At 36.1% G+C, this 72,089-nt stretch overlaps 6 protein-coding genes across 10 annotated transcripts; 2 read left to right on the plus strand and 4 right to left on the minus strand.

Moving 5' to 3' along the window:
• Positions 1–25,382: 25,382 nt before the first annotated feature.
• LOC125213352 (glycolate oxidase 1-like) lies at positions 25,383–28,779 on the plus strand. 5 transcript variants are annotated; one of them, XM_089068841.1, is made up of 12 exons: positions 25,383–25,505; positions 26,233–26,410; positions 26,484–26,608; positions 26,784–26,830; positions 26,914–26,991; positions 27,062–27,186; positions 27,248–27,314; positions 27,394–27,456; positions 27,549–27,618; positions 27,698–27,798; positions 27,903–28,007; positions 28,385–28,779. In XM_089068841.1, the coding sequence occupies exons 2-12, from the start codon at positions 26,271–26,273 to the stop codon at positions 28,574–28,576; spliced, it is 1,113 nt and encodes a 370-aa protein (XP_088924967.1). In that variant the 5' UTR covers positions 25,383–25,505; positions 26,233–26,270; the 3' UTR covers positions 28,577–28,779. The 5 variants fall into 5 exon arrangements, with proteins under 5 accessions (XP_088924967.1, XP_088924964.1, XP_088924963.1 ...); XM_089068838.1 differs by having other exon boundaries at positions 25,385–25,624; XM_089068837.1 differs by having other exon boundaries at positions 25,385–25,565.
• Positions 28,780–31,237: 2,458 nt separating this feature from the next.
• LOC125213351 (glycolate oxidase 1) lies at positions 31,238–34,650 on the minus strand. The gene is made up of 12 exons (XM_048113848.2): positions 34,510–34,650; positions 33,993–34,170; positions 33,795–33,919; positions 33,524–33,570; positions 33,122–33,199; positions 32,927–33,051; positions 32,796–32,862; positions 32,649–32,711; positions 32,487–32,556; positions 32,300–32,400; positions 32,092–32,196; positions 31,238–31,732 (listed from the first exon to the last, which is right to left on the minus strand). Exons 2-12 carry the CDS (start codon positions 34,130–34,132, stop codon positions 31,541–31,543), a joined length of 1,113 nt encoding a protein of 370 aa, XP_047969805.1. The 5' UTR covers positions 34,133–34,170; positions 34,510–34,650; the 3' UTR covers positions 31,238–31,540.
• Positions 34,651–35,347: 697 nt separating this feature from the next.
• Positions 35,348–38,562, minus strand: LOC125213353 (Nucleotide/sugar transporter family protein). Its single transcript, XM_048113849.2, has 7 exons — positions 38,339–38,562; positions 37,292–37,399; positions 37,173–37,207; positions 36,762–36,874; positions 36,382–36,643; positions 36,011–36,282; positions 35,348–35,766 (listed from the first exon to the last, which is right to left on the minus strand). Exons 1-7 carry the CDS (start codon positions 38,438–38,440, stop codon positions 35,648–35,650), a joined length of 1,011 nt encoding a protein of 336 aa, XP_047969806.1. The 5' UTR covers positions 38,441–38,562; the 3' UTR covers positions 35,348–35,647.
• Positions 38,563–42,582: 4,020 nt separating this feature from the next.
• LOC148930377 (uncharacterized) lies at positions 42,583–43,370 on the plus strand. Its single transcript, XM_089066954.1, has 2 exons — positions 42,583–43,145; positions 43,259–43,370. Exons 1-2 carry the CDS (start codon positions 42,692–42,694, stop codon positions 43,276–43,278), a joined length of 474 nt encoding a protein of 157 aa, XP_088923080.1. The 5' UTR covers positions 42,583–42,691; the 3' UTR covers positions 43,279–43,370.
• Positions 43,371–52,678: 9,308 nt separating this feature from the next.
• Positions 52,679–55,812, minus strand: LOC125213350 (G-type lectin S-receptor-like serine/threonine-protein kinase At4g27290). The gene is made up of 7 exons (XM_048113847.2): positions 54,444–55,812; positions 54,207–54,365; positions 54,002–54,138; positions 53,719–53,929; positions 53,408–53,645; positions 53,185–53,335; positions 52,679–53,110 (listed from the first exon to the last, which is right to left on the minus strand). The coding sequence occupies exons 1-7, from the start codon at positions 55,726–55,728 to the stop codon at positions 52,802–52,804; spliced, it is 2,490 nt and encodes an 829-aa protein (XP_047969804.1). The 5' UTR covers positions 55,729–55,812; the 3' UTR covers positions 52,679–52,801.
• Positions 55,813–63,274: 7,462 nt separating this feature from the next.
• WAG1 (WAG 1) lies at positions 63,275–64,895 on the minus strand. The gene has a single exon (XM_048108539.2). The coding sequence runs from the start codon at positions 64,869–64,871 to the stop codon at positions 63,474–63,476; it is 1,398 nt and encodes a 465-aa protein (XP_047964496.1). The 5' UTR covers positions 64,872–64,895; the 3' UTR covers positions 63,275–63,473.
• Positions 64,896–72,089: the final 7,194 nt, after the last annotated feature.

Raw genomic sequence — 72,089 nt, forward strand, 5'->3', positions numbered from 1 at the left:
GTAATAAAGTAGAGATAAAAGTTTTTACATTTTAAGTAATAGATCATTTTAGTTGGAACAAATTAAAAAGAAAAGTGAATCATTTTCAATAGGACGGATGCAGTACGATTTACATCAAGATGTGCACTGCCGGAGGCGAAAAGCAGACATCTTTGCCCCTTATGGTAGGGTGTTAATGTAGTCCATTGGTTTGTGCTAATAATGACGGCGCCAAATTATTTTAATTTTTTTTGGTCTTCTTGTTAGCATATTAGAATTCTGAGTTGTCGGATTTTAATGTTTCGAAATTGAGTACTTGCGTTATTCCGTCAGTACACGGACGACCAATTTCAAAGAAATACCACTTCGTCCGTGCCTCTCAAATGCTGATTAAATTAAAAGGATATTTGATACGTTGACTTTGTAGTTGTGATATTGGTATATTTATGAAAAGACTAAAATTTTAATTTGGTCCTTATATTTTTTTTAAAATATTTTCGGTTTTATGTATTACGTTTGTGACATTTTGGCCACAAACAATAATGTTTTGGTTAAAATTATTTTTTGTTAAATGTGTTTGACCAAAATAATAACTTGATTATAATCTAATTAACCTAAATGCATAATATCTCAAAATATTTGTGCTTCATTCAAAACATTAGATATAGTGTAAGCCAATTTCATTTTATTAGAATACATTTTAACACAATGTTGTTTCTATGATATATATATATTGAAAATCGAAGGACATATATATGTTTCATGGAAATATAATAGCGTTTGTTATTTAAAATTGGAACATTTTGATTTTCCTCTGATTAGGAATGGATCAATATGTCATTAATTAGATTAATAATCAAGAAGATATAACGTATTGACTCTTCAGTGAGTAACGAATATTTCAAAACTCCGAGACAGTGCACTGTGCATCAAAAGTCTATTGCATTTCATTACATTTTGAAAAAAATTTAGTTAAGAAAGAGCGTTCGGACTCGCTCCATGAATCAAGATGAATTCAATTCCAAGATATTACCCTCTCCCTCCAATAAAAATAGTCTTCATTTATCATTTTTTGATATCCCACAAAATCAGTCGCTTTCTAATTTTAGTAAGTTTTTTCTCTGGTAAGATTGGTTCCATTTTCCGCTAACAATACTTCAATTACTTTGTCTTTCTATCTCTCTTATACTTTACCAATCATTCATTAGAATCCATGTCATTCTCAAATCGTTATTTTTATGGGACGAAGAGAGTATAAAGTAGAGGGACGTGAATGATGGTACTCAAGACTTTTTTCTTCAAAAGAATAATCAGCACCTTGGATATCATATATGTAGGAGGTGTTCGGTTTGCAAAATTATATCTCATGATTAAATTTGTATTATGCTTGGTTCAGAAGATTGAATCTTATGACTTAATCCTAGATTGATAGTCATGTGATAATTAGTCATAGTCTACTCTCTCCTACTAAATAATCTCTCAACTTAATCCTATATTATATCGTAATTCTATTTTATCATGAAAACCGAACACTACCGTAAAATATTAAATGCCAATATGTGATTATCTTGGTTAACTACGTAGATGACATCCAATTACATGAAAATGACAAAAGATGCTAAAATGAGTTTCATATGCCTAAGGTAATTGGACGGTTTAACCAACCTATAATACAGACATGATATCAACGGTACCACAATGTTATAATGGTTATATATTAATTAATTTAGTCAAGACACTATAACTATGGTAAATGCATTCAATTATATTCAACAATGGTAAATGCATTCAATTATATTATTTTCCGACTTCCATTTTTAAATAAGCAGGATACCTGCATTACGTTCACCACTGAAGAAAAACAATAAAAAAAACTACGCATTTTCAACACGTGGACTGCTGTATTGCGACAAATAATGTTGGTAGCTAGCTTACCATATGAGGAAATTAAATTTAATTCCAAAGGTCGAGCATAAAAATAGAATATCCATCCTTCTATATATAGTAACACATGTATGTCTGCCAATTATTTACCAACATATATTTCTCTTGCCCTTTTGGTGAACATAAGGCCGAGATGATGCAATTCCCCATTAACAATCAAAGTATAATGTAGTATATTACTCCTAAAATATATTGCTGCATATGCAGAGTCTCAGCGAATCATATTATTATGCATCATATTAATTGATAGACACTCCAACGTCCAAACTCTGTTCTAGAATAATTTTTTATTTATTCTTTGAAGAGTTGTTAGCCTGAAACCTGGAAATGTCATGCATTACTGCTAATTGAAGAGGCGAGTCAAGGCTATGCGAATCTAATTATCGTCACATCACATGGACCACGAGAGATACCAAAAAAGTGGGAAGACGAAAATTAATAATCATTAGATATATAAAAATTTATATGGAACGGAATGTATTTAAGATAGTCATCGCCATTAATATTGATAAAATTATACATGTACAGATACACCTCTATAACACTACCAAAAAAAATTTGGCTATCAAGACATGGGGTGTGATTGCTAACTTTTCTAAAGTTACTAATTTGCTAACTTATCAACGCAATATATTAAGAATATCAACACAATGATACTGAAATGTCAACATAAACTTAAGTTGATAGTTTAATACATTATGTTGACATTGATATTTAAATGTCAATACAGTTTATTAAAATGTTAACAGAAATATGTGTTGATATTTTAATGTGATCGTGTTAACATTTTTAATACGTTACATTGATGAATTAGCAAATTAGCAATTTAAGAAAAGTTAGCATTTCAACGCACCCCTCAAGAGTATTTATATATTTAAACAATGAATATTCAGTCCTATGTAAAGAGAGAAATTCTAAAGAATCCATTTTAAATGATAAGATTGCAATTGTCGTGGAACTAAAGTATTATAGAATCTAAATTGAATTTAAAATTAAAAATATTCTAATTGAAATCGTAATCTTTTGCTAGATATAACTATTTAATTAAATAAAACTTCATTTTATATCTAAATTCATTGTTTGGTATGTCAAAAATTAACGAACAATTGTCATTAACTTTAAATTGAATATTTTTATAAATTAAATTTATATATATTATGTATTTATAGTATTTTTCAATATATTTTGAGTTCATTGTGTATGTGTTATGCGTGCAATGTTCGCAGACATAAATTATTTAATATGCATTATAGATATAAACGAATTGCATTTATAGACTGCTATTTTAGCATTATAGACAAAAGTGTGAACCTCTTCTATGATAAACCATGGGAATTATTTACAAACTTCGGTGTGAATTCTTTAGTATGGAGTAATAATTATGACTAAAAAAGGCAAGTCTAAGGGCGAATTAGGGCTAAATGCATCTGCTGCACGAACTTAATGGACCGCTTACATCGTCTTAGCGGGTCACTAAATCTAAGTTGGGCCTATTTTTTTTAGTTATGGACTTAAGATTTTGGGCCCTTTTAATTAATTTGTTTGGACGCGAAATTTTTAGTTCCATAATGAAATCTCCTAATGTACTTAGATCCTAAATAATGATCTCATGGTTCAATTAGTTCTAAAGTAAAAAATATTCTAAAAATTAAACGTGTCAAGTATTTATTTATTACATATTTATATCTTTCGTATATTTACACTAAGTAACCCTTGTACTTAGCCATATATGTATTTTTAAATGTGCCTGTGTATCCATGACGAGAGGGGGTGCTAAGCATAGTTTTTGGTGTTTTTCCTTGTTTAGATTAAGACTCTAATAGGTCCATGTCTTCAAACTTGTGTGTGGGTTCAAACTTATTATGTTGCGTACTAGTTATGTTATTCTAGGTGTGATTGTCATACTTAAAATCAAATTCATCTTTGAAAAAATAATATTTGATTTCCATTCGGAACCTTGTGACCAAGTATTATTATACCCTTAGTCCCTACTAGGATTACACACTTATGTTTTTAGTTTGTCCCAAATAAGATAAAACATTTCTAATTTTGGTAATTTTTTCACTCAAATTAATACACTCAAATATTTTTTCTCACTCCAATTAAATTATTCAACTCTCTTTCTCTGTCTATTTAATACTTACACCACTATTTTTTCTCTGTCCAATTAAACACATTAACCAACAACTCCTAAATTCTCGTGCCAACTAAGAAATGTGTCATCTTAACTAGATCGGAGGGAATATTATTTAGCATGAAAATAATTATCTTTTGTCTTGTCACATATTCATTTGTCATCTACGTTCCTTTTCAATCTCCGCTTTTGGAGTCTTGGTATATCATTCAATGGGCATGATTTCTGTGAGTTTGCTTTTCTTAGCCAAGTATAATCGTGATGTTAAATATATACGTGAAATTTCAAACTGAATCAAAGTTCATGCCTATAGACATACAAAACTAGGAACATATATGTAAAACATTCTTTTAGTTAGAGAGTTTCCATTAAATATATTGGCAATATTTGAAAATATAATTACAAGACAAATTACTGGCGTAGAAATATCGTCGATAATCTTTACGTATATAAAAGGCGAGCTTTGACTTTCTTTTAAAATATTTATAAGTTTTGTCCTTATTCTATAATATTTATAAGTTATGGGATTAATTTAAATATTTATGAAATAAATAATCACCATATTATATTTATGTATATTTATTTTACATTGTCAGAATCTTTGACAATTATTTTGATGATTATTAGTCTCACTCAATTTAGGAGTTACTTTGTTGACTCACAATATTCAAATATTAGTGATTGGACAAAATAAAATTGTTCCTTATTATTTTGTAACCGCCGTATTAATGATTCATTTTCAATACTTTATATCTATAAATATGTATCATTTGCAAGATTTTATTTCACTTCTTTATCGTCTCCAGTCACTCCATCAAAAATTTGCGGCAAAAGTAAAAATTTGTTCATATCATGGAATTCACATTCCTTAATTAACGATCTACAGCCTAACAATACTTCGTCAGTGATTCGAGTGTTGTGCATGCATGTTTATGTTCATTAAGCATGGACAAACCAATGTAATCTTCTTGGAATGTGTGTTCCACGATCGGATGGTATGTGTGTCGATGTTTAGCTTATTACTAATTTTGAGTTATTTATCTAAAACTAAAATCATTCATTGTTTATTTTTCCATGCTTGAAAGGATTCAAGGCACGATTCCAAGGAATTTACATAATACTTTCAACTTTTTGTCTATAAATATGTATCAATCATTTACTAGCATATAATCATTCCCCATCGTCATGTCCCGTTGCATCATGGATTCTTGCAAAAGGAAGATTTTTTCTCGATATGGTTATTACTCTTTACCTATAGTAGTACATTTATTTGAGATTAATATTTTTCAACGATGTTAGTTCATATTTTAGTTTATTTTATTTTTATTAGCTTTGTTTTAATTTTTCTGTCCAGCCTATAATAGTTCTATTTTTATAAATATAGAAATCACATAAGACATTTGTCACCAATTTCGTCACTCCATAGTTTTCTTGCAAAAAAACACTTAAAGCAATGAAATGATGAAAGGAAGCAAAGAAGACGAAGATCATAAACTATCACATTTGTTTTTGTGCATATGCATAAATCATTAATTTGGAGATTAAGGAGGAAAATAAGGGTGAGGAAGAGTCATCGGGATATTCGAGTATTGTTTTATTATTCTAATGTTTATGTTTTATTTGTTTTGTACATCATTTTATCTTTTAATGACGATGTTATTGTCCTCATTATACTTTTTAGTTGCATATTTAATATTTTATACTCCCTCCGTCCCATTTCAAGTGATTGACTGCTTTTCGGCACGTGTTTGGGAAGAATGATAGTAATAAATAGTTAAAGTGAAGAGAAACTAAAGTAAGTAAGAGAATAATGTAGATACGACTATCTTCTATATTATTCTTCTTCTTTCTTTACTTTCTCTCCACTTTAACTATGTATTCATCTTCGCAAAACAACAGCAAAAAAGAAATCAATTGCTTGAGCTGGGATGGAGGGAGTATTTAATATTGATAGTATTTTAGTATTGAAGTATGTATGTTGTAACTATAAGTGTCGTAATTAACAAATATTTTCATGTTTAATTTAAAATTTATTTAATTTTATATCTATAATTATTTAACATATTATTCTATATAGTACTATATTTTTTTTATTTTTTTAATCTTATGTAATGATTTTATTTTTTATTTATTTAACTTATTCAAAATATCTAATTAATAGAACAAAAATATTATGTGTCGCGCATAGTGCGTGGGCTAACGCTAGTTTAGGATAAAATGCACTTTTCACTGTCCAGTTTTTAAAACATAATAATATACTCCATTAGTTATCCTATAGTAATTATTTTTCTCCGTTTCAGTTCAATTTAAAAATTACTATATTTTAAAACTTTTCAACATACGATATATTAGTAATTCTGTAGGTTTCATTATCAATCAATATTATTTCAACAATTGTTTTTATTTTTCTCTTACACTTAAAGAACAGACAGAGTAATATTGTTGACAAAAGTAAAGATTTCAATGCACAATTTCTAGAAAAAAAAAAATAATAATTTCAACTGATATAATAATATTACTGTTTTCTATTACGAGACAAATATTGGCCTTTTAGTAAGATCTCAAAATCTTAAAAGAAAAAAAGATGAAGAGACGCCTGCAATTGGATTATATATGCCCATCGGTATCACTATTTAGAAGGCTATTTTCAAACCAAACAATTTGAGCTCTACACCCTAATTTCAATTCCGATGTTGCACAAGGAATTAACAAAAGAGACAATTCCATTATGTAGACATCAGTTGAGGTGTCTAATTTTAATATATACTTCCTCTATCCCACTTAATATAAAACATTTAGAAATTGGCACGAGAATTTACTTAGTGTTATTTTATTAGTTAATAAAGAGAGAATAAAATAAGAGAAATTAAAATATAGAGGAAAAGTTATTTACATTTTGAAAAACATTTCATCTGTAATGAGGCAGAAAAAAAAAAGAAAAACGTTTCACGTTAATTTTATTTTCCTAAAAAAATTGAATGGGAGCTTTTTAAGAACACTAATGCGTGTCGCACTCATATTGGTTATTGGTGGATAATTGTCGAAATCAATGTTTTCTGATATACTGCTAATATATTATCAAATGACGCATGACATCGTTGCATGTGTCACCCTATCATCATCACATTGTGATTTTATTGGGTTGGTTTAGTTCTCACAATGCAATGCAGGCTGACACCATAAACACCAGCTCAAAGTTCTATATATAGTTACTCTTCCAGTCTCACGGTGAGTGAGGCGTTCCTTTTATGCATATCCTTTTAGATACTGTTATATAGTAGTAGTAATTAAATAAACTGAGAATAAAGCAGATGGAAGGAATAGTTAAAAAGAAAAAATTAAGAGAAAAAACTGAAATAAATGAAATAAAAAAATATTTTTTTAATAAAAGAAATGAATCACTTTAGAATACGACTTACTTAGCATGAAATGAAATCATGTCAGATGTGGCATTACACAATCACCTGTCACCATATTTTTAGTTTAATCGGATGACAAGTAATAAAAGTGATTGTGCGTTAAGACTAATAGACTATTCATAATGCACGATCTCTTAGAATTCCCTTAGCTACGTCCCACACCTACCATTTTCACTAAGAGTATCTCCGATCGAATAACGATAAACAACCAAATTTTGTATAATCAAAATAAGGTTATATTAATAATTTGATGTATGAATTATATATTAAAATAACAAATATAGTAGGTAGATAAGTTAAAAAGACTTATTAGTCTTTAATTTCATTTTTTATTTTTATATTTGAATTTTTTTTATATTACTTTTAAAATTTGAATTAAAGTATGCACAAATTACATTTATGGTTTTAAAAAATAAAAAAATTATACACAAATCATAAATATATGACTCCAATATTATGCACTTTTCATGTACTATATATGCATCCATATATTTTAATTAAATGTATAATTAAAACCTTTTTTTTTCAAATAAACTAGTTTTGGGTTGTACAAAATTTGATCACATAGATTTATTTTCTCTGATAAGGAGAGGAATATTATCTATATACCTTCTCATAAAATGAAATATACATTTTCAAAAAATAACACATTCCAAAGAAAAAAATGAAATATACATTTTCAAAAAATAACACATTCCAAAGAAAAAAAGTGTATATAAAGGTAAATTAATAAAATAATAATACAAAATGCATTAAAAAATATAAAGTGTGATACTTTCTCAAATACCTTCCCTCTTGGAGAATGATTTTTCATAAAAAGAAGAAAAATATGGTAGTTATGAGATTTTACCTCTCCATTGATGGAGAGGTAAAGATACCTCTTCAAAATGATAATAGGTATAATACATTCTCAAATACCTCTCCCCTTGCAGAATGATTTTTCACAAAAAAAAGAAGTAAATATGGTAGTTATATGACTTTACCCTTCCATTTGCCTCTCTGGCCCCTTGGAGATTAATGCGCGTTACCTTTGATAATTATTCATTGGGCAAATTGCTTGTAAAATCATGAACTCATAGTTTGATTTTTCCCGTAAACTTTAAATGTTGCATGAAAGGTCATGAACTTAACCGAATTGCATGAAAAGTCGTGAACTTTACCAAGTCACGCCTCCGGCGTGCCACGTAGGATAAGTAATTGTGCGAAATCTATTGGGTCAGGTCAGATGTGAAATTTGCACAGTCCAGTATAATTCATGACTTTTCATACAACATTTAAAATTTACGGAAAAAACCAAATCATTTTAAAAGTTCATGACTTTACAGACAATTTATCCTTATTCATTCTTATATTTATTTATTTCATACTTATATTTAATTTAAATACAAAATTCATAAATTAAAAGTTATGAAATTAAAATAATAAAATAAACGCACTGTAGAATGTCAAAAGCTACGCCATTTATATTAAAAAATTACATATTTTTGAGAATTGAAAATTAAATAATAAATATTTAAACGGGACATTGGTGGCTAAAACCCTAAATTTTTGCCTAAAATTTGGTATTTCGCCGAACTTTAAAATTGATCTATAATATCGGAAACTTTATATTTGTTTGGTTTAATTTGGTATTGAAATTATATATGATTGTAAATTAGATATAGTGGAAGCGTATTGAATTTGGTTTAATTTGGTATTGAAATTTGTTAAATATTGAATTTTTGTTGAATTTGCTCTTTGTCAATCATTATTGCAACTACTCTTTTTTAATTACAACTTCTTCCGTTCCATCACATGTGAGTCATTTCTCGTTTAAGCAAAAATTCTTTTTTCTTACTTTATTTGTCCACCTATTTTATTATTTTTACTAATTGATTCTATTTAGTCAAGATGGAAGGAGAACTTCTTTATAATTGATTCTTTAGTCGTTATATAATATCTTAATTGTATTAAAATTTCTAAAAAAGTCATTAGCTGAATGTTATGGTAACATTCCAACTTTTTCTATTATGTTGTTATTGAAAGGACGATGATTTTCAAGCTAGAGTTTGTTTTTTCATTTAATCTTTATTTCTTTTCGAGACTTAAAGGGAGTTTTGGGCTTTCACGATCGATCAAGAAGAATTCTAATACTCCTTCCGTCCTTTAAAATTTGGCACCATTTGATCCAGCACGGGTTTTAAAAAATGCAATAGAAAATGGGTTGAAAATGTAAGTTGAATGAGGGTCCTACTTTTACATATTAATTTTAAAACAAAATGTAAGTAGGATTGGGTTAGTGGAATGTAGGAACTACTATAAAAAAATGATAAAAAATAAAATAAATAAGTGACAAATATTCGTGGCGGAAAGAGTACTTTGATTAAGCCAATTTATTTGAGAAGTATTTTATTCATCCAAATTAATTATTTTGAGTCCAAATCAAATAACAATCTTTTTGTCCTAACAATTATTTTATTTTCTCTAGCCCAATTCTTTTCTTGAGAGCCATTTATACGAGTCCAATTCATCATTTATACCCGTGAGCCCTAATATTCTCCTTCATGATCGGTGCCTTTTCTTCTCCTACGTGACTCTCCTGATCTCTTCTCTCTGCAATCAAAAGTCACCAATTAAAGTTCATTTATACCCATCTTTCTATCTCCCTACGCTACTAAATACATACACCAATCTGCTCCCACACAATTCTTTACTTTTACATCAAATCTCCTCATGTACCACACGGCCTAACCACTCTTGCATCTCATAATCTGTAAATAATTTTTTATACCAAAAGTCACGGAAAATCTCCATAGGATAACTCGCAGACAATGATGAATAAACAACGAAGCTCGCAACGACGGACTGCTGGTCACGACGGTAGCGGAGCTGAAGGCGACGGCGAGGCGGTTGGACAGCAGCGTCGCGTCTGGAAGTTTAGGACAACCGCGAACGAGGAGAGTGAGAGAAACGGGTGTTGCGACTCTGATTCTGGATACAACGGGCTGGTCTCAACGCAACAGCAATGGGATTGCTGCCGACGAAGCAACGACGGCGCGACACCGAGGTCCGCATGACAGCGGCGACACCACGCAAAGTGTAGGACGAGAGAATGGATGAATGATATTTTAGTTGTCTAAAATTGAGAAAGATTTAAAAAAAAAAAAAGAAATGAGACAATTCTTCAGCGATTTCAAGATATGATTACTCCATCCGTCCACCATTAGAAGTCTCATTTCTTGAAGGCACAAGTTTTAAAAAATATTAAGAAAAGTGGGAGAAAAAAAGTTAGTCCAATTGTATATATTTTTAAATGAAATGTGAGTGAAATGAGTTAGTGAAATGTGAGACCCTATTACTTTTACAGCAAAAAGAAACCGGGAGTCTAATTCGCGGACGGACTAAAATAAAAAACAAGACTCCTATTCGCGGACAAGGGGTATCATCTAGTGTGTCGTAAAAGTTATACAGACATAATATGTAAAATTAAATATTTTAATACAATATGTTTTAAAAAAATATCAGCACCGGCTTATTTAATTTTCTGGTTCCGTCACTGGGGATGATGGTGCAACGGCGGCGGCTCGTGAGAAGCCAAGAGAGAAGGAAAGACTTGATGGAGGGAGAATTATGAAGGGAGAGACGGAAACGGAGATGGCGACTGTGTGATAAACATCGTACAGCAGCGTATCGCATCGCCGGGCTTGGCCGGACCGTGGTGATGGTCTGGTGCTGGTCCGAAGTGAGACAGCAGCAACAACTCCTGCTGCATCGCCACATTGGCGGTGGTGGTGCTGTGTTTAGCCGGCGACATCGCCACATTGAAGGTGAAGGGAGATGTCGGCTAAGGGAGCAGCGGCGCCTGCATCGGTTGCGAATAGTAGCGACGAGCCCAGCCGAACAGCCGAGCAATGAGCAGCTGATAGTGACGGGCAAAGGGTGATGGGAACTCGTCACGAATCAGGCAGCGGCTCGGTGGATGATGAGGCAGCACCATGAACGGAAGTGACCACCGGGGCGCAAACACGAAATCGACGGTGCTTGATAATCGACGGAGAGGGAGCAGAGGGAGAAATAGACGAGAGAATTGATAGATGAGAAAAGATGAATGTCTTGTTGCTGTTTGGATTTTAAAATAAGTTGCACTCATTTTTTTTTACTCTTAAGATTACTTATTTGGAAAGAAATTCTATTGGGTTGCTGCATGTATTATTATTATGGGATTTTTTAGAATATGGAACAAGTTAGAAGAGAGAGTTGATGGATGAGAGTGTTTTGGGAGCTGGGGTTTGTCGAGAGAGTGAGAGATTGGAGATGAAGGATTAAGTGAGGAAGTTAAGAATGTGGGCTTTCTTAAGATTGCTGTTGGATCACTTGAGAGAATTAAAAGAGAATAGAAATGAGAAATATGCAGTACGTTAGTGCAATTGGGAATTTTGAAGGAAGACCGACACTTCTCTTTTGAAGTTGGGGATGAATTTCTTTTTGGGTTAGTGAATTAATCAAGGAAGTTTTGAGCTGAAATTTTTAGTTGGGCTGCTCGGATAATTGTTTGGACTAGACTTTGAACGCGAGAATGAATACGCGAATAGCCGGCCGACGTCGTCAGAGACGCCTCGGCGGCCACGAAAATCAAAAGAGAGATGAAGACGACATTCTAATGGCATGGGAGAAAATTCGGAATTTCCTAAATAAGATCAATGGGTAACATTGAACATCTCGTAGGATCATGCCTTCCAATATATTTATTTTCTCAAGATTGATGTGCACTTTAATTGTTTTTCATAAGGGTTTCTTTCGCACGAAATTTAAGGACTTGATCGAGACATAAAGTTAAGGAATTTTCTAAGCTATTGAGGCGGCCTTTTCTATCCTACATTATTTTGTGGGCTCTTTAACATAACTCTTTTTATCTTCAGAGATATGAATATGGTGATATAAGAGTGATTTAAATGTTATGTCATGTCATATTCTTCTGTTTTGAATTTCATATCTGATTGTGTACTAGGATGTACTAGACTTTGATGGTTAACGAATTCGGATCTAACTACGGTTTGAGCCCCTACTTAGGCAAGTGCACTGATAGGGATCGTGAGCCGCCTTCTAGGTCGTCCGGTCCAATGTCGAGTTTGTGGCCACATTCTCGTTTCACACGATGGTTCAGATATATGATGGATGATGATGATGATGATAGTGGTTGCGCAACCATGTTTTTACGACGGAAACGATTTTTCTGTTTCTCGGCATTATAAAGTAAAACCCGAGTTTCGCTCAGTGATGGTTTAACATAACTTTATTGATGAAAATATTTTTGGCATGAGTTCACATTGAGTGAATCAAGTACTCAGCCCTGCACATGTTTTCCCTATGTGCAAGTTGAGACGTGACAAAGACGGAGAATGTTGTGCATTGGGACAAAGACCGTATTCAATAAATGTTTCGGCTGCTATTTTGTCTTCATACATAGTAGTAGTAGTCAACTCTCAAATGCTTCCGCTACTCTAAGTTTTAAACTCTAAGAGCATCTCCAATGGCGGACGTCCCGGCGGGCGTCGGACCGGCGTGCCGGACGTCCGTCGGTGACGTCCGCCATAAGGCGTGAAGATGACGGACACGGACGTCCGATGCGGACACGGGATATCCGTGGCATACGCGGGACGTCCGTCGTGACGGCGGGCGGACTTCCGCCATTGTGGCATACCGACGGACGTCCCAATGCGATTTTTTTATTTAATTTTCTTATTTTTTACAAACTCTATATATACAACTCGTTGAACTTCATTTCATTCGCACCACTTGTTTTAACAAGTTTCTCTCTCTCTACGTTTCTTTTATTATTATGGAAAGTGGTAGTGGTAGTGGTAGTGGTGCGGGTGATAGTGGTGCTGGTGACTGGCGCCAGATCGTTAAGGATGAGCTACGGGCCGTTATGTCTAGGGAGATAAATCGGGTGTTACAAGCGGCCATGCAGCAGCAGCAGCCGGCGGTACCTCGACCCATCCATCGTCGAGCTATAGTACCTCGGGACAACATCACGGCACACCATCGGTTGTACGCGGACTACTTTGCTCCACAACTGCGGTTTGGGGGCAACTTATTCCGGTGACGTTTTAGGATGAATCGTCCACTTTTTCCGGCAAAGTCTCTCGGTATTGCCGAAGTGTACTAGTGCCCTCCAACAACTTGCTATTGGGCAAACGGCTGACCTCTTCGACGAGTATTAGCATGTGGATGAGTCAACTGGAATCCTATGTCTCAAAAATTTTATGTCAGCATTCGTTCTGCTTTCGGTGAAGAATTCCTTCGGGCACCCACCACCAAAGATTATCAATGGTTGCTTCATCTTCACGAAACAGTCCATGGATTTCCCGGTATGCTTGGCAGCATTGGCTGTATGCATTGGAAGTGGAAGAATTGCCCGAATGCTTGGAGGGGCCAACACTTAAGCAGACGCAAAGGCGGCGGCCCAATGCTTATCCTTGAAGCGGTCGCCGACTATTGCCTATGGATTTGACATGCATATTTCGGTGTTACCGGATCCAACAACGACTTGAACGTGTTCTATTCTTCACCACTCTTCAATGATGTCTTGAATGGTGTAGAACCCGTGATCGACTTCAACGTCAACGTAAATCCATACCACATGGGGTACTATCTCGCCGACTTTCGTGAAAATGCTCAACGATCCGCAAGACCCGTAACGGGTTCTTTATTCGCAGCGTCAATATGCTACTCGGAAAGATTTTGAAAGCGCTTTTGGGGTCTTTCAAGCCCGATTCAACATTGTGAAGATCCCGGCTCGGCTCTGGTACACAAAGAATAGTGTCGACATCATGTACATGTGTATTATCTTGCACAACATGATTATAGCTGACAAAGGACCGAGGGCGGCTAACTTTTACGACTAGGATGAAGCCAGAAGCTCAACCGCAAGATCTCCCCCACGCCGAGGTGTGCATACGATCTTGCGCGAGAGGAACGAAATAAGACACACAATGCGCGATACCAAAACCCACATTGAGCTATAAGAAGACCTAATCCAATACATTTGAGCTATAAGAATAACTTCTAATTTTTTAGTAATTTGTAATAGTATTTCGGGTATTTTAAATATATTTTTATATTGTCAAAATGTTTTTATTTAAATTGAATAATAGAATTTTAGGACCCTTGAGCATGCTCTTGCAGAAGAGCATAGATGTGGGTGTTGTGCTCTTGCCAAAGAGCATGGATGTTGATGCTCTCATCTAAATTTTCACTCTTAAATAAAATGTTCGGCTCTAGTGATCACCCCACCGACTCCTGCGGATGGAACCACGAATGGATCGACTCATCGATATTCCCAAATCCGGATACGAATTTCTCGCCCCTTCCTCGAACCCAATGTTCACATATTCCGGGTGGCTACTGGCCGTGCTCGGTGGACGAGCAAGATGCCGAGGGTCAATACGGATGGGCTCCCAAAACTGGCATATGAGGAAGTGGCCAGACGCCACCGGAGGGCAGTTTCGACTGAAGGGGTTGGCAGCGGAAGCGTATATAAATCGATTACATAATAATCCTGATCTATTTAGCATATTAGTTAGACAAATTCTATTCGCGCAATAATCACATGTATCATGCTCATAACTCAAATAAATCATGCTTTAAATTAATTAAAACCTAAAACATGCTTTTCTACGGTTTAGCTATTTTACCTTGATGATTCTCCAAAGAATCGAAGATAGCTAGCGCCTTCTCCACGTGAAGATCTTCAGTACTAAACCACGGATCTTCTGTCTGATTCCCGGACTGTAAACTGAAATCAGGGTGGGCTGATCTCACTAATATACTAGGACTTAAATAAAGAAGACGGAAAACCTATCTCACGGAGGAGAGAAAATCGTCATTCTTCTATGTAGAGAGGGGGACGAAAATTTGATGGAAAACAAGTGTATTTTCTGTTTCCTTTATTCTCATATTTATATTAAGTCACATATTGGGCACTCTCCATCCAAATCCGAAATTATAAGTACTCCGGGTTTCCATTGCTTGATATTTATTTCCCGCGCTTAAGATAGAAACATCCATCTAATATATGACTCGCACAAAGCAAGACATATCCCCAAAATGAAATAGACAGTCGTGCATAACTCATCATCGATTGGCCCATGTTTAACAAGGTCCTGTTCCTTCTCTCAGCTACGCCATTCTGCAGGGGTGTGCCTGGCGCAGTCAGTTGGGATTCAATTCCCTCTACCGATAAGTAGTCCAAAAACTCGGCACTTAGGTATTCGCCTCGCGATCAGATCGCAGGCTTTTGATACGTTTTCCATGATGCGTCTCCACATAAGCCTTAAACTCTTTGAACTTGTCAAAAGATTCAGACTTAAAGTGCATCAAATAAACATATCCAACTTTCGAGTAATCATCAATAAAAGTGATGGAATAGCGAAAGCCACCTCTTGCCTCAGTTGACATTGGTCCACACATATCAGTATGAACGAGTTCTAGTACTTCCTTGGCCCTATTTCCTTTCACCCTAAAAGGTCTCTTAGTCATCTCGCCTTCTAAGCAGGATTCACATGTGGAAAATGACTTAGTATCTAGACCTTTAACAAGGTCTTGGTCCACGAGAGTTTGAATCCTTCTTGGCATGACCAAGTCTAAGGTGTCATAAGTACGTTTCGTTCATTGAACTCGAAGGTTCCTTTCTGTTCTTTGAAATTTTCGATGCATTATTGAGTTCTAATTTGCGATTATTAAATTATGTAGATATGATTGTGTACAGATTGTTTTCCATGATACCAAGACAGATATAAGAACCATCTTTCTTAATAACACAACTGTCATTAAAAGAAATCGAATATCCATCAAAAACCAATTTAGAAACTGAAATTAAATTTCTTCTAAAAGAAGGTATCAACAAAACATTCTTCAAAACCAAAAATCTAACACTACTAAAACGCAAATAAACGTGTCCCACTGCTACGGCCGCCACTTTAGTAGCGTCGCCCAGCGGGACCTCGATCTCACCATCATATAGTCGTCTTGTCACCTACATTAAGTCAGGATCAAACAAATATGATCAGTTGCTCCAGTGTCTATAACCCAAGTATGAGATGAAGTCGAAGTCAAACATGACTCGACAACTAGAGTTTGGTGCATACCTGTAGCCTTACCCTTTTTGGGGCAGTCTGGCTTCCAATGCCCCTTCTCACCACACTTGAAACACTTTCATGTTTGCTTCTTGCCTAACCTCCTTTTCTTCTTTCCCTTAGCTTCCTTAGCTACGACCTGGTTTGTCACTTTCCTCTTTCCTCTGCCGACTGAAGTTCAGTCAACAACTCAGCCAAGGTGTAGTTTCTTTTGTTCATCTCAAAGTTGAGCTTGAACTACTGAAAGCTAGGGGGCAGACTCTGAAGGATGATAGTAACTTGGGACTCGGCATCAATGACGCCTCCCAAAACCTCAATTTGATTGAGGTGGCTCATCATCTCGAGGACATGGTCCCACACAGAAGAACCTTCCTTCATAGTCTTAGCCATGATACTCCGAAAGGCTTGAGACTTAACCGTTCGATTCTGAGTACCAAAGAGATTCGTGAGATTTTGCATAATCTCGGCGGCAGTCGTCATGGCAGCATGTTGATGTCTAAGCACTGTTGACATGGAGGCCAACATATAGCACTTAGCCATCTCATTTGCCTTATGCCACCGTTTATGCGTATCTCGCATTGCATGCGCGGCATTAGCTTCCGGCACTGGAGGCCGTGGAGTAGTGAGCACAAACTTGTACTCATCAGCCGTGAGAACGATGTCCAAATTTTGTTTCCATTCTTTGTAATTTTGGCCCTAGAGTTTGTTTTCTATAAGAATCGCAGAAAGAGGATGGAGTGACATTTTAACGATTTAGTTTGCATTGCAAAATAGAATATTTACTATTTGTCATAAACTTATGTAATGAAATTGAAGAGATTAACCATAAAACTCAAATTCTCACAACTGTAAAATTAAAATTTTGTACCCTCAAGAAGAGGTCAATACACATTAAAATTTTAACATTTTTACTAGTCACAACACCGACGAATAGTCCAGAGACCGCAACACGACATGGCCGCCAAATGTTGCCTAAGTACGACCATCAGATTTAGCATTACAGAATCTTGTTTCTACAACCCACTCCCATAACAATGTTCATGGATTGATAACTAGACCAAGCTATCTCGTAAATTCTGTTTGGACTTCTGAAACTTGTAATTTCTTAGGATTATTGTCCCCACAGCATGGGTGGCGATAATATTGGATACTACTTTCTAGTCCATACTATTTATATATGAGAAGAACAACCTATACGAACTTGCTATTTCTTAGGATTATTGTCCCCACAGCATGGGTGGCGATAAGATTCAGAAAGTAGCTTTATAAGTTGTGGACCAATCGATAATTGACTAGATAATTAAAACTTTTATAATCTTTTAAACATATTATTAAAGGATAATATATTAATTACTAAAGTTTAATCCATATTCATGTCTTCTATAAGATGTATCTAAAATAATTAAATTATTTATATCTTGGACGGACATGAATACATAAACTTAAATTAATTCCTTATTAAGATTGAGAAGAGAATAATATTATATTATTTAATAAAATCCTACATATCTATCCTTATTAGGATTCTAGATATATAATCATTAGGAAACTATTAAATTATTCTTGTTCATATCATCTAGAAATAAAATAAATATATTTATTTCCATAGATATATCAATAATCTAAATATTCCTAAAATCTAGGAAAATCTTCCCAAAATACTTTATTTCCATTAAATAATAATATTTTTAATGATATCTTTTACTTTAGGAATTAAATAATTACTAAAATATTCCATCATCGATATCTCGTCGATCGTGGTTGACACGAATCAACACCGACGAAGATCCGTCGGGATACTCTCGCCAGAACGGCGAGTTCGCCGTCCAGCTATCTCCGGCAGCCGCGCGACGGCGCGCTGCTTCCTTTCTCCCACTCCATCGCAAACGCGACGATTGTCCCTCCGTCGACGTCAGCCTCTGCGCGGCGACCGCCGTGCTCTTCCGGCGACCTCCCTTCATTGCCGTTTGTCCTCGCCAGAACCAGCAGATGCCGCCAGCAGCGTCGCAGCTCTCGGTTCAGCAACGACTGGTCAGGGATCGACTAGGGTTAGGGCTTAGGTTAGGGTTAGGGTTAGGATTTTTCCGCCATGGATCAACCGCCGCTGCTCTCGGACGAGCAGTGATCAGGTCCGCCTAACATCGCCACCGACCGCCGTCAGTTCCAGGAAGACAAGCCCCGCGGTCACGCCGGCGGCGTGGACTAGCCCACGCTCATTTTCACGTCGCCGAGCAATCGCTCCGATTCTCCCACTGTTTGGCCGCAATTTTCTGGGTTATTTCGGGACCGGCGGTCCCACCAGCAGCGCGCATGAGTCCATCCTCGTCTGCGCGTCGCCGGTCGATCGCCATCCCTACTCCCACTCGCTTGACAACCCTACTCTGATCGCATGTAGCGCGATTCGTCTCGACGCACGCACCGTCAAATCGCACGTCTCGTGCGTTCGAAATATTTGAGTTCTTTGTTTCGATTGTTGTTGAGTTCATCATGCATAAAATAATAACAACTAAAAACAAGAACATGCTTCGAAAACAAAAACGCATGCATACATGAATTTCGCGAAATTTAAATCCAAATAATCAGAGCCAAAGACTGGCTTTGATACCAATTGAAGGGGTTGGCAGCGGAAGCGTACTTAAATCGATTACATAATAATCCTAATCTATTTAGTAGATTATTTAGACAAATTCTATTCATGCAATTTTCACATGTATCATGCTCATAACTCAAGTAAATCATGCTTTAAATTAATTAAAATCTAAAACATGCTTTTCTACGGTTTAGCTATTTTATCTTGATGATTCTCCAAAGAATTGAAGATAGCTAGCGCCTTCTCCACGTGAAGATCTTCACTACTAAACCACGGATCTTTTGTCTGGTTCCGGACTATAAACTGATATCAGGGTGGGCTGATCTTAGTATACTAGGACTTAAATAAAGAAGACGGAAAACCTATCTCACGGAGGAGAGAAAATCGTCCCTCTTCTATGTAGAGAGGGGGACGAAAATTTGATGGAAAACAAGTGTATTTTCTGTCTCCTTTATTCTCCTATTTATATTAAGTCACATATTGGGTTTCCATTACTTGATATTTATTTCCCGCACTTAAGATAGAAACATCCATTACTTAATTATTGTCTACTATGGACTTAATTAATTAATATCTTATTAATTCCAAGAGTGGACTCAACAAGAAATTCTTATTTATTATTCATAGAGTAATCAAAGTCCAACTAGCTAGGTTCCGAATAATAAAACCTTATTTCAAGCTCCTCTTGAGGATGTTATCAAACGAGACTCACGTCGCGCACGATTCAACATAATAGCAATCCTAGCACCGCTAGATATTAATCACCACTACCCAATATACCAGGCTTATTGGGTTGCGAAAAACCCGCATCATTTGGTAAGTCAAAGTAGTGCATAATCAATATCGTATGCTCAATGCTAACGTACATTGATTAAGAAGCAATAATTTACAAGACCTCGTCTTTCAGTAGATAGCATAAAGACATGTCTCGCTGTTAGATCCAATTCAGTGCTATACCACACCAATGTCATCTTATTTCAGTAAAGCTTATAATTAATCGGACTGGCATTGCAACCTTTCACGATAGGTAGTCTAAGCCTATCTAGGTTGTGAAATTCTTTTTTTTCTTTGTTTAGAACTGACCGTGTTACCTTAAAGTGAACGACGCCCACAACCGGTCTACTAAAACAAAGACTTAGACTTTGTTAAGTTACTTATACATTTAAACATGTAATTAACATCCATTAAGTGTAAAACATAACAACATTATGACAAAAATAATCTGTTTATTCCTTTGGAAAATAAAATAAGAGTTTTAATAGTATTCAATCACTCGAAAGGTGATTTATATTCTACAAACTCTAACACCGACCGTCCCTTTGTGCCACCTCCACCCTCCACCAACTCGTTGTGGGATTTTTTGCTCAATCCAATATGGCCGTTACGTCTTGGATGACTCCCGAACAACTTGATTCAACATTATGCAATGATACGAGCTATCCGACAAACATTGGGAATACCGCCATCGGGTAGTCTTCTTTAAATTTCCATGGATGTATTTTTAGGATTTAATTATGTAATTTTTAATTTGTAGGATTTTAATTATGTAATTTTTTTAATTTGTAGGATTTTAATTATGTAATTTTTTATTTTAAGAACTTTAATTGTAATTTTTAATTTTTTAGTAATTTGTAATAGTATTTCGGGTATTTTTAATGTATTTTAATATAGTGGAAATGTTTTTAGTAATTGCAGCATTTAAATTGAATAATAGAATGGCGGAACCCTTGAGCATGCTCTTGCGGAAGAGCAGGAAGTAAAAAATGAATAAAAGTTGATCCAAGCCCACATCTATGCTCTTGCCAAAGAGCATGTATGTGGATGCTCTCAGAGCATCCGCATCGGTGCTTGATGTTAAGAGCAGATGATACGCTCGGATTTTGCACTGTTTTAAGGCTCTTATTTGGTCGGTTTTCAATGTCTAAATCGCAATTCATGTCTATATTTGGCATATTTGATCTATTTTGGTATTTTGACATGTTTTGTGAGAATTGTGCATATTTGAGCTGAAAAGATAGGAAAAACTCGAAGATAGAAGTCTGGAGTATAAACTGTGCTAGGGTATTGTAGTTGGAATTTGTATAACCATAACTGTGAATGCGTATCCCTGGAATTCTCTTATCTCATATATTTTACCTCTAGTTTTAGTTGCAATTAACTATTTACTGCTTTTAATTCTCTTGTTTTCAAAAGTTTTCATAAAAACCATTGTTTCTCCAAATAGTAAAAGAAGCTTAGTAGAAGGTAGCCAGTCGGCGATATTATTCCCCGTGTTCGACAACTCGGTACTGACCTCTAGCTAGACTAGATCTACCCTGTATAATTGCAGGTATTTTTAGTGCTGATAAAAAGTGCATCAGCAGACGTCGTGCCATCGGCGCGGCGAGTACCCTGCTCTGAGCATCGAGCACCGCCGTGCCGAAGAGCAGGTTGACGTGGCGCTGCGTGATTCGTCAACGGCAGTGCCATTGGCTATTTTCCTTTTTTTAAAAAAAATTGAATAATATAATAAAAATTAGATTTAAATTAAAAAATATATATTTTCCCACTTTTCAATAAAATACATCCTTTTTTCTTCACTTTTAATTTATTTTTCATTAATTTAGCCCCAAAATCCACATTTTTATCTATAAATACCCCTTATTTTAACAGAAAAAATAACACCACACTACACTAAACGATTCTCTCATCAATATATTTTTCTCTAAATTCCCACTCTTTCTCTCTTGCAAAAATATCCAGCTCTGACGATCACCCCTCCGACTCCCGCGGATGGAACCATGAATGGTTCGGCGAATCGCCATTCCTTTTGCCGGATACGAATATCTAACCCCCTCCTCCTACCCAAGGTTCGCAATTCTAGGTCGCTATCGGCCTTACCCGGTGGACGAGCAAGATGCCCCCTCGGGACAATACGGGTGGGAGCACCTTGACGCCACTGTTGTACCAAAATCCAGAGGACGCTTCCGGCAGTCGTGGCGCTCCTGCTTGTGGTGTCCGTCTACGTACTTGTGGCAATACCGGTGACCCCAACGTCCGTACCCCGTACACTCCGATAGTGGAAGGAATTGATCACATGACAGTTAAGTGAGAATGCTAGAATTAAGCTATAAGTTTTGGAGGTACAGCTATACCTCTTGTACCCACATAGATACACCGCTGGTTATCATTTCCCAAAATAGAAGGGAAACCCACAACGAACGTTCCATCTATCATCTATGGCTATGCACATTCTTTTACCTAATCTCATAAGTAAATCACGGTCACGAACAATAAATTACTCCCTCCATTTCAAAGTAGTGGAGGCATTTCTTTTCGGTACGGAAATTAAGGAAAAAGTGTGTAATGTATTAAATAAAAAGATAATAAAGTAGGAGAAAAGAAAAAGTAGAGAATAAAGTAAGACAGAGGAAAAAATAAGTAAGAAGAAAATTGTTGACTTTTACTAAAAATATAGATATTATCTAAAAAATATCTAGATTTTTATAAAAGAATTAAATAGAGAATTCTAGAATATCTAAGGAGTGCTTATAAATAGGGGTGAGTTGTAACATTTTGTGCAAGTTGAGATCTCTTGAACCTCTTCTGTGGCTACCACCTTAGCTTCTTGAACGGCTACATTTTCCTAAACCACAGCACAGCTGCAGCACGTTGGATCGGAAATGCTGCGCTGAGCAGACTATGGTATCTCCTTCAGCCCAGTTGTTAGCAATTATAAGGGCTCTCTACCCTCTTTTCAGATATAAAGAATGATCGCACTTCATCGTCCTTCTGGATTTGTGATTGTTGGAATCAAGTGCAGAAACTTCTAGCCCTCCACCGCGTGCAGTGTTCCTTTCTTGATCAGTGAGAAACCCTAATAATGTTTCTTAGTATTCAATTCTGACAAGCATACGACTCCTTACATCGGCACTGGTGAGGGCCTTTTCAAACAATTTCGCTGGCGCGAGATCAGCACCAAAGACTCTCACTTTACGCCTATCGTCCCCACCACCACCACAGTAGGTTGACGTGGCGCTGCGTGATTCGCCAACGATAATGTTGTTGGCTATTTTCCTTTTCTTTTAAAAAAAGTACGAGAAATATAAAAAAAATGAGATTTAAATTAAAATATATATTCTTTCCCACTTCCCAATAAATTATATCATTTTTTTCTAAAGTTTTAATTTAATTTTCATTATTTTTATCTCAAAATTCATATTTTCATCTATAAATACGCCTCATTTCAACATAATAAATTACACCACACTACACTAAACAATTCTCTCATCAATATACTTCTCTATAAATTCTCACTCTTTCTCTTTTGCAAAAATATCCGGTTCCGGCGATCACTCCTCCGACTCCCGCGGATGAAACCACGAATGATTCGGTGCATCGCCATTCCCTTTGTCGGATACGAATATCTCGCCCCCTCCTCCTACCCAAGGTTCGCAATTTCGAGTGGCTACCGGCCTTACCCAGTGGACGAGCAAGATGCCTCCTATGGCCAATACCGGTGGGCACCCGAACAAGGTCCGGGAGGGAGCACCTCCACGCCACCGTTGTCCCAAAATCTGGAGGACACTTCCGGCAGTCGCGGCGATCCTGCTCGTGGTATCCGTGTCCGTACTTGTGGCAGTATTGGTCACCCCAACGTCCGCACCCCGTACAATCCGGGGGAGATGGAGAAGATATTCAAGGCCTATTTGAAAATCTCTGAAGATGAGGAGGTGGGCACGAACCAAACCGGGGACAGGTTTTGGTAACGCGTCGCTCGGCGGTACAATGTCGGCCGACCGACTGGAACGGTGGAGCGCAATGAGATTATGGTGTGCAATGTAATCAGAAGAGCCAACGAAGAAATCCAAAAGTTCCAATGGTATTACCTCGCGGAACATCGGTCGGCCGGGAGCGGCACGAGCGAGGTCGACATCATCACGGCCGCCATGTCGACCTACCAATCAATACATTACAAGCCATTCAAGCATCTCAACACTTGGCAGGAGGTGCGTCATCATCCGAAGTATAAGGGTGGCGTCCGATCCTTCTCTAGCTCCTCCAGCAAACGGTTGAGGACACTATCCTATCTCGGCGAGGACGAGGTGGCATGCCAGCTTGTCGAAGCTCACTTGGATAGCCCCGACGCCGGCCCGAGCGCTTCCCAACGCCGGCCGCAAGGAAGGAAACAAGCGACGACCTGCCGCCATTGCGCCGCGACCCCAGCCGAACCGCCGGCTCCCGCTCCCACTCCTTTTGTGCCGCCTCCACCCCACCAACAGTTTGTGGGCCATTTTGTGTCAAGCCACTAACGCCGATACATCTAAGATGACTACCGAGCAATTTGATGCACATCATGCAATGATGCGAGCTCTCCAACAACAAATGGGGATACCGCCGTCGAACTAGTCTTCTTTAAATTTCCACGGATGTATATTTTAGGATTTAATTATGTAATTTTTACTTTTTAGGATTTTAAGTATGTAATTTTTATTTTTATTTTTATTTTTGTAATTTGTAACAGTAGTTCAGGTATTTTTAATGCATTTTAATATTGTGGAAATATTTTTGTTTAAATTGAATAATAAAATGGTGAGACTCTTAGTATGTTCTTGCAGAAGAGAATGGATATAGGTGTTGTGCTCTTGCCAAAGAGCATAGAGTAAATAATGAATAAAAGTGGATCCAGGCCCCTTTCATACTCTTGCTCAAAGAGCATGGATCTGGATGCTGTTACAATACATCTACTGAAATCAAATGAAGTTTGCTCACAAATCAAGTTGAATTTGTTCATGTAGATACATAGAACAGGGTCTGCATATCCTCATCTTATTATCCTTAACAGAAAAATGACTAAGTACTGGGAGAAAAGATTATAGGGGTGGTTCGGTACGGTATACCGTACCGTGAGTGCCATATCGTATACCGTATCGAAAGTTACAGTATGACAAAACCTCATACCGATACTGTACCAAACTTTTTGGTATACCGGAGTTCGGTATACCGGAAATTCAATAAGGTAGTTTTTTATACCGTTACCATACCATGTTTTCGATATACCGTACCGCATTTCGGTATACCAAAAAATTGGTATTTTCGGTAATTTTTTTGATACGATAAGTCCGATATTCCAATATTTCGATATAATTCCCGAACCCTAGAAAAAACACAAAGTGGTACGGCACATAGAAACACAAAGTGGTATGGCAAATCTTTTTGGACACAACAAAACTCCATCATTCTATTCTCGATCTCGTTTCTCTCTCTCTATCTCTCTTTAATGTAGCTGCATTTGTAATCCGAAAAGCGTGGCTTTCTTTCTTTACTTTTTACCTTGATTTCAGGTCAATCTCGCTGTATTTCACTATTCCATAAATTCGTTCTATTCCTCATCAGGCTTCTAAGTAAGCATCCTTTAAAAGTTCCCAGCTTTCACTTATTGCGACACAGCTCACGAGAAATCGTACTATTTGTTTCTTCTTGATTTTTATTTCTCTGATTTGTGCATCTCTTTTTATTCTAAATTATCCCAGCTTTGATGTGTTTTTATGTCGGTGTATATTGGATTCTGTTTAGTTTTCTCAGGAAATTTGTGATATAGGAGTGGAAGTGATTTTAATTACTTATAAAGACTGTTTGATTTGGTTTATTGTTTTATTTGTTTAGATAGATGAAAATAATCTTGCTCATTTCCCTTCTAGTTTATCTACTATACTAGATTACTAGTACTCCCTCTTCGTATTCACTCTGCTCATTTGTCTTCAGCCTTCACCTCTGCTTCTTCCCACACTCTACTTCTTGTTGGTTTCTTTTTTATTTGAAAAATCTAGTTAGTTTGGTTAAAATATGATTTAACTAACACCTTTATCTGTATTCTTATGCTGTGGTTGATTAAAGAACACTAATGATGTTCTTAGATTATACTACTAAGATATAGGAAAGTTTTTTTTATTTTTTTACCAATTTTATATGATTTATTTATTGATTAAAAAACACTATATGATCTATGTCTGGACTGAAATTTGATTATCTCACATTCGTATTTATTGGTTTCCTATTAAATCAATCAAGATCAAAGGGAGGAAAGTTTTGATAAACCAAGTGCAAAGATGGTTGAGATCACAAACGTAAACGAGTACCAGGCTATCGCCAAGGAGAAATTGCCAAAAATGGCGTACGACTACTATGCTTCGGGCGCAGAGGACCAATGGACTCTTGCCGAGAACAGAAACGCGTTTTCAAGGATTCTGTAAGTTGCTTAAGAATCATGTCGGAAGAGTATGATTATTTGTTTTCTGATGACATCTCCAAACCATATGCAGGTTTAGGCCCCGGATTCTGATTGACGTGAGCAAGATTGACATGACTACCACTGTGTTGGGCTTCAAGATCTCCATGCCTATAATGATTGCCCCGACTGGTCTACATAAAATGGCTCACCCTGACGGTAAGCAATGCTCGTCCCACAAAGCCTTATGGACAGGGGCTGTACTAAGCTTAATATGCATGATTACTGGAAAGGCTTTCAGTCTGTTGTGAAAATCAGTTACTTATTAATGAGTTTTGGTTGCGTATATCAAGCATAACTTAACTATTTTACCTTCCAATCTATTAATATGCAGGAGAGTGTGCAACAGCTAGAGCTGCATCAGCAGCTGGAACTATCATGGTTTGGTTTCTCTCTCTTGAAATGCTTTTCAAATTATAATTGTTCAAACATAGTCTAATTGCTATTGACCAATTTTATTTCAGACTCTGTCATCAGGGCCTACTTGCAGTATCGAGGAAGTAGCTTCCACGGGACCTGGCATTCGATTCTTCCAGCTTTATGTGATTCTGCAGTTGAATTTTAATAGGGTGTTTGTTGAGATGGATAGCTGAGCCATCGCTTATGTATCAGGTGTACAAGGACAGGAACGTCGTGGCTCAGCTTGTGAGGAGAGCTGAAAGGGCTGGTTTCAAGGCCATTGCACTCACTGTCGACACCCCAAGATTGGGACGCCGTGAATCTGATATCAAGAACAGGTTCGGAGACTAAACTCATCATCACATCCAGACAGATATACTGATCTGTTGTTTTATCCAGACCTGTATTGCCACCTGGCTTGACACTGAAAAACGTCGAGGGTTTGGACCTCAGGAAGATGGATGAAGTAAGTAGTGCGATATATCATTTACTAGCTAGTCGATGCTCCTTCTCATACAGTATTCACTTCACATGATGCAATGTAGGCTAATGACTCAGGACTTGCATCGTTGGTTGCTGGCCAAACTGATCCTACGTTGAGCTGGAAGGTAATGTTTCTCTTTATCATAGATTGAGCAATTTGGTATTTGGATTTTTTAGGTGTGAGATTGATGAGGTTTCTGTATGATGTAAAATGAAGGATGTTAAGTGGCTGCAATCAATCACTTCATTGCCCATCTTGGTGAAGGGTGTGCTCACTGCAGAGGATGGTATAAGAGCATAAAGCATTTCAGTTACTGCATTGTGTGTGTGTGTGAATACTAATGTAGTTAAGACACATATGTGCAGCAAGGATTGTTGTCCAGAGTGGAGCTGCTGGTATCATCGTCTCCAACCATGGCGGTCGCCAGCTAGACTACGTGCCCTCGACCATCATTGCTTTGGAGGAGGTACTTGAATTTCCAAAACCCCATCAATCACTGTCCATGCATTGGTGAGCGAATGTATTACCCTCTTGGCTTGTCTAGTCTCTAAAGAGCAGTGGTCATTTCAGGTTGTAAAAGGTGCACAAGGCCGGGTTCCGGTGTTCTTGGACGGAGGTGTCCGCCGTGGGACAGATGTGTTCAAGGCATTGGTATTAGGAGCCGCTGGCATCTTTGTAAGTTAAATATAGTACAAACTAGCACAGACCTTTGTTATGATATAGGGCAACCACTATTTAAATGCATAACTATAGAATACGAATTTAGTTTATTATAAGAGCTATTTAGTTCACTATAATAGCGTTTTTAGTTCACAACACGAATTTTGAAAACAAGGAGTGAACCAAAACACCAGTATAGTGAACTAAATCCTTCACGAAGTAAATCCTTTACTATAAATTATAGTGAACTACTATATCGCTCTTATAGTGAACTAAATTTGTATTCTCTAGTTATGCATTTAAGATGTGTTATACTTTGATCATCTCCCGACCCTTGTTTTATTTATTTTTTTAGAAAGAGTCCGCTTAACTCGTATACATATAATTGCTAGATTGGGCGACCGGTGGTGTTCTCGCTGGCTTCTGAAGGAGAGGCCGGAGTAAGGAAGGTACTCCAGATGTTGCGCGATGAGTTTGAGCTGACCATGGCGTTAAGTGGTTGTCGCTCACTTAGTGAGATCACGCGCAACCACATTGTGACAGAATGGGACGCACCTCAGGGACTCCCATCCGCCAGATTATAAGAGATGCGTGCGTGCATCATAACATATAGACGAATCCATATGGCAAGCTATATATCACGTTTGATGTTGTGAAATATGGTTAAGTTCTTCAATCTACTCATCTCATCTGTGACGATGAGTCTTTACATAAGCTTTTGAATGATGATTGAACACTTGTATATTCCTACTTGCCTCATTCTATATTCTTACATAAGTACTACTCACTCCGTCCCATAAAAGATGTCACATTTTCCTTTTTTGGAAAAAGTTCTCTCTTACATAAATATAAAAATTATATTTTCTCTTTCTATTTAACACACAAAATAAAATCTCTTAAAATCTCGTGTCATCCCACAAGTGTGACATATTTTGTGGGACGGAAAGAGTAGTATTTACCAACTCTTTCAACCTTTTGTCCAATTTTAATGAATCTTGAAGTATGCATTGTATAGCACAACAATGTCGAGCTTTTGCGGGTGTATATACAAGGAATTTCAACCATTTTAATGGGCCGTTCAATATATTTTCTTTTTCGATTTTGTCATTTTGATTTAGTTTTTGTTTCCATATTTCCATATATATACATATAGAAAGAAAGTGTCAATTTTGGTTCTAAACATATGGCTAAAATATGAATTTGATCCACAACATTCACTTTTTAAAAAATCGGTCCATAACAAATAAAAATGTCGTCGAAATAGTCCTTTTTTTTACTGTTCCGTCAAAAAACTAACGGCTAATGCTAATTACACAGAGGCATGACCGTTAATTTTTTGAAAGATCCGTCAAAAAAGGACCACTTCGACAAGGATCTCAATTGTTATGGACCTATTTTTTTTTCAAAAAGTGAATGTATTAGACCAAATTCATATTTTGGTCAGATGTTTAGGACCAAAAATTGATCTTTACTCATATAGGGTAGTGATAAAATGCAACCTTTAAATGTTGTACAAACTTCAAACTATGATCTGAACCATTAAAAAATGTCAACAGATGACAAAATAACAACAACGAAAAATGTCAACACAATGTTAGCACAACATCAACCATTGACCATGTGTTGACATTTTTTGTTGCTGTTATTTTGTCATCCGCTGACATTTTTCAACGGTCCAGATCAAAGTTTGGAGCTTGTACAATATTTAGAGTTTGAATTTATTTACATTCCTATATACCCTATATAGGGATGTGATCAGATCAATAAGTGAATATCTGTCAAAAATCAAAGCAAATATCAGTCATTGGATCTTGTGATGTAACCGTTAGATGAATGTCACGTGTCATCTAATAATGTAGAATGTGTATTCTAATAATGTAGCTCGACTAATAATGTAATGTGTTTTAGTCTAATAATGTAGATTGTGTAGTCTAATAATGTAGCTCGACTGATAATGTAACGCTTTTAGTGTAATAATGTACCTCGGATATTGTTATCACAACCATCCAATCTAAGAATCCAAGGGCTGAGATTTGCTTTGATATTTGACAGGATTTTATTTATTGACCAGAGAGAGAGAGTTGTGATCAATGTCGAACCTTTCTTAAAGACCAATTAGAGACCAAATTAGAGCCATCCATTTTCTTAATCTTGTGGTCTGGAATAAAAAATAAAATAATTTTTTTTTAATTGAATAGAATATTAAGTTAATTGTAAATTAATCATAACCACAAGATTAAGAAAATGGAGGGCCCTAATTTGGTTTCTAGTTTGGTCTTTAAGACTGGATTTGTGGATAATGTGACTCGTCTCATTATATGCAAATCCACTCCTTATTGCAGAACCGCAGAACTATACCAAATTATGATTTTAAGATCTAGTTTTTTATGGATGAGATGCACAAATTTATAAAATTATTTTCGCTTTCATCACGAGCCTATTTTACTTCAGCCCAGGGCAAATAAGTCATACTAACATATTAGGAAGATTTAAACTTCATTCCAGAATATATTACTTCATTCTAGTAGGTTTTTACTCATTTCAATAGGATTATTACTTCGTTCCAGTACGTAAAGGCGGTTTCGTCGTCGCGTACCGTTCTTTCTCTCTACAATGTCTATCACCGCCGCCACGGCTCTGATAACAAAACAGAATGATAGCCTAATTGAAAGGTATAATGAGCACATGGAATGGTGTAATAAACTATTTAAATGAAGTATATTTAGAAGCATTTAAAGTCCTCCCGGAATGAAGTAAAAACATTGTCCAATGAAGTAATAACATTTTTGAATAAAGTAATAAACCTACTGGAATAAATTGCATCTTTTAAAGTGAATAAAGTAAAAACCCAGTTCAATGAATTCAAATAAAGCATGTGTTGGATCATTTCAAAACCTACTGGAAGTAAGTAAAAACATGTAGTTTCAAGGTATTGCACACTGGAATGAAATAATGAACCATATACAATGATGTAAAATGGACATGTAATTAAGACCGAAATAAATTTACACAGCAGCGCATTTCATAAAAAACTAGATCCAATGGCCTTAATTTGGTCTCTAGTTCGGTCTTTAAAATTGGTTCGACATTGATCACACATATACATATATTGGATTGTATTAAAATGACAATCATACTTAAAATGACAACATACCGTCAATGAGGACCTTTAGATTTAGGAGAAAAATATGGAAATATGAAAATAGAAACTCAATCAAAATGACAGAATCGAAAAAGAAAAAATATTGAAAGGCCCCATAAAATGTTTGAAATTATTTGAATATACACCCGCAAAAGCTCGACATTGTTATGCTATATAGTGCATACTTCAAGATTCCATAAAATTGGACAAAAGGTCGAAAGAGTAAGAATATACAATGAGGCAAGCAGGAATATATAAGTGTTCAATCATCATTCAAAAGCTTATGTAAAGACTCATCGTCACAGATGAGTAGATTGAAGAACTTAACCATATTTCACAACATCAAACGTGATATATAGCTTGCCATATGGATCCGTCTATATGTTATGATGCACGCACGCATCTCTTATAATCTGGCGGATGGGAGTCCCTGAGGTGCGTCCCATTCTGTCACAATGTGGTTGCGCGTGATCTCACTAAGTGAGCGACAACCACTTAACGCCATGGTCAGCTCAAACTCATCGCGCAACATCTGGAGTACCTTCCTTACTCCAGCCTCTCCTTCAGAAGCCAACGAGAACACCACTGGTCGCCCAATCTAGCAATTATATGTGCACGAGTTAAATAGACTCTTTCTAGAAAAATAAATAAAACAAGAGTCGGGAGATGATCAAAGTATAACTAGTCTTAAACACATAACTAGAGAATACGAATTTAGTTCACTGTAAGAGCGATATAGTTCACTATAGTCTATAGTGAAGGATTTACTTCGTGAAGGGTATAGTTTTATAAAGGTGTTTTGGTTTATTCCGTGTTTTCAAATTCGTGTTGTGAACATAAAAAGCCTTTATAGTGAACTAAATTTCGTGTTCTCTAGTTATGCATTTAAATAGTGATTGTCCTATATCACCATTCTGCCTAGCGGGTCTGTGTTAGTTTGTGCTATATTTAACTTACAAAGATGCCAGCGGCTCCTAATGCCAATGCCTTGAACACATCTGTCCCACGGCGGACACCTCCGTCCAAGAACACCGGAACCCGGCCTTGTGCACCTTTTACAACCTGAAAGGACCACTCCTCTTTAGAGACTAGACAAGCAAAGAGGGCAATACATTGGCTCACCAATGCATGGACAGTGATTGATGGGGTTTTGGAAAGTCAGTACCTCCTCCAAAGCCATGATGGTCGAGGGCACGTAATCTAGCTGGCGAGCGCCATGGTTGGAGACGATGATACCCGCAGCTCCACTCTGGACAGCAATCCTTGCTGCACATATGTTTTTTACTACATTAGTATTCACACACACACACACACACACACAATGCAGTAACTCAAATGCTTTATGCTCTTACCATCCTCTGCAGTGAGCACACCCTTCACCAAGATGGGCATTGAAGTGATTGATTGCAGCCACTTAACATCCTTCATTAGTCACCATGTACATCATAACTCAATTTCACACCTCATAAATCCAAATACCAAATTGATCAATCTATGATGAACATGAAGATTACCTTCCAGCTCAATGTACGATCAATTTGGCCAGCAACGTACGATGCAAGTCCAGAGTCATTAGCCTACATACATTGCATTAATGTGAAGCAATGACTATGTGAGAAGGAGCATCCACTAGCTAGTAAACGATATAACGAGCTACTAACCTCATCCATCTTCCCGAGGTCCAAACCCTCGAAGTTTTTCAATGTCAAGCCAGGTGGCAAAACAAATCTGAATAAAACAACAGATCAGTATATCTGTCTAGATGTGATGATGATGAGTTCAATGCTCGAACCTGTTCTTGATATCAGATTCACGGCGTCCCAATCTTGGGGTGTCGACAGTGAGTGCAATGGCCTTGAAACCAGCCTTTTCAGCTCTCCTCACAAGCTGAGCCACGACGTTCCTGTCCTTGTACACCTGATACATAAGCAATGATTCAGCTAGACATCTCGACAAACACCCTATTAAAATTCAACTGCAGACTCACATAAAGCTGGAAGAATCGAATGCCAGGTCCCGTGGAAGCTACTTCCTCGACACTGGAAGTAGCCCATGACGACAGAGTCTGAAATAGAGTTGGTACTTCCTCAGTTCTAGAAATGAGTATGTTTGAACAGAGGTGTGATCCGTTGCTAACTTTCTTAAGTTGTTAACTCATCAACGCAGTGTATTAAAAATGTCAACATAAACTTGGTTGATATTTTAATACACAGTGCGAACAATGTCAGCACTGTGTATTAAAATATCAACTAAGTTTATGTTGACATTTTTAATACACTGCGTTGATGAGATAGCAAGTTAGCAATTTTAGAAAAGTTAGCAATATAATAACGCACCCCTGTTTGAAAAATTCTAACTTTTAAAGCATTTCAAGAGAGAGAAACCAAACCATGATAGTTCCAGCTGCTGATGCAGCTCTAGCTGTTGCATACTCTCCTGCATGATAATAGATTGGAAGCAAAATAGTTAAGTTATGCTATGCATAGACATGCTTGATATAATCAGTATGCAACCAAAACTCAATAATAAGTAACTGATTTTCACAACAGATTGAAAGCCTTTCTAGTGATCATGCAAATAGCTTCACAACATTTTATTTTGCCTCATATTAAGCTTAGCGCGCCCTGTGCATAAGGCTCACTGGAACGACCGTTGCTTACCTTCAGGGTGAGCCATTTTCTGAAAAGCAGTCGGTGCAATCATTATAGGCATGGAGATCTTGAAGCCCAACACAGTGGTAGTCATGTCAATCTTGCTCACATCAATCAGAATCCGGGGCCTAAACCTGCATATGGTTTGGAGATGTCATCAGAAAACGAATAAGCATGCTCTTCTGACATGATTCTTAAGCAACTTACAGAATCCTTGAAAACGCGTTTCTGTTCTCGGCAAGAGTCCATTGATCCTCTGCGCCCGATGCATAGTAGTCGTACGCCATTTTTGGCAATTTCTCCTTGGCAATAGCCTGGTACTCAGTTACGTTTGTGATCTCACCCATCTCTGCACTTGGTTTATCAAAACTTCCCTTCCTTTGATCTTGATTGATATAATACGAAACCAATAAATATGAATGTTGGGATAATCAAATTTCAGTCCAGACATAGATCATATACTGTTTTTTAATCAACCACAGCATAAGAATAGAGAAATTATAAATCACATAAAATTAGTAAAAAAAAATAACTTTTCCTATATATTAGTAGTATAAACTATCATTACTGTTTTTTTATCAACCACAGCATAAGAATAGAGATGAAGTAACTAGATTCTTTAATCAAGAAAGGTGTTAGTTTAATTATATTTTAACTAAACTAACTAGATTTTTCTAATCAAAAGTTGGGGGTGACAAAAAGAAGTAGAGAGTGGGAAGCAGACCTGAAGGCCGAAGACAAATGAGCAGAGCGAATACGAAGAGGGAGTGCTAGTACTAGTACTAGTATAGTAGATAAGTGAACCAAGACAAATATTGACAAATAATTGCTAAAAAACAAGAAAAAATAGGGGAAACTGAAGAAGAAGACAAAGGAAGTGGTGGTCAAGAATGGATGGAGTGACACAAAATTCAGGATTAGCTTTTGGAGGTTAGAATTCAAAACCACATCCGATTAATGGGATGATCTTTGCCACACCCTTCTTGTGTGTTTCACACACTTTTTCTTCATTATCCAGTGAGCAAAAATATTAGAAATAAAAATCAACTTGCGTGTATACTAGCATATTCATACTCCCTCCGTCCCACTTAAAATGAGACATTTGGGAATCGACACGGGATTTTATGTAGTGTTGTTTTGTGAGTAAATGTAGAGAGAGTAAAGTAAGAGAGATTAAAAAGTAGAGATAGAGTTGTTTTCATTTTAGGAAACGTTTCATTTTTAATGGACGGAGGGAGTATATGATATGATATTAATTCCATTATTTTCTTGATAGTGGTGTCATAATCTTTTCTTCCAATACTTTGTCACTTTCCTAATAAGGATAATACGGTGTTTGAAGATTAGGGTGGTGTATTGTAATGTTCCATGTATTGAACGATTAATTCAGTAGATGTATTGTAATGTTCCATGTATTGAACGATTAGAATTGGGCCTCAATTTTGAAGAATTAGGAGTTGGACTAAATAATGGAGTGGCAAATAAAAGATAAAAAAAAATATGAAGATAAGTTAAAATTTAGTGAACTCACTATTAGCTAAAATGAAGGGGAAGAAAACGAAAAAACCACATAGCAGTTTGCTAAGTTTCTTTAAAGCAGTTGTACCTTTCTGCACAACACAAAATGAATGTGTATATATCTCTACTTTACACGTGGTCAGATTACAATATGTTGTAAAAAAAAAAACAGATTTGAGACTAAAAAACAAATAAATGATACAATGATAACTGTATTAAACCCCGGGTTTAGCTACACAGATATGCTGAGTTTACGTTGTTCCCAACAGACATGTATCCAGAACTGAAGGCCGTAGCTGTGCCCAAAAACCTGACTTCGTAAACACCATATGCTCCCCTGTTTCTCACCTATTTGAGTCTGGTGTTGAAACTAGCGGGACTGCTTCAGCTGGCTCGGCTGGAGAAACTCGGGTAGCTTCTTTCTTCAGCTTGTGGTTATTGTACGCTACTACCCCGGCAATTGCTGCAGTAAGACATTGGTTTTCATTCACAGTTTAAAAAGAGACTACTGGTTTACATAATTGTGAACCAATTTCAGTAGAACAACTATGAAAGGTAATCATGCATATACATATTAGTAATAACTTTAACCCAAACAAGCAGTAAGTGTAGAGTAACATGGTTTCACTTATGAGGAAGACAACTTTAATGCATGCCAAAATATTCAAGTGAAGTGATTTGGGTTAACTGAAAATTTTCGTACTTACCAACAGCATAACCAAAGAGATTGATAGGTGTCAACGTTGTATCTGCAAAGATGAGTGCAGATACTAGAACCACAACCCAGTCCTTGACAACACCAGCCACACGAATGGTCAAAGCACTTGTATGTGAAATGACGAGAAAAACCGAAATATTGAGTGCAAAAGTGCAGAGAGAATTTAGTGTGAGAATAAGAGGTTGTTTGAAGCTCCATGTGCCCCGTGCATCCATCTTAGGCATCTCCAGGAAGATCCACGGGATTAACAAGCAAACAGCACTGGACAATTGACCAAATTATGTTTAAAAATATGAAAGAATTCTTAGAATTGAAAGGATATTAAACAAAAAATATGAAAGAATTCTTCATAATACTTGCCTGCAGGGGCTGACATAGTACATCATGGAAATAGGATTTAGTTTTAATCCTTTCCTTTTCACAAAAATCTCCATGAATATCAGCCTTAGGGCTTCACCAACCACACCTCCCATTTGGTAAACGACACCAATCCAACTGATACTTATTTCTCCATAAGATGCTACGAGTACCCCGAAACTGATAACTGACATTATCAGAAGCATCCTAGTATTCATCACTTCAAGTCCTGCTAATACCCCAAGAATGAATACGGCAACTGGCACTGTGGTTGTAACCAAGTGTTAGGCAGTATTACTAGAATAATACTGATAAAAGTTGTTTGCTATATATGTTATGTTGACAATAACTACTATTACACCATTAAATGAACATTCTCTTACTTATTGCTTTTAACATTTGAGCAAATGCAACAGATATGTAGAGGTAAGCAGTGTTCCCAAGCCAAAGTGTCATTGCAAACATCGCACCAATCGGGACAACAGACCATATGTATCTGCAGGAATTCAATTGCAATATTGTATTACAGTTAAACATGGAACTTCAAGATTAATGCAATATGACAGGATAATTTAGGATTTCCAAAGGATATAAAATAAATACTTACTTCGTATCAAATTTTAGAAAAACAATAATTAGAAGAATAAAATTGTAGATTTGCTTATTCGGCATATTACTCATTCTAATGACAAAATTTCTCTGTGTTTTTGCCTGTACACTAAACTACAGAAGAAGTTATGGGCATTGTACAAAAAAAGAACTGTAGCACAGCCATTAAAATTTAGAGAACTCACATATCCAAAGTCATCCCTTCCTCGACTTTCATGATCTGTAAATATTGAGCAGTTTACAGAGTTTTTAAACTATATAGTTTGACTATCCGAATCAAGAAGCTTCAGTTGTGAATAATTACCTTGAAAACTTTGGTGACCAAAAAACATAGAGCAGATGAGAACACCATGTGAAGCAGCGTTAATCCAAGGGGATATGGGAAGTTCATTTCCTTTGATGATAAAACCCACTGCATTCGAAAAGGGTTGATCAAGAGGTTACACACATGTACCATAAACATACTTTGTCTCCTCAGTCAGTCCAATATAAACAAATCCTAGAAAACAGTAAAATTTAGCCAACGACGAAACGTATTCCGCACATGAGATGTCTGTAAATGCTAAGAACAGTGGCATGCTCATAAGTATATTCAGTGTGTGCTGGTTGGCTATAAAATGGCAATGCAACACTCTGGAGCATACTTGTAGGAGTAGAAGCATGGCATGACAACAATGCCAATGAACCATGACTCAGGAGTTATATCCGTTCTGAAATTACCTCTTGATGGTATTTGATCATCGAATATCATTAGTATCTTCTCTTTTCAAAAAATCAAAAAATAGACCGAATGGTTACCCTACATACATGATACTGATGCAAGTAGATTAACTCCATATGTCAAACTATCTGAGTGACATATATATCAAGAGGTGAGTCAATTATTTTCACACTTTAAATGGATTCTGAATCATATCAAAACCAAACTCACGTGGAAACTAAAAACTCAATATAAGGAATACAATCATGTAGCTATTTTCTGCTATGTTATCAAGTAGTAATTTAATTCGTATCTTTAAAACCAGCACCAGAACTCGGTAACATGAAATTTCTAAATTCTGCAACTTATGAATAGTCTGCTTCCAGCAGTGAATTACTTCAACATATATTACTTGATCATGACAAACAGAGGAAGACAACTTGCAGCAAAAACGGAGGACCTAAAATCAAATTTTCACTACTTCACTCAGCTTATTAAACAGATCTAAAGCTTTAACAGATCAACCAAACATGCCTGCCACTTGTTCGGCAAAATGCTTGCATGAATAAACGTGGCGGTAAACCCAGGCAGGAAAAACGCGCGCAGAAATCAGATAAAAATGTTAGATAAAGGTAATAATAAGGGGGGGACCTTGTTGAAGAATATCTGGCCGCTGGAGAGAGCGATGTAGATGAGAATGTAGGCGTATGTTTTGAATTCTTCCTTCATCCATTTCGTATACCGATCCGCCATGGCTGCCGACAGAGAGATCTAGGGATTGAATTTCATCGAAGGTGAATGTAATCGGAGGAGTGAGATTGGGGAAAGTGGCTTGAGTTGGAGTGCAAGGTTTTTTGTGAGTAAGTTAACGGCGTCTTAACTGGACGACCAATTGAGAGGAAATGAAGAACTCCACCGAAACGACGACGTCAACAATCTTTGTGCCACGTCAGAAAGGGGTAATTAGCTACTGATTAGGACGCCACGTCACATTGTGGTGCTAGTCAGCTTGAAACAAACTACCCTCTCTGTCCCCAACGAGATTATAGTACTTCCTCCGCCCCAAGGAAGATGACCCCTTTCTTAGGCTGCACGGGATTTTATGCAAATTTATTTTGTGTGTTGAGATGAGAGAGTAAAGTAAGAGAGAGGGAATAAAGTAGAGACAAAAGTGTTTCTATTTTAAGTAATGGGTCATCTTAGTTGGGACAAACTAAAAAGGAAAGTGGGTCATCTTCAATGGGACGGAGGGAGTACTCTTTTCTTTTTAGCGTCTGCTTTCAAATTTTGGTAAATTTGAACCTATTATACATAAGAGTATAAGACTCTTCTCTATATTATTCTCTCCTTTATTTTATTCTTTTTTTATTTTAATTATTTAATATTCCTTTTGTTCCACTTTTGGAGTCCCGGTTGAGTCGGACACATATTTTAAGAAAAAAGTGTTTGAATGTATAACAAATAAATATAGTAGTGGATGTTAGGACCCACTTTTAATTGAGTGTCCAATAAATAAATATTACAGTGGATGTTGGGACCCACTTTTAACACTTTGTAGGCATTTTATATTAATTTATCTCAACCGGGACTCCTAAAACGGGACGGATAGAGTATCATTTTTTAGTAACGAGTGCAGAAAATGAAATGCCTCTATTACTATGGAACGGAGGGAGTAATGTATACGAATAAAATGGAAATTTTAAATTTTCTATATTAATAATAGAAAAATAATATTTTGTGGGATTTTTTAAATTTTCTATATTAATAATAGAAAATTAATATTTTGTATAATAATCCCATAACATACACGGTCGGTGGCTATTCTTATCAAATTTGTCACATGTCTTGTGTGTGAAAAGCATCAATTAGGTGCATTGCGGCGTGTGCTGATTTGTCAAAAGGAGTAACCTATTTACAATATAAAAGAAAGAGTCATATATCCAAATTCACTTTTTATTACAAAATTGCAGAATTAAACTATATTAGGAGTTTTAGATTTAGAATTAAAATATATATATATATAGGATTTTGATCAAAACAAGAATTGATTTAAATAAAGAAATCAAGGTCAACTTCCAGCCTTAGGATCTTGCGAGATCATCTTGCGATGAAAACATCTGATGGCTCACTTTATTAACTAAATCTTATTATTTTATTCATTAAAAATGCAAAAAGGTTACTAAAGTAATTAGCTAATCATCGGTTGTTTTGGCAAATCCTATAATTTTGCAATGTCTCTTTCCACTAACAAATCATATGCGTGAATTATGATTTAACATTCCTCATTTTCATCTCCTTCGTATCTTCTTCGCCTTCAGCCACAGTACCGTCAAACTTCCATTATACATGTTCCAGATATATTTGTTCCATTTTCAATTCTATATCATCGTCGTTGGAGATCCCAACTCCAATCGTGTTCCATATTAAGCTGTTCTATTTTCAATTCTAGATCATAGTCGTTGGCAGATCCTAACACCAAGAATGGAATCCGACACAAATTCTACTCCGCACGTAGATAATCAATCATACTCCGATGACGTTGTTGAGAATACAGGTTATGGCTATTGTTCTATTTTTCATTTATTTGTTATGCTCCATTTCATATATTTGTATCTGTGTCTTTCAGTGTCTTCTGTCAAAATGAATCTTTTCACCTATATTATTTGACCGATTTTTCCGCTATGCTTCGTTTTGTGTTTAGTATGACCCATTTCCGTGTAAGACAATTGACCTTTTTGTATACCGCGATTTCATCCTATTATGACATATTATCATTCTAAATCCAGTTGATCGAAACTTGTCTTTATTTCATCGTTAGTTTGTAGGTGCGTTCTGATTATGAATTTTTACAGATTTAAATACACCAGAATGCCATATAGAGCTTAAACCTTTTGTTGTATTTTTCATTTATTTGTTTTGCTCCATTTCTTATATTTGTGTCTGTGTCTTCCAGTGTCTTCTGTCAAAATGAATCTTTTCACCTCTATTATTTGATCGATTTTTCCGCTATGCTTCGTTTTGTGTTTAGTATGACCCATTTCCGTATAAGACAATTCAACTTGTTGTATGCCACGATTCCATCCTATTATGACCTATTATCATTCTACATCCAGTTGACCGAAACTTGTCTTTACTTCATCGTTAGTTTGTAGGTGTGTTCTGATTATGAATTTTTACAGATTTATATACACCAGAATGCCCTATAGAGCTTAAACCTTTTGTTGGCCGTAGCTTCCCCACATTGGACAACGCCATTGAGTTATACGAGAACTATGGGCGCCGTGTCGGTTTTGACACAAGGAAGAACGGTTCAAAGAAGGTTGATAATCTCACCATATGGTTTTACATGGTGTGTAACAGAGAAGGTGAACAAAAATTTATCGATGAACAACCCAAACGACGACGTAAATTGAAAAAATGTGGATGTAATGCTCGGGTTGCATTCAAATTCGATTCTGACGGTGGTTATGTCATTCAACAGTTGAACGAAGAACACAACCACCCAATGGTTTTGGTACAACACCAGAAGTTCATGAGATTAAATCGTCAACTTGATCCAGTACACCAAAAATTTATTACAGATTGTGATGGTGTTAATATTGGTCCTTCACTCACTTTCAAGCTGTTGGCTGAATTGATGGGCGGATATGATTCCGTTGGGTGTACAGTGTTGGACATCCGTAACTACACACGGGATATCAGAAGATACGCTGAAGGATATGATGCCCAAATGATAATAGACGAGATGAAAAAGAAGAAGGAAAGTTGTGACGCCTTCACGTACGAGTATGAGGTTGATTCTCGTAGTCGACTGACACATTTATTCTGGTGCGATCCTATTGCTAAGAAGAATTTCATGCAATTTGGTGATATTGTCTCGTTTGACACTACGTACTCAACGAATAGGTAAATGTTGACCAATTAAAATTGCTACCTTTTTTCTGTTGTGCTATGATTTCAGTTTTTTATGACATATTATCATACAACATCGAGATCTACTTGTTCATGATTTAATCCTTTGTTGTTTTGCTGTGCAGGTACTCTATGATATTTGCTCCGTTCACTGGGAAGGACAACCATGGGCGTGCGGTGTCCTTTGGAGCTGGTTTGCTTTGTAGTGAGAGTGCAGACTCTTTTTCATGGCTTTTCAAACAGTTTATCAAGTGCATGGGACTAGCTCCTAAGTTGATAATTACTGATCAAGACTTGGGAATGAAAGTAGCTGTTGAAAATGTTCTTGTGAATACACGTCATAGATGGTGCATGTGGCACATCATGGCTAAAGTCGCTGAAAAGGTACCTAAATCACTTCTTGGTAATTCTGATTTTAAAAAGGATTTGAATTCATGTGTTTGGTCGGAGTTGATTGAACCCACCGAGTTTGAAGACAAGTGGAAGACTGTGATGGAGACATATGAACTTGAAGACGCTGAATGGTTTGTTTCTATGTTCGAATCTAGAGAGTTCTGGGTTCCGGCATACTTTAGGGACTTCCCTAACAGTTCTCTGATAAAGACGACATCTATTTCTGAATCTCAGAACAGTTTTTTTAAAAGGTATACTCAGTGTAGGGCTAACCTTTTTACTCTTTAGAATCTTACATAGTTTGTAACAATAAGCTATTCTTTTTCTCAGCTATATCCAAACAAGATGTCGTTCAATCCTCTTTCCGCTATTCTTAAAGAACACAAACTCGAAGGTCATAACTATATTGCATGGAAACAAAACTTGGATATCGTTCTCACTGCCGAAGAGTACAAATATGTGCTCACTACTGAATGTCCACCCGTACCTGCTGCAAATGCTTCTGCAGCAATGAAAGAAACATACAGGAACTGGTGTAAAGCCAATGAGATGGCGAAGTGCTACATGTTGACTTCTATGTCAACAGTACTTCAACATCAGCATCAAGGCATGAACACTGCTACTGAGATTATGAACAATCTTAATAACCTTTTTGGTACTTAGAATCGAGTGGCTAAGTCTTTAGCCTTTCGGAGCATCATGACTAAGGTTGTGAAAGAGGGCACACCTGTGAGGGACCATGTCCTCGAGATGATGAGTCACCTCCATCAAATTGAGGTTTTGGGAGGGACCATTGATCCCGAGTCCCAAGTAACCATAATCCTTCAGAGTTTGCTAGCTAGCTATCAGCAGTTCAAGCTCAATTTCGAGATGAACAAGAGGGCTTACACCCTAGCTGAACTATTGACTGAGTTGCAGTCAGCGGAGGATCTTATGGTCCAGACAAAGGCTGCTAAGATGAGTTCTAGGTCGTCTTCCTCAGGCTTTAAGCCAGGTAGGGGGAAGAAGAAAGCCCAGATTGTTGTAGCACCTAAGATAGCTAAGGGCAAAAAGAAACGGGTGAACACTAACAAGAAGCAAGGCGACAAGTGCTTCAAATGCGGCAAAAAGAGGCATTGGAAGCCGGATTGTCCTAAAGAGGGCAATGGCTCAGGTATGCACCAAGCTTTCATTGTAGAATCATATTTAGTAGTTGTATCTACTCAGCAATGGGTGGTTGATACTGGAGCTACTGATCATGTTTGCTTTGATCCTGATATTATGCAGGTAACAAGGCAGTTGAATGAAGCAGAGGTCGAAATCCAGTTGGGCAATGCTACGAGAGTGGCAGCTGTTGCAGTGGGAGACGTTTATTTACGTTTTTCTAGTGATAGAATTTTAGTGTTGAACAATGTTTTGTTGATACCTTCGTTTAGAAGAAATTTAATTTCAGTTTCTAAACTTGTTTCTGATGGATATTCAATTTCATTTGATGATTCATGCATTATCAAGAAATGTGGTTCTTATATCTGTCGTGGTATCATGGAAAATATTCTTTACACTATAAAGTCTACACAATATATGCAACATAAAACTGAATCTAACTCAACATTGAAAGTTTCTCGAAAAAGAAAATCTCCTTCTGTTTCAATGAACGAAACGTACTTATGGCACTTTAGACTTGGTCATGCTAACCCTACTAGGATTCAAGCGTTGATAGATCAAGGTCTACTTAAGGATCTAGAAATAGAACCTTATACAACTTGTGAATCATGTTTGGAAGGCAAGATGACTAAGAGTCCATTTAAGGTCAATGGTAATAGGGCCAAGGAAGTACTTGAGCTCGTTCATTCTGATGTGTGTGGACCAATGACTACTCAAGCTAGAGGCGGCTTTCGATATTTCATCACCTTCATTGATGACTACTCGAAAGTTGGATATGTCTATTTGATGCGTCACAAGTCAGAATCTTTTGAAAAGTTCAAAGAATTCAGAGCACTTGTGGAGACGCGACATGGTAAGACAATCAAGTCTCTACGGTCTAACCGTGGAGGCGAGTACCTCAGTAGTGAGTTCTTCGACTACTTAGCAGAGGCGGGAATTGAATCCCAATGACTGCACCTGGCACACCCCCCCCCCCAGCAGAATGGCGTAGCTGAACGAAAGAATATAACCCTCTTAGAAATGGTTCGATCGATGATGAGTTATGCTAAGTTACCTATTTCGTTCTGGGGACACGCGTTGCTCGCAGCAAGCTATACCTTGAACAACTTACCATCCAAATCAGTACCTACAACACCACATGAGTTGTGGACTGGACGAAAATCTAGTCTAAGACATCTCAGAGTGTGGGGTTGTCCAGCACACGTGTTGGAGAAAGATCCAACGAAGTTGGAGTCTCGTACTGAGTTATGTTTGTTTGTAGGGTATCCCAGTGGAACGAAAGGCTATGAATTCTATAGTCTACGAGATAAGAAGGTATTTGTTAGCACAAATGATTTTGCAGTTTTGGTATACTCGAAAGTTGTTTTGAGTATAAGTGGGAGATTGTTAGAGTTTAGTATACTGAAAGCATCTTTTAAATGCTTGTATATGTAATAACTCTTCTATCCATTTTTACCATTTAATGAGAAAGAGTTTGTTACAATGCGTTTCGCTTATGGGTTGTTTATGTATTTATGAGATGTTGAAATATATTTTTCATTTAAATACATAGTTTAAGCAAAATGAGTCTAAGTCTTCTGCATAGTAGACAAGTTGTGAGCGGCGTTCACAGTAGGTAACTTGTCGGTTCTTGCAGAAGGAAAATTGTTTTACAACCTAGATAGGCTTTGACTACCTATCGTGAAAGGTTGCGACGTCAGTCCGAAAGTTTCCTTACCTAAGGAAATGAACGACGTCGGTGTGGTATAGCACTGACAGGATCAACAGTGAGATAAGTCTTTCTTGGCTATTTACTAAAAGACGAGGTCTCGGTGATTGTCATTTCTTAATCATTGTTGACATAACATTGATCATACGATATTAATTGAAAAGTACTTTGACTTATCAAATAGTGAGGGTATTTCGTTGCCCAAGAATCCTGATAGATTGGGTAGTGATCATAATGTCTAAGTGGTGCTAGTATTGTTATTGCAATGAATCGTGTGCTGGGAGAGGCCAGTCTAATAATATCCTCAAAAGGTGTTTAGAAAAAGGTTTTATTATTCAGAAAACTGGCTAGTTGGAATTTATTCCATGAATAATAAATAATATTTCTGAACTAGACCACTCTTGGAAAAAGAAATTAATTAATAAAAGTCAGATAGCAGACTTGATATTAATTAATGGATATTTATATCTTTAACACGAGAAATTATTTAATTAAAAAGGAAGTCCCGGAATACTCGTAATTTCGATTTGGACGGGCAGTCAATATTATATCTATAGTGGATGATAATAATATTTAAGTTTGGGCTCGAATTAAATTAATTTTAATTTAATTAGTGAAAGCCTGAACTGTGGCCCAATCCAATCCTCCATAGATCCCTGATCTGGCCCAAAATAATTAATTTAATATAAAAGGGAGAAGAGGAGAAGACAGATAAATAATTCTACCGATATTTTTCGTTCTCTGCAATTTTGAGAGAGTGAAAAATCGTTAATTTAGGGTTCTTCAACCCAGAGATATTTGTCTTCAATTCTTCTCCGGCTTTTGAGGATTTGACAAGCTTTGCCCACACAAAGGTCAATTCCGAGTTAAAGGGAACGGATCAGAAGATCCGTGGTTGAGATAAATTGAAGAAATTGAAGAAGGTGATTGAATTCAACTCTTGAATTCCTACGGTATGTTTTATTTAATTGCATATATTCAGTACAATCTGTGATTATATGCTTATGAACATGTTTCCAGTTTACAATCAGATAAAAGCATATTTAGATGTAAATCTTTCAATCAAACTAAATAGATTTCCGCTGCAAAACCAACATGGACGACACGAGTTTTAATGAGAAATTGGTAAAGTAAAAGAGAAGGACAAAAGTAGGTAACGTAAGAGAGATACGAAAAAAAAAGTAAGTAAAGTACGGAAGAAAGGAGAAAAAATAGGTAAAGTATGAGAGAAAATATTTCCATTTTTGAAAATGAGACTAGTTTTTGTGGACATCGTAAAATGACAAAATGAGACTATTTTCGTAGATGGAGGGAGTAGTGTCTTCCTCCTTGAAGTTAGGTCAACATATCTTTAATTCCTCATTAACTACAAATACCATGTTGTAATATCACTATGAGATAAACATGGATGGATCACAGACTTGGATGGGGGGAGAGGGTCGACCAACACTCCCTCATCCCATTAGTACCACCGGAGTAGAGATTTGAAGCTGTCATTGACCCCCACAACAGCTCTTATTCAAACTCCATTGTTGTAGGCAGGAGCACTACTACGTTGGGGCCAGGGGGCCCATGGGCCCCAAGCCATTTTACTAATTAGAATTATATATATGTTCAACAATACATAAAATTATCTAGTATCCCCTCCGTCCAAAAAAACAGTTCCATTTGTGGACGACGCGAGTTTTAATGAGAAATTGGTAAAATAAGAGAGATATTAAGTAAAAATAAGTAAAGTATGTACGAAAGGAGAAAAAGTGGGTCGAGTATCAGAGAAAAACTTTCCATTTTTAAAAATGAGAATATTTTTTGTGGACATCATAAAATGGCAAAATGAGACTATATTTGTAGACCAGTGTTCTAAAAACCGATTCAGACCGACCGGTCAGACCGGTTCGGCCGCGAACCAGCGCCTTATCTGGTCCGATTTAGACGATAAAACCATTCCACTATCGGGCCGTTTTGAACCGCTCAAACCGCCCAGTTCAACCGGAAACCGGTGACCGGTTAAACCGGTTTAAAGCTTTTAACTTTATTTTAAACATTATAATTGGCAATTGTGCTTTATTTATAGAAGTTCCAAGCTACGAATCAACCTTTACTCATCGATGTGGGATACAACATTCCTATTCCTGCTGTACTAATTTATTAAGTACTACTACAAAATATTCGCTCCTTTAGTTAAGATGTATTTTTAAATTTTTATTCTTTTTAAATTAAAATCTGCCATCCGTTTAACCAACATGTTTTTACTCTTTACTTTTTTGATTTTTTATTGAATAAATAAGTTGAGGACTTGAGGTTTTGATAACAAATTTTATATAGTAAAAATATACAACTAGTACAGTGGTATAATATTTAGAAAAAGTTTTGTTCTAGCATCTTTTCGGTGGAGAAAGTTATATAGATTGTATGATTATTGATATTTTATGTTACGAATGCTCAAAACAATGCATTATACACCCTCCGTCCCGGCTAAGATGACACATTGCTTAGCCGGCACGGGGTTTTAGGAGATATTGGTTAAAGTGTTTAATTGGAAAGAGAGAAGATGAGTGTAACTATTAAAGTAAAGAGATAAAGAAAGATAAATATTTTAATAGGAGTGAGAAAAAGTGGTTGAGTGTATTAATTGGAGAGAGAAAGTTACCAAAAAAGGAAATGTGTCATCTTAGTTGGGACAAACTAAAAAGGAAAACGTGTCATCTTAAGCGGGACAGAGGGAGTAATTGTTAATTTTGTTTATTACTGATATTATTTTAATTATTTGCACAATATATTATTTAATTAACTATATAAGTGTGTTGCTACAGTATTCCGGTCTGACCAGTGGTTCGACCGGTCGGACCAGTTGAACCGTGAACCAGTAGCTACACCGGTTCGTCCACCGGTCCGGTTTTTAAAACATTGTTGTAGACGGAGGATTGCAGTTGGTCTTCCTCCTTGACTTTAGGTCAACTGAGGTCGAACTTCCTCAAGCACAAATTTTTGAATATACTCCCTCTGTCTGCGAATAGGAATCTTATTTTTTTCATTTTAGTCCGTCTGAGAATAGGAGTCTCAGTCCACTTTAACCATAAATAGGAATAAGTCTCACCTTCCACTAAATGAGACCCCCTATTTCACTAACTTTTTTCCATCTATTTTTTTTAATATTTCTTAAAACCCGTACCGCTAAGAAATGAGACTCTTAATAACGGAATGTGGGAATATATACACAATAACTCTTAAAAATATTTTATGCACTATAAATAAAATACTTTGTCAAGCCCAACTTTTTGAATATATATTATATGCACTACAAATAAAATACTTTGTCAAATTAATTTTCGAGATATGCTATATTTATCCAATGACTTTTAAATACTATAGTTTGCATTATTACTAAAACAATTTACTTTTTAGTAGTTCATAGTGCATACTACTCCATACATTTAAATTTATTTTTTAAATCTAATACTAGTATATTGAAAAATATTTTGTAAAAACTACTTACTAGTTGACTTTAAAGATTATAGTTTAAAGGGATGTTATTAATTTAATGACTTGTAAAACCTGTAGTTCCAATTTAAAATACTTTACATAATTTTACCAAAATTTTCTAATAGATCCGATTAATTAATTTAATTATGGAAAAAACTTAATTTTATTATTATGTTAATGTATTAGTAGTATGTAAACTTCTTTATAAGATTATCACAAATTGTTGATATTAAATTTTCTGACATGATAAAGCCTGATGTATGCTTTATATTTTAATTTCTACATAATTGAAAATGCTCTTTTGCTTTCAAGCTCTCTTCCATATGATGAAAGAAAATAATAGAGGGTGTTCCTACAATGACAACATCTAAATCTAGTGATGCTTTTGCAATTATTAACCGAGGCAAAGTCAAGATATTTATTCTTTTTGGGCTCCAATATAAAATTCATGGCTTCGCCTCTTATTGCGTGCAAAGAACTTCTAAGGAAGGAGCGCCTCTGTAGCCTAAACGAATAAAACAAAGAGCAGACTAAGTATTGGAGTTTCTTGCTGCTGTGAAGTGTGAATGGAGTGTTTCTTAGTGCGTAGATGTAGGCCTGCTTAACGGGTTCTCCGGTTCTCGGGTACCCGGAATCGGAACCGAAACCGATCGGGTAATTGGGGAACCGGGAACCGGAGAACCGGTTCCGGTTCCGGTACCGGTTCTAGTATTTTTCAAACTTTTCGGTTCCTGTTCTACCCGGAACCGACCGGTTCTTACCCGGAACCGGATAATATATTAATTTCAGATTTTTAATTTTAGTTTTAATAAAATTTAATATTTTTACTTAAATAAAATTAATCCTATTCCTAACTTCCTAGCCAACAACTATGGAGTACATATTTTTCATTTGATATCTCCTCATTTTTTGCATTCAATTGAGTTGGAAATAAATCAAAAGAACGTGCTTCAAATATAAATTTGTTTGATATGCTTTCAATTAATAACATATTGTATAGTTTATCTAATTTTTTTCGATTAACCTATATAGTGAATATTTTGATACACATCTGTATCGTTAAGAAATATATGACAAAATCAAATACTACTACTTTAAAATTATATTAATTTATAAGCCTTATATACACATAGACTATATATATATATATATATATATATATACTGGGTGAAAATAGGCTAGCATATAGAAAATTAAAAATAACAAAACTACTAGTTTTGTGAATATATCAATCACTGAAGTAATCAATTTCATGACTCATTTTTCCTTCTTAATGTTTTATTTATTGGAAGGTATTCTGTTGTGTGAATACAAATAATAATGTAATAAAGATATTAAAGAATTGAAATTTCATAATCTGTGGACTAGGTTTATTTTGTATACCACTTTTGAGACAAAGTTGGGCATAAATCACATGATTAGTGGTCAAGAACTATATTTTTACTCCATTTTAAAAGTTACTACTGTATTATTTTAGATTTTCAATATTTTAATTTGTATTTTTGTGTGTTTATTTAAATTTTTTGGCATTAAATTGTTATATTTCTAAATATTGAATTATTTAAATAAATCAAAATTAAAATTATAAATCGGTTCCGGTTCTGAACCGGAACCGATCGGTTCTTACCCGACCGGTTCTGAACCGGATCCGGCCGGGTCCGGTTCCGGTTCCGGTTCCAAGATTCATTAAAATTTGTAACCGGGTACCCGGTCAACCGGACCGGGTAGAACCGGAACCGGCCGAATAAGCAGGCCTACGTAGATGTTCTGTTTCTTACAAAGAAAATGAGACAAAATTTTTAGATTAAATTATTAACAAAAATAATAATGAGCTTATTAGTTAGCTCTAGTGTGTTAAAAACCGGACCGGATCGGTAACAAAAATAATAATTAGCTTATTAGTTAGCTCCAGTGTTTTAAAAACCAGAAAATTTATGACATCTTTACCACTCCACCACAATGCTTTGAGTAATATGACATGAACATTAACTAAATTTATATATTAAACATGATAAATTTTTATTTACACTAACTTATAATCCAAATTTAATAAATAATTATTAATTATAGTATCTATAACTATATTTAGCAATCACTAAATTTTAATATTATTTATATATAATCAATTATACATAAGGTTTAATATTTTTATATATTATTAATTTTATTTTGATATTTATTGAATCTTAATGTATATAGTATGCATTTACATTTTATATATATGTTATATTATTGCTTCAAATAAAACATATTTAAAAAAAAATGAACTTTATTTGTTTTTATCATAAAATATCAAAAAAAAATTAGTATATTTAAAATATATTTTATTATAAAAAATATTAGTACAAATTTAATATTTAATATATTTTACTACTATTTTTTGTGTAATATATTTTTATATAAGTATACATAATGTTAAATGTGTTTTAGTAATAAATTATTAATTACATTTATCATTCATTATTTAATATATATTAATTATATATGTTTATAATAATATTCTGGTTCGACCAATGGTTCGACCAGTGAATCGGTTGAACCAGTGAACCGGTTCGCCGGCCGGTCCGATTTTTAAAATATTGGTTATAGGGCTGGCAAATCGTGCGTGTTCGACACGATAACGACACGAACACGATAACAACAAACACGAACACGACCCGTTAAGAAAACCTCAAACACGAACACGAACACGGCCCGCTACCCTCAGACACGAACACGACACGAACCCATTAACGACACGAACCACTTCGGGTCAACACGACATGATAACAACACGTATTGAAAATTGAGATTGTAAGAGTCATTTAATAAGTAGTGAAAAATGAAAACAATAAGAATTAATAATATTAAAATATTATTTGTTAACGGATAACACGAACACGACACGAACACGCATTGTTAACGGATAACACGAACCCGACACGAACACGACACGAAATTTTCGTGTCCTTAATGGGTCGACCCGATAAGGACACGAACCCAATAAGCTCTGACCCAAACCCATTAATTTCGTGCCGGTTCGTGTCGTGTTATCATGTCGTGTCAAAAATTGTCAGCCCTAATTGGTTAGCTCATACCAATAGCTCATTTATCACAATTTAAAGGAACGGATTTAAAAAATAATTACTCCCTCCGTCCACGAAAATTTGTCCCAATTTTTCATTTTCGTCCGTCCCCCAAAATTTGTCCCATTTCACTTTTATCATTTTTGGTAGTGGACCCCATATTCCACTAACTCATTCCTACTTATATTTTATTATAAAACTAATATTATATTTTTCAACTCACTTTCCATTACATTTCTTAAAACCCGTGTCCGGTCAAACCGGGACGAATTTTCGTGGACGGAGGGAGTAATATTTTTAAAGGTATGATTAAATATTACTCCCTCCGTCCCGCTTTAGGAGTCCTGGTTGAGTCGGGCACATGTTTTAAGAAAAAAGTGTTTGAGAATGTAATAAATAAATATTGTAGTGGATGTTAGACCCACTTTTAACACTTTGTAGGTATTTTTTATTAATTTATCTCAACCGGGACTCCTAAAGCGGAACGGAGGGAGTAGTTACTTTTCGGTAGATTCTCTCTGAATTACTCCTACTAAGATTTTCTTTGCAAACATAACATATTTATTGGATATGGATCCCCTGCTGTGCTCAAAGCCACAGCAGGGTGTGCTGTTCCACACAGCCAAATATTTAATTAAAAAAGAAATTAATATTTAAATGTTATTATTTATGAATTTTATATTTGACTGTGTGAAACAGCACACCCTGTTGTGGCTTTGAGCACAACAGGGGATCAATACATCCTCTTTAGCAGAAAGACGGGTATTCCTTGCTCATTATCAGACAATCACTTATTCACAAACTTCGTGTGGGACTAATACTTTGCATTTCCCATCTCATGGAAAACCCTTTTCGCTCCGCTTAGCCTTATCCCCCTCTAAGGGGATTTTAGTGATAGGTTCTATAGGAACTGGACGATCCATATCCCATATTTATTTCTCCAATTCCACCTTGTATTGGTCGTATTAATTTTATTTAGGTGCAACTTTCTAGCTTCCCAGAATCCCAGGTATTAATTACATTTAATTTTCTGAATCTACCCAATAATTTTCTAGTGCGTTAATAAACTATGAATTGTATTACTTTACAACCTTATTTGTTTGATATTACAGGATCGAATACTACTTTCTTTGTTAATGTAAAATATAAGTCTACTGAATAAGTTAGAATGTAATGGAGTTGAAATCCTAAACAATACAATATGGAGTATTCAGTAGAGTTATGAGGTTGTTCATCATTCTTCAAGATAGTAAGCATTTTGTGGAGTGAATATCTTAAGACCCCAGCTAAGATTTCAAGCATCAAAATTTCAAATAAATGGCAGTATTTCTACACACCTCTCTCTTTCTCTGTCTTTCACTCTATTCTAATTACACATATAATCAACACACTATACAACAATTTTGATTTCTATCTACCTTGTGTCCAAGTGATTGTAAGCTCATTATGCGTAGCTGTGGGATTAGAGCTGCTAGAGCTGTTGTGATCAATAGAAATGTCTCTCTCCGTGAAGAAACCCGGCTGCTTCGCCTGCGGCAGCGCCACTTCATTCCCCAGCATGAACACCACAGACGACATGCTTGGCCTGTCGTCTGGGCTATTCTGCACGCACAGAAGCGCCACGTGGATGGCACGTTCCACTTGTCCCCAGTTGAACGCCTCATCCAGACAAGGATCGAGTAGCTTTCTCGAACTATCTTCCATGTAAAGCCTCCACGCCTGCGCACAGTTTCAGCTCATTCAGATTATCAAGCACTAAAAAGAAGAAAAAAAAAGTGAAGAGCACTGCTTACATGTCCGAGAAGATTGAGATTGTGGTCTTTAAGGAGGAATCCTCTGTTTCTGTTGCCGCTAACGATCTCCAGCACGAGAACACCGAAACTGAAAACATCGGATTTGACTGAAAACAACCCGTCTATAGCGTATTCTGGAGACATGTAGCCGCTGTGATAGAGTAATTCATGTAAGGATACATATGTTTAGTAAATTCAGATTGTTTGAGATTGATTTTCTTACTATGTTCCAACAACTCTGCGCGTCTGAGCTTCGGTTTGGTTTCCTCCGAAGCTCCTAGCTAATCCAAAGTCGGATATCTTGGGAATCATATCAGCATCAAGCAATATGTTGCTAGCTTTGAGGTCGCGGTGGATGATTCTCAGCCTCGAATCTTGATGAAGATAGAGTAGCCCTTTAGCGATTCCGTTGATGATATCGAAGCGCTTTTGCCAGCCAAGGAGCCTACTCTTTTCCTTGTCTGTCCAAACATATATATGATTAGAAGAGAGCCAAAGTGAGTTTAAATGTAGAGTTAGGAAAAAGTTTGTCACCAAATAATATTAAGTCGAGGCTATGATTAGGCATGTATTCGTAGATCAACATGTACTCCTCTCCTTGAGCACAAAATCCAAGAGTCCTCACTAGATTACGATGCTGGAGTTTGGCTATCAGCATCACTTCATTTCTCAGCTCGTTCACTCCTTGGCTCGACGTCTTTGACAAGCGTTTCACAGCAATTTCTTGCCCGTCTTCGAGCAAGCCCTGCACGCAATATGGAAAATGTGAAATGCCATACAAATAATGTGAAATTGCTAAGAATTGTAGTGTCTTTACCCTGTAGACAGGTCCAAATCCGCCCTCACCCAGCTTGTTCGTGTTTGAAAAATTATCAGTAGCTTTCAAAACTGTAGGCAAACTGAAGAATGGCAGCTCCCCTTCTTTCGCATGAGTTGCACTGAACAGCCCTACAACTGCACAACATCATCATCAAATTCAAGCACACAGAATCTACACAACTTAACCACATAATTATACATACCTTCATCATTCATACTCGGATCGTTCTTTCTCCTCCGGCCATAAACATAAACGAGGATTACGCACACAAAAACCATCACCACTACCGACGTAGTACTTGCTATGACTATAGTTCTTGTTCTCCCTCCATTTCCGCCACTCCTGCTCGTGCTCGCCACATCTTCAATCAACCAAAACAAAACATCACAATCAATCAATCTCATTTCAATATCATCATCGTCACAAGCTTCTTACTTACCACCAGGCTCAGCCGCAGCCATCCTGATATAAAGATCCTGGCCTGCCGAAGCCATCACCCTGATATCGATCAAGTCGCCATGATAGAACAAGCATCCGCTCCCGTCGCCACTGATATTGAGCTGCGTATACGCCACACACGAACAGTCCCTCGCGCAATCCAATTGGCACTCCGCAAGGCTCCTCCTCTCCACATTGTAAGTAGTGTTCCGAGCATCAGGCAGCTTGATGGCAGAGTATTTCAAAAACTTATCCGTACCACAGCTCAGCGCAATCCTCCTGACGCACCCATCCGACCAGTCCGTCCGCCCCCAGCTCTCCGGATCCCTCGCCACGAACCTGTCGAGGCATCCGCACGATGGGGACGTCCCCGCATTGCAGCTGCCGTGGGGACCGCACAGCCCGTAGCTGTCGCAGTTGTCAGCCGGCACGTTCGTGTAAGTAGTCCACGAATTTGTCCGATCGTTCCACGTGGAGCGAACTCCTTCCCCGTTGGGATTCAGCCTCGATATCGACAAAACAGAGTCCCCGACCCTGCCCTCCGTGTAACGCACCTCGTCTCGCGTCATCTGCAGCGAGACGGAGTAGGTCGGGTCGTTGCTCGTGTCGGGGGCCCCGCTCCACCGGAGCCCGTTCCACGGCCCGATCCTGTACTGGAAGGCCTCTCCCTTCTTCAGCACCATCTGCGGGTATCCGGTGGTGTCAACGTGCGACGAATACTCGCCTTTCGCGGGATCGCCGTCGCTTTTCCACGACGAAATGTAGGTTTCCACGTTGGTGACGTAGTTCCACCCTAGCCTAATTCCGGCGAGCAACGTGTCGCAGGGGTAATCGAAGCTCTGCCAGAGGAAGTTATCATTATCATCATCGCCTGCATCTTTGACGATCAGATTCCCGGAATCGAGCAATTGCGCGATTGGATTTGGGGATGGAGTCGTCAACGCCGAAGACCAGACGGTGCCGTTAGTTCTGTTAAGAATAGCAAGGACGCCAGGCGCCGTTACCGTTAACACGCCGTTTCTGTCTGTGAGCGGTGATTCTCTGTTTGCGACCCACACATAAGTAGGAACGGTTATGTTGCTGTACCAGATTCCGACGTAGCGATTGGTGGAATTGGTGAGGTTGAAGAAACCGAGCTCGAACACTCCGTTTGCTGAAACGAGTGTTTCTCCATCTCTGATTCTTGCAGAGGTGGTTATGGTGTCGCTTGCAGTGGAAAACAGGGAGCGGATTAGCAGGAGATAGACGAGTAAAAACGGTGATGAATGCTTTCGGGATTCATCCATGGCTGCGGATCAAGATTTGATTTGTATTGAAATGGGAGATTTTGCATCCTATTATCATATTGAAAATCGATAGTTAAAGCAGTCAAAATTGTCTGTTCGTTTGAAATTATTGGTAGAATTGGTATTGTCAAAGTTTTGGTGGGTCCAAATGTGAAGGAAGTGCAGTGCTGTCGACGTATATCGTATCTTATCAATACTATCATTATCACCTAATTATATATGTTTATTTTTTTGTCAAGAAAAACTTAGTCACTGTTACTCCCTCCCGTCAGTGATTATATGAAACAATCCAACTATGGTCATTCAAAATAGAAAAATGACTTATTTATTGTGGATGCAGGGAGTTGGGAGAAATACATTCATGGACGAATCCTTGATTCTATTCCGATGACTTGACCGACTATATTCAATACTCTCTCCGTCCGCCATTAGGAGTCTCATTCATGGACAGCACAGGTTTTAAGAAATGTTAAGAAAAATAAGTGGAAAAAAATTAGTGGAATAGGGGTCCTCTTGTATATATTAGTTTTAAATGAAATATGGGTGGAATGAGTTAGTGGAAAGTGGGACCCTATTACCATTTATGGTAAAAGTGAACCGGGACTCTTATTCGCGGACGGACTAAAATGAAAAAACGGGACTTCTATTCGCGGACAGAAGGGGTATAATATATGACACTTGAGGGAGAAAATATTATACTTATATTAATCTGAGAGAGAATTTTTTTCATAAAATAAATGTAACATCTTTTGTGTGAAAAACTAAAAAAGAAAGTGTAGTATATATTATAGTAGGACGAAAAGTATATTATAAGTGAAGACTCATGTTTCACTAACTTTTTTTCATCAATTTTTACTAATATTTCTGTAAATCCGTGTCGCCAAAAAATAAAACTCATGTTGGCGGAATGAGAAGTATTATAAAGATAGTGGATATAAATTGGAAGAAAGAATACATATATATGGGGAGTCTACTGACTTGGAATCAATATTCTTTCAAACAAATTATCAACCATGCCAGCGGGCTCCTTGGATGGTCCATCCATCGCAAGAATAATTCATTTTTGTATTCACATTGATAATTAGCTTACAAATTATGACCGTCTTCAAAACTAATCCACCTTCTTCTTTAAAATTGGTATAAACAGATTGAGTAATATGGAGTAATAATATTGATCAGGCTTCAATTGTAATTTTGATAATTAAATCCGTTTATCTAGCTAATAGCAACTTTAATACAGATAAACTGCATCAGGTAAAAATTAACGCAGGCCAAATGATGGTTGTTAGAAGATGGGGTCTAATAATGGTAAAATGATATTCATTCTTGATAAAATAATATTTAAGGTTTATAACTATTCTAAGGATCAAAAGTATCTAATAGCATGATTTAACAAACATAGTTCCATGAAAGAGTTTACTAAAAGAGCCAATAAACAAGAAAAACAGTAATTGATCTTGGTAATAAAGAATAATGACTAGATGTGATTAGATATTGATTTTTGGAACGCAGACTTTAATAATTTGGACTTTGCACCTAAAAATTGGTTGGTAAATGAGTTGAGATGTAGACCATGGAATATAGTTAAATTTATTGATAAACGACCACTTGTAGTTAAATCAATGTAGGTATATTAAACCAATATAATCAATTTTACATAAATTGGTACGAGGGAGAATGATATTCCTTTCGGTCTTCATTAAATAATTTATATTTTGATTAGTGTGGATTTTAAAAAATTGTTTAATTTTATTAGTAAAAGTAGATAGAAAAAATTGGTGGAATGTTAGTCCTACTTTTATATACTTTCTTTGTTCACTGAATATAGTCTCATTTGTAGATATATAGTAAGATTTGGTAAAGTAAAAGAAAATGAGAAAAAGTAGGTATATAGTAAGAGAGATAGAGAAAAAAAAAAAGAGATATGGAAAAAAAAGTAGGTAAAATATGTGAGAGAGGAGAAAAAGTGGATATAGTATGAGAGAGAGACTATCCATGTATAGAAATGAGAGTATTTTTTCTGGACATCCAAAAATGGCAAAATGAGAATATTTTTCTAGATGGAGGGAGTATTAGTTTTTAATAAAATGTGAGTGAGACTGAGTTAATTAGTGGAATATAAAGTCCACTACCAATAAAGGTAAAAGTGAAATATGACATTTATTGGAGACCATCCAAATAAGAAAATATGAGACAATTACTTAGGACCTGAGGGTGTATATATATTCATTACTTACATGTATCAGAATATTGGAACCTTGATTCCATATGCTACTATTTCTTTGTGAAGTTGTATATACTTGCATCACACTCTTTTCTTGTGACATTGGGAAAGTGCTCCCTTTTGTACGACCAATATTGATTATCTAGGCCATATCATTTAGATGGTGTTATCTAAGCAGACGAGGCGAAGATTAAGGCTATGAAGGATTGGAAGTCCCGACTAAAGTAAAGCAATTACAAGGTTTCTTGATACTGAGCTGGCAGCCTCAGCAGTGACCCTATTCACCATGGTGGCACGTCCAGTGCCTACAATTCTTGCAGATATTCGGGCCGAGAACTCCAACCTTGATGACATGCGGCTCCTCCACTCGGTCGTATCTGCTGGCACGACGCTATCATACAACACGATTGTCTACTTTACAACAAGAGACGCATCTATATTAGTCTGTCCTCTTCGATGCATTACAAGTTGTTGAAAGAGTTTCATGGTGCTCCTCAGGGGTCATCAAGGCGTTGTTCGAACTTTTCATAAGCTCTCGACGGCCTTCTATTGGCCAAATATGTGGCGAGATGTTTGTATGTTTGTCACGCACCCACCAAGTCACCAAATATTCAACTCAGAAGCCTGGAAGTCTCATCCACTTCCAACCGCATTTCGAGTCCGTCATAATTATAAACTCATTTATGGGTTTTCGTGACGGTTCTTTACATGAACGTATTAGTCAAACCGCCTAGGGTCCTATAAATAATTCTTGTTCACTCATTGTGAAACAAGAAAGAATTAGAATTAACTTCTTCATATTCTCTTTTACTTCTCTCGCAAGTTTTGCCCCTAACCATCCTCCTCCAAATCCCGCCGCCAAGCTCCCCGTATCGGCTCCTCTTTGGCCACCCCGCTGCCCCCTCTGCACCGAGAATATCTTGGTGTATTACACAGTGCTACAGTTTGCTGCAGGTTGAGGGATTCGGAATGGACAAAACTGTTGTCTAAGGGGAGGCGTTTTCATCCAAAAAAACCCTAAAAAATGAAAAATGACCACATTCGTGAATAATGTAAATGGTAGAGGTTAATTTTGTTTGCTAGGGGTCTATGGGTGTGAGAACCCAAAATATTTGGAACTAAACATATAATTCATTCTATAAAAGCAGGTGTGTCCATCCAAATGAATTACTCCCTCCGTCCTGGATAATTCGGGTCACTTTGACCGGGCACGGGTTTTAAGAATTGTAATGAAAAGTGGGTTGAAAAAGTTAGTGGAATGTGGGTCCGTACCTTTATATATTAGTTTTATAATAAAATGTGAGTAGGAATGAGTTAGTGGAATATGAGGTCCACTACCAAAAATGGTAAAAATTGAAATGGGACAAATTATGTGGGACGGACCGAAATGAAAAACTGGGACGAATTATCCGAGACGGAGGGAGTAATAATTTCATACGAAGTAGTAGCTCTTTTAACACTTTGTGTTTCCATATATCTTCCTACAAGCACTTGGACATTTTCTTCATCTATTCCATGACGCATAATTGGTACTCTCTCCATCCACCAACAGATGTCTCATTTTTTTTACTTTCTCAGGTTTTAAGAAAGTGTTTGACTTTATAAATAAAAGTAGAAAAAAAAAGTTAATGGATCCTATCTTTTATATTAATTTTATAATAAAATGTAAGTATGATGAGTTAGTGGAACGTGGATACCACTTGCCAAAAATGATAAAAGTAAAATAAGACATTTATTTGTGGATAATTGAAAAAGAAAAGATGGGACATTTAATATCAGATGAATGGAGTATTTGATTTACTTATTAAATTTAACTTCAACTCGTATATATTATATACACAAAGATCTTTTCAAATTAATTGTAATTTCATTATGATTAATTTATGAAATTTAACTTGAACTAGTATATATTATTAACACAAAGATCTTTTCAAATTAATTGTAATATTCTAATGAAAAATATCTCGTAAGCGAATGAAACGAAATTGAACAATGCAAGATAGCTAGGCTCATGACTTTGACTTTGACCTGGATAAATTAGTGTGTATCCATCCTGTTGTCATTGTCAAGGATTTTCGCACTAGTTTGAATATTGTGGAAACTAGGAAGCCGTCCTAGCTATACAATTATCTTTTCTAATTAGTTAAAAAAAAAACTTGAAATTAAAAATAAATAAAAATAAATAAAATGCACATGTAAATAAGTGAAAAATATAAAATGTAGGCAAATTTATCACCCAAGTTAAAAATTTAATACAGTAGTTCATTTAGTACTAGTATCGTAAAGGACATAGCACTTACGAAATTCTAAAATTTCTTCACATTTTACGATCTAATCGCTGCAGTGATTTAGCTACAAATTTATACAAATATATGAAATCCAAATCTTGATAATTTTCAAATCTTATAAAGTAGTAGTACTATATATTGCCGCACACGGCTGCTATCGCCGCGCAGCTACTGCCCCTGCCGTCGCTGTTCGGTCGTCGTGTCGTCACTATCGGGCTCGTAGTTGCTGTTCGTTCAGGCTCTTCCGGCGACCGAACTAACCGTTTGTTGCTCGTGTCGTTCACCTCTATAGTCTTTGGTGTGAAGAATTGCAGTTGGTAAACTCATCTCCACACTCTCGGTTCTCTCTGATTTTGATTGTGAAGCGTGTTTGGAGATTGTGAATATAAGGGCAGTTGTATAATCGGTGGAGATAGCCACGCCTGAATTTAAGAGGATAAATCTCCTTTTCATAACTAAGTTATGTGGGGAAGAGCTGAGCAGCTGTTGTTGCAATCTGATGAAGCAGTTTTGGGCCTATCGAGCTTAATTAGAAATGGGCTGAAGTCATGTAGAATGGTATTCACAAAAACAATGGAAATGAAAACTGGCCCCAACTACTTTAAAATGCAAGGATATAACAATAAATGGACTTGAAATCTTAGCTTTTGTTTCTCTCGTGTAGCTAATATACTCACCCATATATATAACCAATCTACTTGCTGGAAATTTCCATAAATAAATGTCCTTCTTTTGATCCTTTGAGAAAACTCCGATCCATAAATTGATGAAAGGCACAAAGGCAAAAATTTTGTTCCAAACTTCTAACGCTCCAACTTTCTATTGCATTTCTTAAAATTTGTGCCATGTCAAATGTAGACAAGCAAACTAAACCATATCTATGGCAAAATGAGAATTATTATTAATTATAACGACTTTAATTCAAGCAATTTTTGTGAATACTGAAAAAATAGAGGTGCAAATTTAGTTCCGGGATGTTGGATATACCCAGTGCATTTTGAGTACCCAAAACCCAAAATTTTGGGTTCGGTACGAGTTCAGGTAATTGGTGTAAAGATTTTTTTAGATTTCAGGTCCCAGACAGTTATTCAAGTATCCGCAAATAGTACCCGCGAATAGTACCCAATTATGAATTTATGCATCTGTGCTTGTAGTTATGAATATTGTTTGCCTTAGGCCCATAAGGTAAATTTATTTAATCACTCTTAGTTTAACTATGTTTTCGTATAAGTTCAATTGTGTTGCATAAGTGTCTATTACTACTAATTTGTATATATGTATAGTTGTAGTATCATACTAATGAGAAAACTGAAGTATTAAGATTGAATTTTGAATTTTGATCCATAGTCAATAATTATAATATTAATTTCAATAACTTTTATACTAATCAATAACTGGAATAATTTTTAAATTATTTTTGGATATCAGATTTGGGTATAAGGATACATGAATTAACACGTGGATCGAATATTGGATAAAATATTTTAGAGATGTCGGGTTCGAATATTTGATTTTTCGAGTTTGGGTAGCAACGGATACCCAACATACATACCGAAGAATGGATATATTTTTAAGATGATACTCCCGTCCCAAAATAGGAGTCATATTTAATTATGACACAAGTTTTAAGAAATGCAAAAGAAAGTGGGTTGAATAAATTAGTGGATTATGAGTGTCATTTACATATATTAGTTTTATAACAAAATGTGAGTGGAATAAGTTGGTGTAATGTAGGTTTACTTACCATTTATGGTAAAAGTGAAATAAGACTCTTATTGTGGAACGAACTTAAATGGCAAAATAAAACTCGTATCCTGGGACGAAGGAAGTAGTTAAAGCTGGTTCATTTTTCATAATTTTGCCCAACCCTCTTTCCTTGTGAGCTACTACTAAATGCAAGGTGAATGAGTATTATATTTATATCTATATAGATTTATAGATTTTTGCTTGTAAGGAATATATTATTCTACTTCATTCTCGCGATCTGTAGCTATCCAAATTGTTGAGATCGATTGCTTAGAATTAATTAGATCGAAACAGATGCTGTGTAGTCACCACTTGCAACTTCGTAATTAATTTCTAATTTCATTTTTACATATATTTCCAAGCCATTAATATGCTAGTATTACTTTATTGTAGTTTATTTTTATAATATACTTATGATAATTGGAAAATTATATCTTTATAATTACTCCTTCCGTACTTGAAAATTTATCACTTATTTTCATTTTTATACTATCCTAAAAATTTATCACCTTTCATTTTTTATTATTTTTTATAATGGACTCCACATTCCACTAATCTATTTTTATTTATATTTTATTATAAAATCAATATATAAAAATAAAAATCACATTCTACTAACTTTTTCAACTAGTTTTTATTATCTTTGTTAAAATTCGTGTCGAATCATGGTGATAAATTATTAAGAACTTAAGGAGTATAAGCAAATGGTATTAAAAGTGACTGCCACGACAGGAAATTAATTGCAACTTGTGGAATCTCTTTATTTTCAATCACGCTAAATGGCTGGTATTAGTAATGTAGATGAGCTGTGGATCGACAAATAAGAAGTAGAAAACTACTAACATTTGTTAGGTAATCAGCCTAATTAATATTCATCATCATATATTAATACTAATATGATAATCAAAAGTCAAATCCCCTCTCGCATCCGTAAAACGAGGACCCATGTTGCTCCCACATGTTACCATGCATATGCCACATTAATCTCTAACTTTGCACTGAATAATAGGAGAATTTCACATATTTTTATTCAATTATTAATTGTTTAACGTGGCATTCATATTTTTTTTATTATAGATTTATGATTAAATTCTGCCGGCCATGATCGAACACCACCCTTCTTCAAATAATTTGAAATGTATCTTTTATAATAAGCAAAGTCAAAAGTTAAAATTTGTAAGGCGACGAAGAAATTAATGCAATATTATCATCTGTTTGCTGCAGTATTTTCAGCTTCTGAAAGAGGAATTTATTACTCCATAATAAATTGTTATTGGATACAGTGATCTCGCAGAAGAATTTAATGAATTTCCAAGAATAAACATAAAAGTAATTAATGAACAATGTACAAGCAAGCTCTGTATTTCCATGCCCCCTTTTCCTTTGTGATTTACAGCCTCTCCAAAATTGATGTATATTCTGGCGACCTAACTCCAGACAAATTGTACAAGATAATAAATTCATCTAAAACCAAAAATAATGACAACTTAAACACCACCTAAACCTTGGCTAATGTCGTAATCAACATATGAGTAATAGTTGGAATTGCAATTTAATCTGTGTTTAGACCTCTTAATCCTCATCAAATTTCTCAGCTTCTTCCACAAGCACCGCCGCCGCCTCGGTGACATAGCTCCGCTCACGTTGGCCTTGCTCTTCGTCCGTTTCACGGTCAGCCCGCGAATCTCCGGCGGCCGATACGTCCGGATCAAGGGCCACTTAATTCCGTCGAAAAACGGGTGCCGTTTAATATCCGTTGCACCCCTGGCGCAGCCTAGCCTCCTCCTCGGGTCCTTCACCAACAACTTGACGATCAAATCTCTGGCCTCAGCCATCCCGGGCTCCCCTTCTGCCTCGTGGAATTTGACCCCTCTAGTCGACGCAATATTGCGTAGGGTGGACTCCTTGGTGGATCCCTTAAACGGCGTCGTTCCGTGCAAGAGCTCGTATATCAAAACGCCGAAAGCCCACCAGTCTACGCCGTTGCCGTGGCCGTTGCCGCTGACGAGCTCCGGCGCGAGATACTCGTGCGTCCCCACGCACGACTTCGAGAACGCCGTCGTTGGCTCGGCTATGAATTCGGTGACGCAGGCGTACCTCCTGGATCCGGTCTTGATGTGTTTCTTGCTTTCCAATTTGGGTGAGATTTCGGAGTTGAAGCACAGATCGAAATCCGAGAGCATGATGTGTCCGTCTTCGCGGATTAAGATGTTCTCCGGTTTGAGATCGCGGTAGACGATCCCCTGCGCGTGGAGGTACTCGAGCGCGACCAGAACCTCCGCCGCGAAGAATCTGACCGCGTGAACCGGTAGCCGGTTGTAGGGCTGTTTCCGGAGCAAGGCGTGGAGGTCTCCGTTGGGGCAGTAGTCCATGAGAAGGCAAATGTAGTGCGAGACCTCGATGTGGGCGTAGAGCGTGGGGAGAAAGGGGTGGTCGAGGGAGGAGAGGATCTGCGCCTCGGTTTGGATGTGGGAGATTTTCTTCGAGCTGAGGGAGTCGCGGTCGACGACCTTGAGGGCGAAGTTGGCGTGGTCGTAGTCGCGGAGGCGGCAGAGGAAGACGCGCCCGAGGTTGCCGGCGCCGACGAGGCGGAGGAGCTTCAGGTGGCGGAGGTGGAGGGCGCCGTCGGAGGAGAGGGTGGTGGCGGCGTCGACGGCGGCCCAGTTCGGGTTGTCGTGGCGGCGGTGGGGGCGGGGATGGGAGTTGGTGGTGGTGGTGGTGGAGGCGGTGGAGAGGCGGTCGTTGAAGCTGAGGGTGAGGCTGCTGCGGGCTAAGCTCGTGCGGGCGGAGAGGGTGGTGGCGGTGGTGGCGGAGGTGAAGCTGAGGTCTAGATCGGAGTCTGTGGGGAGGTAGTAGGAGTAGATGGAGTCTTCTTGATGATCCATGGTTTTGTTTGAGGGTTTCTTTGTTTGGGTTTGAGGGTTGCTATATATAGGCAATTGGATACCACAGACTCATCTAATTAATTAATTATAGCGTAATTAGTTGACGAGGAGAGGCTGATAATTCATACTCCTACTAACTGATAAGTTAGGTTGACTATAATTAATGAGATGAGTTTGTTACTTACCGCGTCATTTCATTGGAAGATGCCAAATTCAGTTAATCACATTAAATATTTCCCCACTTTTTTCCTCATTTACAACTTTTTACAACTATCTATTTTATCTACCTAAAGATTAAATGTTTCATATCTACCATCACGATTTTTAAGAAATTATTTGATTTTATAAAGTAAAATGGATAGAATAACATAGTGGAATGCGAACCTATTTTTATATACTCACTCCGTCCTCCATAATATGTCACCATTTGACTCGGCATGGATTTTAAGAAATGTAATAGAAAGTGAGTTGAAAAAGTTAGTGACACGTGGGTAATACAATAAGTTAGTGGAATGCGAACCTATTATATATTAATTTTATAATAAAATATGAGTGGGAATGAGTTAGTCGAATATGTGGTCCACTAACATAAATGGTAAAAGTGAAAGGTGACAAACTTTTAGTGACAGACGGAAATGAAAATAAGTGACAAATTTTCAGGGACGGATGGAGTATTTGTTTTAAATAAAATGTGAGTGAAAAGAGTTAGCAATATAGTAAAAGTGAAATGAGACATTTATTGACCGAAGGACGAAAATGAAAAAAATGAGATCTTTAATGACGGGCGGAGGGAGTATTAATTTTAATTAACTACTTCCTACGTCCGTAAAAAATGTAGAATCATTTTGCCATTTCGGGGTGTCCGTGATTAAAAGTCCTCATATTTAACTAAATCATTACACTCACATTCTATTATAAAACCAATACTCCCTTCATCCCATAAAAATATGGGAAATTGAAATGATATGAGATTTAATGCACAATTGGTAAAGTAAGAGAGAATAAGAGAAGAGTAGTTAAAGTAGATTTAGTGTTTGTGGGACTCATATTATTACTCCCTCCGTCCCGGGTTAGTCGCACGTTTACTATTGGGCACGGAGGTTAAGAAATTATATTAAATAAATAAGAGAGATGGAAAAAAGTAGGAAAGATAAGAGAGAGTTAAGTAAATGATAGAATAAAAAAAGAGTGATTAGATGTTTTGTCTTTTGTTAAAAAATGAAAGAGTGCAAATAACTTGGGACGCTCAAAAAGGAAACTAGTGCAAGTAACGCGGGACGGAGGGAGTATTAGTTTTTAATGAGTTGTAATAGTAGGTCATAGTGGTATAAGTTGTAAATAAATTGATATATATGGGTAGTAAGCTGAAGAGAACTTTTCATAAATGGAAGTATCCATATTTTAATTGGATGGATGGAAATGGAAAGAACACGTATTTTTATGGAACGGAGGGAGCATATAAAAGTGGAGTCCACACTCCACTAACTCATTTCCCCATTTTTCTTTACAAAGTCAAATAATTTCTTAAAATTGTGTCGAGTCAAAATGAGATTATAAATGGCGGACGGAGGGAGTATGTTATAGTATGGTGTTAACTAATGCAATTAGGATTTATAATTATCTTTTGGGTTATATATTTTCCAATTTTGAAATTAATATGTGTCTCCAAACATTACTGAAAAAGATGAATAGATGACAAAGGTATTTAATATTGTTTCGATGCACCTTATGCTCTAGGTCGATAGTTATCTTTCTTTTATTTGTTCACTCTTGTATGCGAGATGCTCTACCTTCTCTCTGCAATTTAGGTTTTTTTGTAAAACCTCTCATTCTTTATATGAGCTCGAGTGTTCTTCCCATCATCTTCTTCTTGTGCATACATGTGTGTGTCGATGGAGTGTGTAGTCAGTGCGGGGAAACTGCTTATAACTAGCTTGGATCTTGGTCTGATGGCGGTGAGTTCTAACTTGTGAGGTGTTGGAGTGTGTGTAAGAATGGTCCTTCGTGATTCATTAGGTTTCATGGAAGTATTCTCGGTTTTGCTTCTAAATTTGAAATCAATAACATGAAGTGGCATCGAAGGAGTACTTTTTAAGCACTCCTCGGAAGTATATCATGACAGAACTTTTCTTAAAGTCAGAACAATAACTATGTCAGTTTACAAATACATTGATAATTGTTGATTCACGAAGTCAGTTTCTATCTTTATATCTGTTTCTCATTCAAATATCAGTAACTGATTTGTAATTTCAATTGATATTAATGTATTTGAGAACTAATATTATTTTCAATTTTTAAAATGCTCATTTTTATAAAGTTCTCACTAGAACCACTCTCGTACACTCTCTATCTCACACATTTTCTCCTGGCACTGGATTTTATGTGGTTTCTGAAGGAACTGATAGCGGGAGCATTCGAATTTAAATCAAACAAATAAATCACATAATAATCAGATCTATTTAGCAGATTATTTAGACAAATTCTATTCGCGTAATTTCACATGTATCATGCTCATAACTTGAATTAATCATGCTTTAAGTATAATTGAAACCTAAAACATCCTTTTCTACGGAGCAGAAATAATTCCTTATTAATTCTCCAAAGAGTTGACGATGGCTAGCGACTTCTCCACGTGACGCTTTTAATACTAGACCACGGATCTTCTCTCTGGTTCCCGAACTGTACTCCAATATCAGTGTGGGCTAATCTCACCGGATTACTAGGACTTAAATAAAAGAAACAGAACTAATCCTACTCCTAAAAGGAGAAAATTTCGAGCTCCTCAAGTACAGAGGGGGACGAAAATTTGAGTAATAATAATAATAATAATTGATTTCTGTCTCCAGACAAGGATCTATGAAAGGTTTTGGATATGGACTCACCCAATTTACTTTTTACTAATTAAATTGAACCCACAATTTAATACAAGCTTTAATTGGAATATTACAAGCAGCCACTACAGAAGTAATATTGAACTCTTCCTATCCAAATCCGAAATTATAAGTAATCCGGGTTTCCGTTTTAACTTTCATTTCCCGCGCTTAAGATAAAAATGTCCATTAATTAATTAATGTCTACTGTGGACTTGATTAATTAACTTCTTATTATTTCCAAGAGTGGACTTAGCATGAAACGCTTATTTATTATTCTTACAGTAATCAAACTCCAACTAGCTAGGTTCCGAATAATAAAATCTTGTTTCACGCTCCTCTTGAGGACATTATCAAACGAGACTCACCTCGCGCACGATTGAATATAATAGCAATCCTAGCACCGCTAGATATTAATCACCACTACCCAATATATCAGGATTATTGGATTGCGAAAAACCCACACCATTTGATAAGTCAAAGTAATGCATAATCAATACCGTATGTTCAATGCTAACCTACATTGATTAAGAAACAAATATTTATCAAGACCTCGTCTTTCAGTAGATAGCACACAGACTCGTCTTGCTGTTAGATCCGTTCAGTGCTTTACCACACCAATCTCATTTTATTTCAGTAAGGCTTAGAAATATGCGGACTAATATTGCAACCTTTCACAATGGATAGTCTAATTCCATCTAGGTCGTAAATTCTTCTTTTTTCTTTGTTTAGGACTGACCGTGTTACCTTAAAGTGGACGTCGCCCACAACCGGTCTACTAAAATAAAGACTTAAACTTTGTTAAGTTAACTTATACATTTAAATATGCAATCAACATCCATTAAATGTAAAACATAACAACATTATGGCAAAAATAATCTGTTTTATTCCTTGAAAAATAAAATAAGAGTTTTATAGTATTCAATCACTCGAAACGTGATTTCTAGTATACAAACTCTAACAGCATCCATCGGTCCTCCAAGAATATGCACTCTTTCCTTTTTAGTCCGTCCCAAAAAAATATCAATTTTCTGGTTTTGAAAACTCTTTTCTTTCTAATGAGGTGGGACTCATTCTCTACTAACAATACTTTATTTACTTGTTTTCTTTACCTTTCTCTTACGTACCAATTTTGCATTAAAACACATGCCGAACCCAAAGTTCATCTTTGGGGACGGTGGGAGTATTGTTTTGTGAGTTAATAAAGAGAGAATAAAATAAGAGAAATGAAAAGTAGATATGATATTGTTTCTATTTCAGAAAATGTTTCATTTTTAATGAGACGGAAAAAGTATATATTCCCTCCGTCCCAAGGAAGATGGCACACTTGGGAGATGACACTAGATTTTAGGAGATGTTGTTTTATGTGTTAAGTGGTGAGAGAAAATATAATTTTATAATTTATATGAGAGGAAACTTTTTCCAAAAGAGAAAATGTGACATTTTTTGTAAGACAAACTAAAAAGGAAAGTGTGACATCTACTATGGGACGGAGGGAGTACTATACTAGTCTTATTGAATGACAAGCACAAGGAGAGAATTATACTCCCTCCGTCCCTTAAATTTTGTCACACGCACGGATTTTAAGAAATCTAATGGAAAGTGTGTCGAAAAAGTTAGTGGAGAGTAAATCATACTTTTATATATTAGTTTTATAATAAAATGTGGGTTGAAAAAGTTAGTGGAGAGTGAATCCTATTTTTATATATTAGTTTTATAATAAATGTAAGTTAAATTGAGTTAGTAAAATATGAGATCCACTACCAAAAATAGTAAAAAGTGAAATGTGACAAATTTTATAGGACGAATAGAAATGGAAAAATGTGACAAAATTTCAGGGACACGGAGATAATAGTTACCAACTAATTTTCCATATATATAGAGGCATTCAATACATATTCTATTTAGGAGTATACGTTCATTTATACACTACATTACATTGCATTCTAAGATAGTTGAGTTTATTTTTAATTATTCTAAGGAAGTTAAATTATTATTCTTTTTAAAAAAGTTTATATTTTTCATAATACTGTTTAAGTACTACTCCCTCCGTCCCCGATTACGAGTCACACTTTTCCATTTCGGTTCGTCCCCAATTAAGAGTCACACTTCATTTTTACCATAAATAGTAAGTAGGTCTCACATTCCACTAACTCAATTCACTCACATTCTATTATAAAACCAATATAAAAAAAATGGATCTCACATTCCACTAACTTTTTCAACCAATTTTTATTTGCATTTCTTAAAATCTCGTGCCCGGTCAAAGTGTGACTCTTAATCAGCGACGGAGGGAGTATCTAATAAGAATATGGATGCATATCTAATTATGTTTATGAGTCAACTTTCAATCATGGGAGTCGCCGGTCTGCCCTTGGCAGGAATTGAATTGAAGATTTCGTTTTTGGCAGAAATTGGCCATTCTTCGATGATGCCATTCCGCCGTAGTGATACATACAGATTTAAATATACAAATATATTTATTTACATATTTTGACTGATTCCTATGCACCAACTTAAATGCATTCTATGTATCCTGACTTCTATACGAAGATTAACGGGGAAGGGCTGGGGCCTGGGTCCCACAAGTTTTGCAAAAGACGTAAAAGTATTTTTAAGAAAACCAACCTACACAATTGGCAAATCTACAATTTTTTGTCACATCCCTTTTAGAGGAATTATGAAATTGTAAACAGAGATAATGAGTATCAAAATGTATAAACAAGTCTCTTCATATCAAATTTATTGCGAATATCAGTACTTATTGTTTTTATGAAATTATGGAAGACACATATATACTTATCAAAATGTATACACATGTACATGTCTCTTCATATCAGTAATTTATTGCGAATATCAATATATACAGTATACTGTCAAATTTGAATCTAAGGATATCATTTTATGCGTCTTTTTAATCATAGTTATGACCCATTTTTTAAATTTTAATATGTACTTGTCTTCTTAATAACCAATTAAAACAATATCATTAGTACTTTGTTGAGTATTACATAATTTGTACACCACGTTACAGAGATTCCTTCTGAAAGAATAATATCATTGAACGCAATTAATAGTGTTCTCTCTTCCATTCCATTGTAAGCAAATCGTGTTCAATTTTATGAACGTCTTATCTAAAATGAGTTATTTCATTTTAAAAGAAATATTATAATTATTCATTTTTTACTTTATACATTGCATTTTATCTTCTACTTTACTCCTTATCTTCGTTTAATTCTCTAAATATTGTTTTCCTAAATCTAATCCCCAAAACAAACACATTGTTTATGGCAGAACATAATGAGTACTAATTGAGACACTTATTTAATTATTTTTCTAAAATACCTTAACAAAGTATATTCCTTTCGTCCCCAATTAAGAGTAACACTTTGACCGGGCACGAGTTTTAAGAAATGTAAAGAAAAGTTAGTTGAAAAAGTTAGTGGAATGTGAGACCCATTTTTTTATATTGGTTTTATAGTAAAATGTGAGTAAATTGAGTTAGTGGAATTTGGGACCTACTTACTATTTATGGTAAAAATGAAGTTTGACTCTCAATTCAGGACGGACCGAAATGAAAAAATATGACTCTTAATCGGGAACGAATGAGTTTTACATTTACTATTTACATATCTATTATTGAAATATTGAAATTCATTAGCAGTGTAGTGGTTAGTGTAGTGGTTGTGTGTCTCTCTTAGTATCAATGGTATATTACATTTACTATTTGCTCATCTCTTACATACTCAAGCCTTTTTTAATAATAATAAAAAATCTTATTGCTAAATGCTAATGTTCTAATGGTTGAAGAAGGGAGTAACTATGTAACAAAATATTCCCTTCGTCCGAACTAAATTGATATAAAACTTTTGGGTATGGAAATTAAGAAATTATGTTGAATAGATTAAATGAAATTAAAATAATTAGGAAAGGAAAAAAAAAAGTAGGAGAGATGAAGAGAGAATAAAATAGATAATAAAATAAAGGAAGAGTAATAAGATATTTTATTTTATTTTTTTGTCAAAAATGAAAATAGTAATAAAAAATCTTATTGCTAAATGCTAATGTTCTAATGGTTGAAGAAGGGAGTAACTATGTAACAAAATATTCCCTTCGTCCGAACTAAATTGATATAAAACTTTTGGGTATGGAAATTAAGAAATTATGTTGAATAGATTAAATGAAATTAAAATAATTAGGAAAGGAAAAAAAAAGTAAGAGAGATGAAGAGAGAATAAAATAGATAATAAAATAAAAAAAGAATAATAAAATATTTTATTTTACTTTTTTGTCAAAAATAAAAATGACTCAATTTTATTGAAATGCTAGAAAAAAGGGAATACAACTC

Source organism: Salvia hispanica, chromosome 3, assembly GCF_029641045.1.
Source record: "Salvia hispanica isolate PSC_SH4W2 chromosome 3, Shi_PSC_v1, whole genome shotgun sequence".
NCBI lineage: Eukaryota > Viridiplantae > Streptophyta > Magnoliopsida > Lamiales > Lamiaceae > Salvia > Salvia hispanica.

Coding starts and splice junctions, on each gene's coding strand:
- LOC125213352 (XM_089068841.1), top strand. CDS start 26,271: ATGGTTGAGATCACAAACGTAAACGAGTACCAGGCTATCGCCAAGGAG. Junction 27,457..27,548: donor ATCCTACGTTGAGCTGGAAG/GTAATGTTTCTC, acceptor TGTAAAATGAAG/GATGTTAAGTGGCTGCAATC. Junction 27,619..27,697: donor TGTGCTCACTGCAGAGGATG/GTATAAGAGCAT, acceptor ACATATGTGCAG/CAAGGATTGTTGTCCAGAGT.
- LOC125213351 (XM_048113848.2), bottom strand. CDS start 34,132: ATGGGTGAGATCACAAACGTAACTGAGTACCAGGCTATTGCCAAGGAG. Junction 33,571..33,794: donor GAAAATGGCTCACCCTGAAG/GTAAGCAACGGT, acceptor ATTATCATGCAG/GAGAGTATGCAACAGCTAGA. Junction 32,863..32,926: donor GAATCTGATATCAAGAACAG/GTTCGAGCATTG, acceptor TGTTTTATTCAG/ATTTGTTTTGCCACCTGGCT.
- LOC125213353 (XM_048113849.2), bottom strand. CDS start 38,440: ATGGCGGATCGGTATACGAAATGGATGAAGGAAGAATTCAAAACATAC. Junction 37,208..37,291: donor TGGTCACCAAAGTTTTCAAG/GTAATTATTCAC, acceptor CAATATTTACAG/ATCATGAAAGTCGAGGAAGG. Junction 35,767..36,010: donor TCTCTTTGGTTATGCTGTTG/GTAAGTACGAAA, acceptor GTCTTACTGCAG/CAATTGCCGGGGTAGTAGCG.
- LOC148930377 (XM_089066954.1), top strand. CDS start 42,692: ATGACTAAGGTTGTGAAAGAGGGCACACCTGTGAGGGACCATGTCCTC. Junction 43,146..43,258: donor TAAAGAGGGCAATGGCTCAG/GTATGCACCAAG, acceptor GATATTATGCAG/GTAACAAGGCAGTTGAATGA.
- LOC125213350 (XM_048113847.2), bottom strand. CDS start 55,728: ATGGATGAATCCCGAAAGCATTCATCACCGTTTTTACTCGTCTATCTC. Junction 54,366..54,443: donor GGCTGCGGCTGAGCCTGGTG/GTAAGTAAGAAG, acceptor GGTTGATTGAAG/ATGTGGCGAGCACGAGCAGG. Junction 53,930..54,001: donor GATTTGGACCTGTCTACAGG/GTAAAGACACTA, acceptor TATTGCGTGCAG/GGCTTGCTCGAAGACGGGCA.
- WAG1 (XM_048108539.2), bottom strand. CDS start 64,871: ATGGATCATCAAGAAGACTCCATCTACTCCTACTACCTCCCCACAGAC.